Source organism: Schistocerca nitens, chromosome 2, assembly GCF_023898315.1.
Source record: "Schistocerca nitens isolate TAMUIC-IGC-003100 chromosome 2, iqSchNite1.1, whole genome shotgun sequence".
In the NCBI taxonomy this organism is placed as follows: Eukaryota; Metazoa; Arthropoda; class Insecta; order Orthoptera; family Acrididae; genus Schistocerca; species Schistocerca nitens.
In genome coordinates, this window is record NC_064615.1 from 431,495,569 (window position 1) to 431,567,657 (window position 72,089).

Genomic DNA, 72,089 nt, shown 5'->3' on the forward strand with positions numbered 1-72,089 from the left:
TAACAATTTTACCTAGGTTTAAACTATAACTGATTACACGTAATTCCAGAAAACGTTTTGTAATAATTAGAATAAACTTTGGTGACCATTTTAAACTATTACCTACTTTCCAGCCCAAAATGAAATGAGAAACGACAAACTGACTTACAACATGTCACAGTAACATTTGTAACATAGTAATATGAGAAAGAAAGCCCTGAATGCAACTACACTAAACAGATGTGGAGAAAGGTGTACCAATAGTTATTCAGTTTGTACAGGTGGCGCACCCATGGATCCAGAGGCGACTTCGCTTTTCTTTACCATAATGCTCACAGTTTTGCATACATTAGTAGCTTAACAGTTGTCAAAACGTCTAATCTGATATGGCTTCCAGACAACCCCAGTCACATTTATAACATAATTAGTAGATTTGGTATTCTAGTTCTGCTTACATAAGGCTATCCAATTAATCTAAGACTGTTACTGTGGGTTTCCAAAGTTTCTGTTAGTTTCAATAACAAAAAATTACACGAATACAACCGCGTTCTCATTTCGTATTAATAACCAATGTCAACTCTTAATGCATCCTTATAACGAAAGCCACTTGACAAAACGTTCGTCCATATTAACAAGAAAACTTGGTACCGTATAATGAAAATTTTTATGTAAGCAGTATTTATGCACACTAGACGGATATAGTCAGCAGGGTTTCCTCCTCAAAACGATATCAGTGTATAGTATCTTTTCATAATGTAATAAGTTTATTAACAGAAATTGAACTTTTCTTCGTTCCTCAACTACTCCCATCGTCACAATGAATACATCTACATCTACATCTATACTCCGCGAGCCACCTTACGGTGTGTGGCGGAGGGTACTTATTGTACCACTATCTGATCCCCCCTTCCCTGTTCCATTCACGAATTGTGCGTGGGAAGAACGACTGCTTGTAAGTCTCCGTATTTGCTCTAATTTCTCGGATCTTTTCGTTGTGATCATTACGCGAGATATATGTGGGCGGTAGTAATATGTTGCCCATCTCTTCCCGGAATGTGCTCTCTCGTAATTTCGATAATAAACCTCTCCGTATTGCGTAACGCCTTTCTTGAAGTGTCTGCCACTGGAGCTTGTTCAGCATCTCCGTAACGCTCTCGCGCTGACTAAATGTCCCCATGACGAATCGCGCTGCTTTTCGCTGGATCATGTCTATCTCTTCTATTAATCCAACCTGGTAAGGGTCCCATACTGATGAGCAATACTCAAGAATCGGACGAACAAGCGTTTTGTAAGCTACTTCTTTCGTCGATGAGTCACATTTTCTTAGAATTCTTCCTATGAATCTCAACCTGGCGCCTGCTTTTCCCACTATTTGTTTTATGTGATCATTCCACTTCAGATCGCTCCGGATAGTAACTCCTAAGTATTTTACGGTCGTTACCGCTTCCAATGATTTACCACCTATGGCATAATCGTACTGGAATGGATTTCTGCCCCTATGTATGCGCATTATATTACATTTATCTACATTTAGGGAAAGCTGCCAGCTGTCGCACCATTCATTAATCCTCTGCAGGTCTTCCTGGAGTACGTACGAGTCTTCTGATGTTGCTACTTTCTTGTAGACAACCGTGTCATCTGCAAATAGCCTCACGGAGCTACCGATGTTGTCAACTAAGTCATTTATGTATATTGTAAACAATAAAGGTCCTATCACGCTTCCTTGCGGTACTCCCGAAATTACCTCTACATCTGCAGATTTTGAACCGTTAAGAATGACATGTTGTGTTCTTTCTTCTAGGAAATCCTGAATCCAATCACAAACCTGGTCCGATATTCCGTAAGCACGTATTTTTTTCACTAAACGTAAGTGCGGAACCGTATCAAATGCCTTCCTGAAGTCCAGGAATACGGCATCAATCTGCTCGCCAGTGTCTACGGCACTGTGAATTTCTTGGGCAAATAGGGCGAGCTGGGTTTCACATGATCTCTGTTTGCGGAATCCATGTTGGTTATGATGAAGGAGATTTGCATTATCTAAGAACGTCATAATACGAGAACACAAAACATGTTCCATTATTCTACAACAGATTGACGTAAGTGAAATAGGCCTATAATTATTCGCATCTGATTTATGACCCTTCTTGAAAATGGGAACGACCTGTGCTTTCTTCCAGTCGCTAGGTACTTTACGTTCTTCCAGAGATCTACGATAAATTGCTGATAGAAAGGGGGCAAGTTCTTTAGCATAATCACTGTAGAATCTTAAGGGTATCTCGTCTGGTCCGGATGCTTTTCCGCTACTAAGTGATAGCAGTTGTTTTTCAATTCCGATATCGTTTATTTCAATATTTTCCATTTTGGCGTCCGTGCGACGGCTGAAGTCAGGGACCGTGTTACGATTTTCCGCAGTGAAACAGTTTCGGAACACTGAATTCAGTATTTCTGCCTTTCTTCGGTCGTCCTCTGTTTCGGTGCCATCGTGGTCAACGAGTGACTGAATAGGGGATTTAGATCCGCTTACCGATTTTACATATGACCAAAACTTTTTAGGGTTCTTGTTTAGATTGTTTGCCAATGTTTTATGTTCGAATTCGTTGAATGCTTCTCTCATTGCTCTCTTTACGCTCTTTTTCGCTTCGTTCAGCTTTTCCTTATCAGCTATGATTCGACTACTCTTAAACCTATGGTGAAGCTTTCTTTGTTTCCGTAGTACCTTTCGTACATGATTGTTATACCACGGTGGATCTTTCCCCTCGCTTTGGACCTTAGTCGGTACGAACTTATCTAAGGCGTACTGGACGATGTTTCTGAATTTTTTCCATTTTTGTTCCACATCCTCTTCCTCAGAAATGAACGTTTGATGGTGGTCACTCAGATATTCTGCGATTTGTGCCCTATCACTCTTGTTAAGCAAATAGATTTTCCTTCCTTTCTTGGCATTTCTTATTACACTTGTAGTCATTGATGCAACCACTGCAATACTTTTCGTGACTTTGTCATTCTAAATATACCTGAGTATTCGCGCATACTCGTATATCTGAAATGAAGACATGAAGTCCATGCATCAGGAGGCCCATAATTAATAACTGCAGTGCCTGTATCTTCTGAAACCGGAAACATGTAAAATTGCACACAAACTTTCATAACGTATTTACGTAACGTTAGCGCCTAGTCCGTCTCTGCTGCCACTTGTCTGACTGCAGAGCACCCTGATTCGATTCCAGGTGCTGTCAGGGATTTTTCCTTGGTGGACGGAATGGTACATTCAGCCTGGTGAGCCCAGTTGAGGAGCTGCTTCAGTGAGAAGTGGCGACTAAAATCTCTGGGAAGAGAACTGACGGCAGAGTGGTGGGCTCAGCCCACGCCCCTTCATATGGCATCAGAATAACACCATTAGGTCGGCACTAAAGGCCTGACAGGGAGAGTAATCGGATGATGATGATGAGGATGATGATGTTTGATTTGTGGAGCGCTAAACTGCGCATTTATCAGCGCCCATAGAAAGTCCCAATTTTTACACACTCCAATCTCGTCACGTTCACGAATGACGATGAAATGATGAGAACAACACAGAGTCCCCGGGAAGAGCAGCAGTCGAAGGCTTAGCTTTTTATATTGTTGTTTATGATTACAATTAAAAGAATATGAAGCGCACGCAGCGGGAGACCCATAATTAATATTTGGTGCCTTTTAGCTCGTATGGTGTCCACATAAAATAAATACACCGATGAGCCAAAACATTACGACCACAGTTTAAGAGCGTGTTAGTCCACTATACAAACACGATACAGCAGCGATTCTCCTTGGTATGGATTCTGCAAGTATTAACAGAATCTTCCGTCGGTTCTTGGTAGAACAACATTATAATAAATGAAAAGCACCAGTTTGCTTTTGTTCTACAATATTACTTTTATTGTTAACCGGTTTTCGGCTTACAAGGCCATTTCAGACATTTACTGAGTATTATCACCAAAGAAGTTAAATGTTTTCAGACAACATTGGAAGAGAAGTAACACATCTAGACTGAAGTAGAAACATACAGTAAGTAACATTTTTGCAATGAAAAAGTAAAAACTGAACAGTACGTAAATAACAATGGAGTAGACAGGAAAACCTTTGGCACAAAACAGGAATAGCATGCCTACATAACAGTTTCTATTAATAAACAAAACTAATAAAACAAAATAAAATTAGTACTAGACAAGGCTGCATCAGGAGGTATGAAACATGGAGAGTGATACACAACCAATTAAAAGATGAGACAGTTATCAATGTAAATACAGAATACATAAGGACCTTAAGCAATATCAATAAGATAAACAGAAATAAATAAATGCAGGAAAATGGAGGTGTTTCAGGGGACCCACAGTTTTAGAGTGTGGTGGTACTGCGTTTTAACATTAACATTATAATCAAAGCAGTGGCTGTGTAACAGTTTTAATTAAATAAATGAGCAAAGTAAAATATGAACAGTATTTGATGAGACAACTATAAGGGGAGTTAAACATGAACAGTAATACAAGTACCAGTTAAAAGAAAGCCTCAACTATTGAAACTAAAGTCGATGTGGAAAACAAAGAGATCTTCAACAAAACAAAACAACTTAATGAATACAGGAAAATGGGGATATGTAGGAAGAGAGAGTGTGGGAAGTAACGAACAACAAAAATTATTATATGAAGTTTAGGATAGGGGAAGAGTTGAGCTGTGTCTGGTCATTTAGGATGAGATCTGGACTGGGAGCAAGATGTTTGTTAATTTCCAGGGCTTCGAGCAGGTTGAGTTTATGGCCTTTGTTTGCTAAGTGAAGTACATGGGACACTGGCTGGTAGTTGTGACCCTCACTTAGTACATGCTCAGCAAACGCAGAGTCTGAATTCTGCAACCTCCAGCTGCGTTCATGTTCAGCCAGCCTACTTAATATGTCTCTGCCCGACTGACCAGTGTAAAATTTGTCACAATCAGAACAGGTGATTTTGTATACCCCACTGTTGACTAATAACTCATTCTGCAAGTCCTTGACAGGATTCAGGAACTACCTGGCACCAGATGTCTAAGCACAGGTAATGCAATACCCACGCATTACGGAGTGGTGTTTTGGGGCCATGCAGCTTGGGCCCGATATGTGTTCCACTGGATGCAGATCAGGAACATTTGATGGTCTAGGCATCAATGTGAGTTCACTAAAATGCCCCTCGTACCAATGTAGGACGATTCTGACCTTGCAACACGGACAGTTATCCTGCAGAAAGATGGCATCGCCATAGGGTTAGACTTCAGGCACGAAGCGATGGAGGTGGTCCACAATAACGTTCTCGTATCGTCATTTTTTCTGTTTTCCCGTCGTTTCTTAGTTATTTCAAAATTCGTGTAGGTGCGTTCTGTCTTTGCAGCTAATTGAAGGCTGTGTCTTTATTGCCATATGCGTTTCGTTTGTTTTATTTGTGAAGCATCTTCAGTGGCCTGTAACACATGTTCGTTTTTATTCATACAGGAAACGTATTTTAGGGTAGTTACAATATGTTACTATGTTACATTTTTTTGTATTTTTCAATTTTTTAGGTTATAATCAACTTTTGTAGCACAAATTTAGTGATATGAAATTATTGTTCGGTGTCACTCAGCGTTTCCGACGCTGTTAGCCCATACGTATAGTACTGAAGAGCGGCCAACTGCAACATGGAGACTAATGAACACATCTGTATCGATCCTTTTGGGATTTCTCACTCCGTTGACGTACTTCGCCTGAATAATCCTATGGAACTTAACATATCCTCTGAACATTTTATGTATTATAATTACTTAGAATAGTTTTTTGAAATAAAGTAACTTGCTATTAATTCAACAACAATTCATGGAGTATTAAAGCAAAAAATTTTAAACCCTGATTTTATATTTCTTACAAATGCTGTACATTAAGGAATAAATCGTAGGTGCCCTTTCTCCGGTTGTTGAACTGTGGTAGGTTAGAGACACAAATCCTACAAGGGGTGTCCAGTGAGCCACAGAAAATTATTATTATCGTAACAAACACGCTTGAGAAAACCCACGCAGAATAGCGGTTTGGTTCAAAATGGTTCAAATGGCTCTGAGCACTATGGGACTCAACGTCTGAGGTCATCAGTCCCCTAGACTAAGAACTACTTAAACCTAAGGACATCACACACACCCATGCTTGAGGCAGGATTCGACCCTGCGACCGTAGCAGCAGCGCGGTTCCGGACGGGATCACCTAGAACCGCTCGGTCACAGCGTCCGGCAATACCGGTTTGGGCTGGGGTCTTCGTGCTCGCTTCCTACTTGAACTAGGAACATGGAGTAGAATGTTTCTGGTTTGACCCGAACCAGCCGCCATTTGTATAGCCACTCGAACATCTGTCTTACTGTAGCTGTTACAGTATATTAAGCAAAGTTTGGACGACGAACGCGAGCTGGCGGCGAACCTAATTGTGCAAATCGATTAATCGTTTTGCAAGAGATATTAATCTGGCTAAAATTAATGCACCATTTTTATGTGCATCATTCGCAATATACTTGCTAATAAGTACAAAAAACACGTTTTTCTGGAATGTATTTGAGGCGCGCTGCTTCCGTACTTTAACTGGTACGAATCAGTTCAAGCCTTGCACTAAGGTAAATGAATGAATAAGGTCAGAACGATTTTTTTATCCAATAATCTTTATACATTGTGGAGATACGATGGTTTAAAGTCGAGGTGAAAGTAGTACGTAACAATCATTAGTACGCGGAAACGGTTTAAAGTGATGCAAGTAATTAGAAAATGCATTCCTACGCCAAAATGGAAAACTTCAGTTGAAAAATCTAACTTTATACGTAGTTTACGTACAGAAAACACATTTTTGTGAGTTTTCTTCTTATGTGCTACTTTTATGTTTCAGACTTCTGCGAATCGGTTCATAGTTTGTAAGAAGATAGAGAAATGAAGTAATTAATAGTCGTTCTGTTGTTTTGTAAGCAACATGGTTCGAAAGACAATAAAAAAACCTATATCAAATCAGTAGTTGCCAAACTATGGTGGTATAACGTCAAAATTACGGTAGAATAAGCGCTGGGAACCAGAATTAAAAATCCTCCTTTCGTCACATAAGAAGAGGCGTATGCGCCCTGGCCTAAGGTAAGGATGTAAAAGAAGGGAACTAGCTTTTAGACTTATCTGGCAGCTCCTAAGATTTAAAAAAAAACATCCTGATATATTCGCTCTTTTTTACGAGTAAATCCTTCTTACCTGGCGCAGAGAGCTCCGTTATCTTGGTACATCGGCATCTAGCAATTTATAGGCTCAAATCCCTGATCCTACACCCAATATCCACTACATTCGTCAGACACAGTAAACTGCAAATAACATTATATGGCTGAAGAGCATAGATGTAATAACTAAAAAAGTATTTCTGGTGGCATAAGAATTCTGGTGATGGACTTGTTCTTGCTGGGGTACCATCTATCATCTTACTTTATTTGACACGATGCGTTGTATCACATAACAAGGCTAGTAATACTAAGAAATAAAAAAGATCAAATGTCTCAAGATGTCAGTAATTCCATCACGTTATGTCAAGACGTTTCGATTTAAACGTTTTTGAAGCTGCCGCATAAGTCGAAATAAATTTTTAGTCACATGATAGGAGCATTTTTCCTCAGGTTATTATTGTTATTATTATTATCATACGTCCATAATTTCGAGATCGGCGTAAATTATCTAATTCGTCCATGCTATATTAAATCCGAGAATCGTTGGCTGATTCCTATGTTGCTAATTCACTGCTTAGTGACAATTCATTGTTATGAAGAACTGAAAGCGTTACATTTTCAGTTGTTTCAGTGTTGTAGTACTCATCCTAAAAACATGATCTTCGAGAATACAGACATTTGAAGGACAACGGAAATAACTTTCCACGTCTGTGCATACCAAAATCATGTAAAAACGTATTGCTGGCTTGAATAACGAAACGTGGAGCACTGCGACGATTCTTACACCTAACCAGCCTTGCCGACTTACGCCACTGATATACCGAGCAACACAAACACACGATTTCGTCTGAATCCACAGGCTGAGAAAACACGGACGACGCGTCACAGGACAAGACGAACGACAAAGGAGATTGCTTGGGATCGGATTCCCTTTTCCCTTTGCTCCTTCCGTATCAAAGAGAGCTGCAGATAAGAGATCGGCTGATCAAATTGACCAGACGCAGCAGTCTGAGCTTGTATTGTGCCCAGTAAGACCAGTTACACAGGGGAGTCTTACCCTGTAATCCTGGCGTTAGAAGCCAATTGCAGTATAGCTCTTTATCATCAAAACAGAACGCATCTGCTCCTGTATTTTGCAATAAATAAATGTTAGTCTGTTTACCAGAGAGAAGTATTGCGACCGTCCATCTGGATAGGATAATAGGACACCGGTATCTAATTAGTCAGCTGATCCGATACAGGTGGGAGGAAGAGCCCGGCAGATGCTTGCAATAAGCTGTCGACTCTGCCAAGTAATTGGCGGCGACTGCGTGCCGGCGTCACATCACTGTCTGCGCAGCACTCGCGTCTGTCCCCACAGAACGCGCCTTGCAGTTCGCGAAGACATCCGACAACGCGGCGCTGCAAGGTACATTCAACACACACTTAATGAAACTAGAAAATAATTATGCTATTGTAAAGGAATGTGAATAGTAACGTTACCAATTAGAGGCATGGATACTAGTCCATGTTGATATCGTTCTAAACTTGATTTTATAACTTTAATGCGTCAATTATCTGCGACAAAGAATGTCAGTATTAATGACGTTACGCCTGTTAAGATAGCACTGCATTATTCCGCGAAAATTTTCAAGAATTTCATTTTTCCTGTATGTTTCTTTTAAATATAACATTGTTAACTGTGACGCTGTTCCTATGTACAACAGGACAAATAAAATACGTAACTTCCCTTGAAGACTGCGCCACTGTGTATTACCATTATCTTCAATGTACAGAAATTTATTTACACCTCCAAGAAGGAAGTTTAAATGAAAGATTTAATGTTACAATTTCACATTTATTAACATATTCGGTTCTTTGTGTCTCATAAATATTTTTATGTGTTACCATGTGTTCCTCCAGAAACACTCGTGTTCTTCGTTTACTGTTGCTAGAGACAGTCTACTATACTCGTCACTAAAGACACTTTACAGCACAGGAACAAGAAGATATCCACAATTTACTGTCAACTCACTGTGCTCTGCTTTCGTAGTGTTATCGAATACTGAGTTATATTCTGTGTCGGCTATGGCCAGTGATTTGTCGATATACGAGGGCTACGTAGAAAGTAAGGTCCAATGGGTCACATTATGGAATCCAAAATGAAAATGGAAAATATTTCATTTGCAACAATTAGATACACCTTGCGGCTACTACTCCACATAATCGCCGCTACTACTGAGACATCTGTCGTAGTATTGTACTAACATTTAAACACTCTCCTCATAGAGCGCAGCCGCTTGTGTTTTCTACCAATTCACTACGCTGATCCGTAGCTTGTTGTGTGTGCCAAAATGTTGTCCTCATAGGCAGCGGTTTTTGTGAACTGAGGTGAAACTTACAGAGTGCCAAGTCCAGGCTGTGTATTGGAAGATGAAACACTTTCCATCGAAAACGCTACAGGAGCGTCCTCATTGCCCATACAGTGAGCGGCCAAGAATTGTCGTGAAGAAGGAAATGCATGACAGACTGTGTGGGTTGCGTGACATCAGGCGAAATCTGTCACAGGCACTCACACATGGCGGGGGGCTTTATTTCTGGCGACTTTAAGTGCTCACTGTGCGCTCAGAACTGAAAAAACGCGGTGTTAGGTGAAGCGATAGACGGGAACACTGGAGACACTGCCCAACAAATCTGTGCAAATCTTCGTCGGATTTTCACTGCGGTTTCCATTTCGCAAGTGATCGGGCCCTACTTTCCGAATAACCCTCCTACTTGCTACATCTGTACCTATGCTTAGCAACAGACCTTAAAGAAGGGCCTGTGCCTACAATAGCTAGTTTATAACAACTGGCTGTCGGGTTAACGTTGTATGGTGTGTAATGATTAAACGGCGGTGAAAGGATTACGTACATGCGAATGGGCGTAAACGAAGCAAGTAAGCAAACTTAAGAGAATTTAAGACTGTTATTTATTGAACACCTCATCTTTAAAGAGCTCGACTCTTCCATCAACCTGTCAGTACCTACACCATCCGCTACTGAAATGTCGTTACGTTCTGCACTGCATACATTATTTTCGTCTAAGAGGACACCCATTTATGAATTTCAGGCGTAACGTCACATATGAAATTTTTCCTCCAGATTCTATGACACGTTAGCGGTTTAAGATGGCTGTTGACTCTTACTTTGTATGACGGCGTATTTTCCGAAACAACATTAATACTGATTTCAGCCCCTAAAACTTTGAACTGCATTCTCAGTGTGAACTATGCGATAAATAATAAACACTCCATCCAAATTCAAGACCAGTGATGTATGCTGCGCTTTGTTACATCGGCCAATGGTTTTGCCATTTATACAGCCATCAAAAAAAGTTTTGCATCACATCGGTTCCGAGAGTTCCGGAACCTGAACAGAAATTGGAATAGAGAGCAACATAAACATCATTTCCACCCTTTTTATTGCTCATGAAAATCACACATAGCATATTGCATATTGCACCACCGTACAGCGAGACTTTCAGACGTGATAGTCCAGATGGCTGTACATACCGGTATCTCTAATACCCAGTAGCACGTCCTCTAGCATTGTTGCATGCCTGTATTCGTAGTGGCATACTATCTATTCGTAGTGGCATACTATCCGCAAGTTCAGCAAGGCACTATTGGTCCAGATTGTCCCACTCATCAACGGCGATTCGGCGTAAATCCCTCAGAGTGGTTGTTGGGTCACGTTGTCCATAAACAGCTCTTTTCAATTTGTCCCAGCCATGTTCGATAGGTTTCATGTCTGGAGAATATGCTAGCCACTCTAGTCGAACGATTTCGTCGTCCTGAAGGAAGTCATGCACAAGATGTGCACGATGAGGGCGCCAACTGTCGTCCATGAAGACGAATGCCTCGCCATTATGCGGCCGATATGGTTGCACTGTCGGTCGAAGGGTGGCATTCACGTATCGTACAGCCGTTACGGCGCCTTCCAAGACCACCAGCGGCGTACGTCCGCCCCACATAATTCCACCCCAAAATATTAGGGAATCTACACGTTGCCGGCCGGAGTGGCCGTGCGGTTCTAGGCGCTACAGTCTGGAACCAGGCGACTACTGCGGTCGCAGGTTCGAATCCTGCCTCGGGCATAGATGTGTGTGTTGTCCTTAGGTTAGTTAGGTTTAATTAGTTCTAAGTTCTAGGCGACTGATGACCTCAGAAGGTAAGTCGCATAGTGCTCAGAGCCATTTGAGCCATTTGAGCATTTGAACCATTCTCCACGTTGCTGCACCCGCCGGACAGTGTGTCTAAGGCGTCCAGCCTGGTTGGGTTGCCTCGAAACACGCCTCCAACGGTTGTCTGATTGAAGGCATATGCAACACTCATCGGTGAAGAGAACGTGATGCCTATCCTAAGCGGTCCATTCGGAATGTTGTTGGGCCTCGTACCTGTACCGCGCTACATGGTGTCATGGTTGCAATGATGGACCTCGCTATGGACGTTGGGTGTGAAGTTGTGCATCATGCAGCCTATTGAGCCCAGTTTGAGTCGTAACACGAGTCCTGTGGCCGCATGAAAAGCATTATTTAACATGATGGCGTTGCTGTCAGGGTTCCTCGGAGCCATAATCCCTAGGTAGAGGTCATCCACTGCAGCATCCTTTGGCGGCTTGAGCGAGGCATGTCATCGACAGTTGCTGTCTCTCTGTATTTCCTCCATGTCCGAACAACATCACTTTGGTTCACTCCGAGACGCCTGGACACTTTTTGTGAGAGCCCTTCCTGGCATAAAGTAAATGCGGGTGCGATCGAACCGCGGTATTGACCGTCTACGGCATGGTTGAACAACAGACAACACGAGCCGTGTACCTCCTCCCTGGTGGAATGACTGGAACTGATCAGCTGTCGCCCCCCTCCCCCTCGGTCTAATAGGAGCCGCTCATGCATAGTTGTTTACATCTTTGGGAGTGTTGCCTTTAGTGACATCTCTGGACAATCCAAGGGACTGCGTGTGTGCTACAGTATCCACAGTCAACGTCTATTCCCAGGAATTCTGGGAATTGGGGTGATGCAAAACTTTTTTTGATGTATGTACATGTCACCACTCTGGTTGTTACATGTGCACGTTCATGCACTATTTAAATCTGAAGCAACTTTTAAAGTAAAAATTGCTTCCTTGGTATCTTCCACCTCATAATACCTCTTGTATCTACCTGGTACTTCGGTTTCAGCGAATCTGGTATTTTTTACTGTTAGGATAGGTACAGTGCAAATTTCGGTTTGATCCCACAATTTGATTTCAGCGCGTATATTTGACATATTGTTGATCAGCTTATGAAAGGAAAACGATATTCTTGGTTTAAGCATTTTTGTAAGTGCACTAGGATTGTGTTGTTTGTCACACCACAAATATCTTCACAATATCTCTGTTTCTCTGTAGCCAGATGTACCAGTTACAACTATTTACGAACTACTGATGACTTAGTGACAAGGATGTGCCCTGCTGTCAGTGTGTCACTTAGTGCTGTTCGGCATCATCGTCCCAGAACTGTTTACGGTGAGCCCACTTAACGTGAAAAACACAGAGTTCGTAGTCAAATGAGGCAGCTGATGGCACGTTCTGTTTACGCGTTGCTTAATTAGCTGGAAAACAGCTGGTCTGGGGCGGCAGTCGGATAACCAGAACGTTATGTAGATCGGCGTACACATCGTTAATCGACTGCAAACACTACCTCTGCCACGTGCTAGCGATTCTGACGGCAGAATTCATCTGGGTTTAAAACACTATTGCGCAGACAAATGTCAATTTAGAAGGTAGAATGGGGATCTGCCCCAATTCCGCACGCGTAGCATAAGGTATCTAAAACCGAACGGCTTTTCTAGTGTAGCAGTGATGAATTATACACACAAATATTCATTGCTAATCAGTCTATCTGTTGGCAAGGCCGTATCGAAGTCCGTACAGTGGTTCCTGAGACTAGCGTTCCCATACGGACAGAAAAGAGGGGCGAGGAATTTCAGTTTCTAATACGTATAAATTGTCATCGGAATATCATGAACGGAAAGTAGGTAGATGAAGAATAATCTGTAACGAATAATGAGAAGACAATAAATTCTGATTTACTCAAATATATTGCCGGCAAAAAATTAGTACACCTGGGAAGAACGTCGATTTTGATAGGATAGCGGTATACGCCACCTGGGGGTAGTAGATGTATTGATAATTGTTTCAAAGTCGTCAGCCAACAGATAACGTACTGGCGTAGCTACCAGAGTGCCGTCTGTGTCTAGCCTTTAATAGGGAATGCTCACATCCAGTAGGTTTAGTGTGTATGAAGTAAGCAGGTAACCATTCCACGGAGACACACTCGTGCTTTGTGCAGCCAACTGAGCGAGTTTGAAAGGGGTCGAACGGCGGTCTTCCGAGTGGCGAGATAGTCCTTTCAAAGAACTGCCACACAAGTTGGACGTGTTCGAGCCATACAGCACAGATGCCCGCCAGGATTGTGGTAAGGGCAGCAGTACAGCATTGTACAGTAGAGGCAAGAGAGTTCAAGACATGTCAATACGAGCTGTTGCGAACTGGTTATTAGCAGTGAGACTACGGGCAAGCACACCTGTAATCCGTCTTCCACACCCGCCACAACATTAACGCGCACAACTCCACTGGTGCCATGAGAATCTCTTGGAAATGACAGGCACGCCGTGGTCTTCAGCGATGAAAGCAGACTCTTCCTGAAGGCAATTGACGGTCGTATGCGCGTACAACGTAGACTTGGTGAGTCCTGTCTCGTAGAGTGCATTCGTCCATGTTACAGTGGCAATAAATTACTATTCTGGTTCACCTTTCGAGTTTCTTGTAGGGGCGCTAACCAACGCTCAGTACGTACAGAATATTTTCATAGCCACTCTTCTGCCGTTCTTGCTCCGTGTTGCTCCAGGAGGATAATGCTCGTCCACACGTTGCCCGTGAAACTCAGCGTTGACTGGAAGACGTTCAGCATCTTTCCGAGCTACCACGATCTTCACACCTGTTTCCATCCGATACGTGTGGGATGTGACGAGACAAGAAGTGACTCGTGCGACTCGTCAGCCAACAGTCAGTGCCTGCATTGCCGCCTGTGGAGGCTACACCACGTACTAATATGGGTGTTTCAATATGGGTCAATACCTCATTCCTCAGAATCGCTGGCGCTATTGATCTGTAAATGTAATCTTTTCATTTACTCCATATATACTGTTGCAACAATAAATCTTCAAGTGTATGAAAGTTGTATACTCTGGGAGAAAAGTCAGGTCTCACAATTCTGATTCTGCTTGAATAATAAGAAATGATTGGTAAACGAGTGAAACGGAATATTCTTGATGACGAAAAATTTCGAACAACGGAAAGTAAACATCGCGAGGCGATGCATATGTTTATGAATGACATTTATTAGATGTGATAGTTATTGCTGACTTATTTTTGCTAGATTAAATTCTCTAGTTACATACTCTCAGATAGCTTATGTTAACTTTTCCTCACAAGAACCTCTTCACTTGTAAGAATAGTTTCAACGACAATAAAAACCGACATCTGATTAATAATAATAATAACATTAAAAGTGATAATCATAAACACAATAAAATAACATGGTAATAGCAGCCCGTCTACCGATATCAAAACAGTCTCTTCTTGCCAACTATAAAGAAACATCGGTAGCCCTTACAATTGCGTGAATAGAACACGTAGGTCTAGTGGAGTAAGAGTTTATTGAAACAATGATCGTAGAAAAAGATAACTAGTGAATAGAAAACTCGTCGATAGACGAAGGAATAAGACTGAAAATGGGCGGACATGAAAAATGGGAAGACCGCAAGTGCAAAAACGGTAGTAGCACAGAATTTTTTCAGTTTCACGCTATTTAGTCTTTCGTGTCTTAATGAATGACGTGCACCACTTCGTCATTATTTTTGTGTTTCTTTGCTAGTTATGTCATACCATTTGAGTCCAAGATCGTGTATGTATCTGCGGGTTGTTCATACCAAAGACCCTAACGCTTTCAGTCATAATGTTTGAAGTCATATCCTGTTACACTCGTTGACACTGATAACCTGTCTTTTAGAGACTGCCAAAAATGAAGTCTGTAGCGTTGGCGCTGGTGCTGCCGCTCTTCAGTCTCGTCGCCGGTAGCTCTGATCTGCCAGATCTCTGCCAGTCACCGGGCCTCGAGAGCAAGATCCGCTTCTCGCTCAAGAGCGAACGCAACGACACCGGACCATGGATCTCCACGGTGAGTGCGTCTGTCTGTCTGTCTGTCTGTCTCTCTCTCTCTCTCTCTCTCTCTCTCTCTCCCTCTCTCTCTCTTAGTATCAACATCACTATTCCCCAATTCCACACTTAAGTGCCTGGCAAAGTTTTCAATCGAATCACCTTCAGACTGTTATTCTACCGTTCACTCGAGAACAGGGAGCGGGAAAAACGAACACTTAAATATTTCTGTGAGAGCTCAGGTTTCTGTTAATTTATTACGATGATCACCTCTCCTTACGTAAGTGGGTGACAAAATATTATCGCGTTCGGAGGAGAATGCTGGTGATTGGAATTTGGTGAAAATATCTCGCCGCAAAGATAAACGTCCATATTTTAATGACTGCCAAACCAATTCGCTTTTCATATCTATGACACTTTGACTCGTTATTTCGTGACACTAAAAAATGACCGTCCCTTCCTTCCCCTTCTATCTGATGACGATCCCATACCGCGAAGCAATACCCCTGAAAAGGACGGACAATCATAGTCTAGGCAGTCTCTCTCATAGATCTGTGGCATGTTCCAGGTGTACTGCCGATAAAACACAGTCCCCTGGTTCGCCTTCCCCACAACATTATCTACATTATTCTTCCAACATAGTCAGCATGGATTGAAACAATTTCGTTTTCGTAATTGTAATCCTTAGGTATTCACTTGAACTGATAGCCTTTAGACTTATGTGGCACATCGTGTAATGTATCCTGAATTTAACTGATTATTTTAATACTTATGTGGATAACGTCACATTGTTCGTTATTTAGAGTCAATTACCTCTTTTCGCGCCAAACATATATCTTGTGTAAATAATTTTACAGTTGGTGTTTATCTTATGATGACTTTAATAGACGGTAAAGAAGAGCATCACTGTAAATCTAAGAGCGCTCGTAGTATTGTCTCCTAAATGGTTTATATACGTAAGGAGCAACAGATGGTATGTAGCACTTCCTTGGGGAACGCCATATGTCACTTATGTTTTGATCGATAACTTCCCGTCGATTTATACGAACTGTGACCTTTCTGACAGAGAATATTCAATCAGTCTCACAACTGAGACGATACTACACACGCACGGAATTTGATTAGAAGTCACTTGTGAGGAACACTGTCAAAAACCTTCTGGAAATCTAGAAATATGAAATCAATTTCAGATCCGTTGTCGACAGCGACCAAAAGGTTGGTATCGTTCACAAGAACGAAATTCTTTGAATCCGTGCTAACTTTGTTTCAATAGATCACTTTCTTCGAGGTAATTCATAATGTTCCAACACAGTGTATGTTCCAAAATTCTAATGATGTCGACGTCAGTGTGATGGGTCTTAATTCATCGGATTACACCTATTTCGTTTTCTCAGTACCCGTGTGACCTGAACAACTTTCCAGCCTTTAGGCACGGCTCTTTCATCGAACGAGCAGTTGTATAGGATTCACAAGTGTAGAGCTATTATATCAGAACATCCTTAAAGGAACATAAATGGTATACTATCGGGAGTGGAAGACTTGCCTTTTGTATTTTGTATAAGTTGCTTCATGGTACCGAGAATATTTACTTCTAACTTTCTCAAGTTGACATTTGTTCTCTACACTCTCTCTCTCTCTCTCTCTCTCTCTCTCTCTCTCTCTCTGTCTCCCACTGTCTCTAAAAAGCACACACACACACACACACACACACACACACACACACACGCTCTCAGGCACTGGAATTGGACTGTGAATCATTGCTTGATGGAGACTATTAGCTAACCTTCAACGAGCAGTTGAACTTTGGAATCATCTCCACGTTTCTAGAACATATAGGTTCACAGTACCTTAGAGAAATTGGTATCATTGGAAACCACCGGCAGCCAACACCAATTACCAAGCAAATTCTATTATGGTCGTATGTAGATGCAAAAACCAAATTATATCTAGTCATTCATTTCTATCCAGATTTCAGTATATATAGCTATCACATAACACTTTTCACCAAGTTTAAAGTTAGCTATAAGAAACAAAAACGTATGATTGAGACTAAATGATGTATAGAAGGACTGAAAAAGCTGCAGACGTTAGAGGTGATGCTTGCGAAAGAACTTAGTGGACTGTAATACGGGAGGGAAAAGTAAGAAATGAAAAATAATTTCACAGTTTTAGAATTCAATAATGCTTTAACTTAGACAGTAAAAAAGCGATAGCAACAGCTAGTATCCTTATCGAGTTACTAAAAATGCTGCAGATGAGCAAAACACGGCTTTAATAATCAAATGGCTTATTGAAATCTATAGGATGCTAATAGTTTCCATTCATAAGGAAGTCCTGATTACGAAGGGTCCAAATCCCTACTTAACATAGTTAAAGGAAGATTGGGTTCAAATGGCTCTGAGCACTATGGGACTCAACTTCTGAGGTCATTAGTCCCCTAGAACTTAGAACTAGTTAAACCTAACTAACCTAAGGACATCACAAACATCCATGCCCGAGGCAGGATTCGAACCTGCGACCGTAGCGGTCTTGTGGTTCCAGACTGCAGCGCCTTTAACCGCACGGCCACTTCGGCCGGCAAAGGAAGATTAAAAGGCAAGATTAAACAGCAGTCACAAAAATATCAATATGGAATAAGGGAAGATAATGGGACAACAGAAGCTGTAGCATCACTAAGTATTATTTTTAAGGGGTATGATTTTTTAACTTTCAGTAATTATAAGTTTTTGTATGGGAAACTGAAAAAAGTGAAAAAAACAATGATAAAACATATCAGAGATGGAAACTGAAAACAAACATGAAAATATGAACTACCAATACAGTAATTCATGATGAATGAACAAAGCCTTGAGAAATGAAATCAATTAATTAAAAAACTTCGACGGCTATAACTTCAGTAGTATCAAATACTCTACAGTTACTATAATAATATAATAAAAAAAAACAAAGGAAAGGACGATGCAAATGAGCAACAGATCTGAATTTATGAGGATCGTTTCTCTATTTCCTCTGTATCCATGACAGTCTTAGCTGTTCAACGCCCAAAATGAGTATCTGAAACAAGAAAGATAGTAGGATTTAAGGCACCACCGACGATGAGGGTGTCAAAAGCGATGCCTAAGGTAGGATTGGACGAAGGTGAGGATGCAAATCCATCATCATAGAAAAGTGAGTGTCAAGATTTTCGCCATAATTCCATTTAGGGGAGTCGCAGGAACCTGAATCTCGAAGGCTAGGAAGAGATTTCAACCCCTTGCCTTTCTGAAAGTGAGTCTAATGACTTTTCCGTTGGTCATATCGCTCAGTTATTGTTTACTGTGATTTACGAAATGCTAATTTGAACATGGTAGGAACTTTACATTAAACTAAAGGTCTCACTATAAACAGCTAGGCAAGTTAGTTCAAGGGGCAGAGGAAGGCTAGGTGATACTATCTTGAGAAGGACCGTGCTTCTAAAAGAAACTGTGGTATTCAAGCCGCCCTTTGTGTTTGTGACAGCTTCACTGCTTGTCTGCTGAAAATAAGGCAAAAACTTTACTGCATCATATATTCTAATTACGATCACTTTGACATAATCTTTCGGAAGTTTATAAACACTGTTTAACAATGAATATTTTATCAACATTTTGTTGCTAAGAGCACATAATCTTAAACACTCGTTGATGATGGTGAAAAGCGGCGGCTGAAACCTCTAACGTGTTGCCCATAATGGCAATGAATATTTCACGATGACGTTCGATGAGGGAGACAATAAATCAAGTAAGACACGAACTGTGGCGATTGAATTACTTAAATTACAGAAGCTGTTCATCGACAGCTAAATTTTTTTGTACTTATTTTGCTATGGTTATGCTGTTTCACATTTTTTTCATAATTAAACCCGACAAACTGTTACTAAACTAACATTTGTAAATGTTGTACTAGCCTTACAAACAATAAGTATAGAGGCTTTTTTTGAGGGTGCGTAGATGGGGAGAGAAAACCGTCAGCGCAAACAGTTTCGAGACAGGATAACTAAAAAATTAAGAAAACTGAAGATGGTGGTTTAAACGCTTGAGGTGTTCCACATGATCTCCCCTCACTTGAATAGGACGCATAGAACATTCATACATGCATGAGTATCAGTCCTTTGGGACGTTGTTCAACTCCCGCGCCGTAGTCACACCTTCTTCGGTCTTGACGAACTCTGAGACAGCCATTCTGACTTTGTCGTTTTATGGCAGGTTCATATTGATTGTACCACTACCTGTCACCCGTGAAGATCTTCTTCACAAAAGATATATCCGTATTTTTTCATTTCAGTCGAATTGCGGTATGCGTCCGCACATCGTTGTTTCTTGTTCTAGAGTCAAGGTGGATGGGACAAACATTGCACACTCTCCTCTCTTCTTCAAAACACTCTGTAGAACGTCTGGATCACATGATTTAGAAATGTTCATTTCGGTGTTCCATTGCGATTTTTGTCACAACAAAAAAATGGCTCTGAGCACTATGGGACTTAACTGCTGAGGCCATCAGTCCTCTAGAACTTAGAACTACTTAAATCTAACTAACGAAGGACATCACACACATTCATGACCTAGGGAGGATTCGAACCTGCGACCGTAGCGGTCGCACGGTTCCAGACTGTAGCACCTGGAACCGCTCGGCCACACTGGCCGGCTTTGTTACAACAACGGCGACACAGTAGGTTTGCTTGACAATTACTTAACACTGCTGCTCAACTGACTAATTGAACACACAACTGATATTTAGAGCTGTAGGCACTCCGGTGGTCCCGGTCGCCTACGGTGGACTGGATGGCCGAGCGGTGACCTCTTCAGTTGTCAGGATGCTAGGAAATGACTGTGGACGCGTCAGAAATGCCAAAGAAACATTATTAATTCATAACACCTTTATTCCTGCCGAGTACAATATGGCTTGTTGATATCAACTACCTTCCCCGAGTCCTCGCTGACTCGTAGCGGTGACACCAGATCCAGGGCCGCGCCAGTCTTGCTAGCGCAGCGCCGCCGGCTGTGAGGTAGCGGAGGAATGTCCTTACTTCGGCCGCGAGTGGCTGGCGGCGCCCTGCTGTGCGGCGGCTCGGCTGCGGACAGCAAACTGCTGCGCGTGGAGGCTCTGGGTTAGAGTCCCGGCGCTGTCGGCACGAGAGGCGTTCTCGTAGTGCGGGGTGTACTCTATCCTACCCCGTCTTCTTCCCTGCTCCTCCTGGTGGCTCGTCCGCGGTGGACGGGTGGAACGGGATGCAGTCCCTCAGCGTCGTCGGCTCACCCGGTTGTGACGGCGGATGCACAGGGCCTAGGCCGCGCACGATCTCGACGACAGCTCACTGATGTGGTCAGCATTGGCGGCGAGCGAGTCTGCCGCCATGTATGCTTAACTCTGGGTTGATGATTGACAGTGGCAGCAGAGAGGACCAGAGCTGGTACTGTCCCCTCTCGTCTGCTGCTGGATGGGCCGCCCTTACTGCAACATCTCCTTAATAAAGATTAACATGTCGATCACCGAGCTGAGCGCTACGCAGCGACCCAGTACACATCTAACTGCAAGTCTAACTGCGAGTCGAGTGCCGTGTTGCTATCAATGCTGCCGTATTTAAAGGAAGCACGAGCGACGTCCTGACGTCATGCTCGTTTGTAATGACGGCATGCGTTCCACTTATACTGCTGATTCATCTGTCGTACTCGCCACTTATCTATTCTTGCGACAGAGTTACGTGTTGTTGCGGCAGACTTACGCGAAGTTGTGAAATGCAGTGCAGCTGACGCTATACCTCTGTCTTACTCTCTACGAAAGTCTCCGTCTAACACAAACCCGCTTGCTAAGCAATTCTATCTCGCCTGTTGTGTGTAACCAGGCCATTGCCCCTGCGTGCAATCCTCCTACCTCTTGGCTAAGCTACTGCCTCTGGCTCTCGGCATAGGCAACGAAACTTCGACAATATTCCACGTTCCCAACTCTTTACTATTCCACGACGCTACAGAGCTGTTGCGAGGTGCGTTTGGTAAGAAATTCAATACAATTTTTTACTGAGAGTATTTTTGTTTCACTCAGAATTCCAATACACCGTGCTATTCTCAACTCTTTTGCTGGAAAATCGTATTAAGTAATGCAATACTTTTTTTTCTGAGAGCAGGTTTGTGTCACTCAGCGTTCCAATACAGCACACTATTCTCATTTTTTACTACAAAATCCTATTTTTCGACGTAATTTCCGTTCAGTGCGACGGTTTACGCCGCCTCACTAGGAGGGCCTGTATACGCACATTGTACCACTGTACTGGCCGACGTCAGAGCGATTGTCTAGCTCCGTCAACAACCCCGCCATCGTCTACGCACTGCTTCCCGCGGAGTGCATCCTTCATTGGGCCAAACAGATGGAAGTCAGAAGGTGCGAGATTCAGGCTGTAGGGTGGATGAGGAAGAACATTCTAGATAAGTTTTGTGAGCTCCTCTTTTGTGTGCAGACTTGTGTGAGACTTTGCATTGTTATGGAGAAGTTCGTTTGCATTTTTGTGGCAGCTAACACGCTGAAGTCATTTCTTCAATTTCCTAAGGGTAGCACAATACACTTCAGAATTGGTCGTTGCACTATGGGAGAGGACATCAAACAGAACCACCCCTTCACTGTCCCAGAAAACGGCCGCCAACACTTCATCGGCTGAGGATGCGACTCTGACCTTTTTCTTCACAGAAGAGGTGCTGCGGTGCTACTCCATGGATTGCCATTTTGTTTCATGTTCGAAGTGATGAACCCATACTTTATCACCTGCTACGATGTTCGATAAAAAATTGTCAACATCAGCCTCATAATGCGTAAACAATCCGGCAGAGATGGTCCAATTTGCTCTTTATGGTCTTAGCCGGCGAAGAACCCATCGGCCACTCACCTTTGATTGCTCCTATTGATGAGTTCGTCAGCATTACCAACAGGCAAGTTCTGTTGTACAGAAAGGTGATTCATTGTGGTCAGTTGATCACCTCGAATGAGAGTGACCGCACGTTCGTAGCGGAAGCCACAGCTGTGTGCGGCCGTCCGGCACGCGGCAGATCGGACACGTTGGTGTGACCTCGTTGCGATGATGGCAGACGCCTCGCCCAACGACTCACCGTGATTTTGTTCACTGCCAGGTCTCGGTAGACATTCTGCAAGTGTCCATAAACATCTGCGATGCGCCAAAAGAAACTCTCTGCTTGTAACGCACCTCCGCTACAGATGCCAATTTGAAAGCTACGTATAGTGCCGCCACCTATCGGAACTTCATGAAACTATAGGAGCTGAGGTGTCTCCCACACAAAACTCCGCAGTTTTTCGACCTAAATTGGCCGAGTAAAAAGAAGTGCGTAACTGAACGCCTCTCGTCGTTCAAGCTGCCATCGTAATTAGTGCGCTGACGTCGCCTATTCGTCAGGAATAAAATCGGTCTGATACCTATTTGGACGGACAGTGTACGCATGAGGGCCGAGAATTAGGCTACAATTACACTACTCGTGTAGAGCACTAAAATACTTTGAAGCGATCCTGACCCATCGGAGGGAGGGGGGGGGGGGGGGAGTCACGAAGTTTTCTCCGTAACTTCGGCTATGTGAGATCTGCTAATGATAGTACCACTCGAAGACAGTGCTTCTGTGAATGCACTCCCGCTGTCTACTTGTCACCTATCCACCTCGGTCGGAGGTTCGTGTGGGTATTGTTAGCTTCATTGTGCAAGATTACAGATTGTCTGCAGCAGAAGGTGATGACGTGGGCGTCGTGACTCTGTGGCTGTGCTGCCTCGGCAGGTGAGTGGGGAGCGGTCTACGCCGGGCGGCGTGGTCGGCAGCGACTCCTGCCCCTGGGAAGTGCGCGTCGGCCACGAGGTCACCACCTGCCCGCTGCGGAGCCGCGGCGTGCGCCTCGCTGCCACCATCGAGAGTGAGTACTGCCAACGGCAAATAGGTCTCATCTGGCACAACCTGGGGTGTTTAACTTAGCCTTAGTGCTACGTTAAATCATACGTTGTAAATACTTACGATGGGTTAAATATCAGTTAGAAGGAACACTTTTCTATATTTGTATACCTTTTTGTAAGCAGCATGCGTTTTCCTTAATTTGATGAGCATATTCTTTTGGGATAGAGTGAAAGCTATCGCCAGTATTTTGCAAAAAGTTAACGCAACGAAGCAAACCTCCATGCATGCCTATGAGGTTTCACTGTCCTGGTATTCAATCTAGAGACGACTCTAGACAGACAAGAGATCCGAATTGCCAGTTTTTCTCGTTGTTTCTGCAAACACCGCAAGGCGTCGAGCACGAGACATGCAATATGCATACGCAGTGAGCTTACTTCTACGATTTCTCTGAAAATTCACAAATAGAATCACAGTATTCAAACTGTAGCGCTGCTAAAAGCTACCTTCATTTCGTTTGTTTACATTTAATTCTCTCAATTTCAATGTGAAACCAATTATAATAAAAACACAGGATCTCTTTATGCTTTCGTAGAATATGGCCGAACTCAGAAATTATTCTTCTGAAAAAGGGGGGAGGGCGTTACCTGTTGCGAATGGAAGTATAGAGTTCCATTGTAAGGATTGGAATATTTTCTAGAGTTTGGTGCGAAATGGATGAAATTAAGTCTGATACCAGAGTTAATTAGTGAGCTGTGTTCTAAAGATAGATGTTGTTCCATAAATGAGATCCGAAAGCTGGCTGTTACTGTAACTGGCGCATCAGACCAAATACCGCCAAACATGCTACTACATCTATGTATATTCACTCCATAATAAACGCACGACTGTAAATCGTACTTCAGAAGAGATAATGACTGCAGTGCGTTAGTAAAGGGGGAAAACTATAGCAGAGGTTTAATATAGAATGAACTAAAGGCATGAATGAGAAACGAGGAAAGATTTAGGAGTTATCTGATAGCTTTGTGTGGAAATCTGCTAAACAGTAAGTGAAAAAAAAACAATCGTTAAGAAATGCACACAATCTGGTCAACAGTATTAGGGGGGATGGATAATAGATATAGTAAGATTCTCGAACCAAATATTGGCAATCAAAATAAGCCATAGTCAGAAACAATCGTAGCTGTAGCATGATACGGAACACTTAGGAATCAACTGATGAGTATGAGATAATGTATTAGGAATGAAAATTCTGAAAATTGCGGCAGGAGGAAATTATTTAATAAAAACGCCATTTAATCAGGAATTTTTCATCAGCTGTGCAAAATTTGTTATTTATTTCCTGCCAGTTTCAGGCGTAGCGAAGATCTTCCCAAGAAGAAAGAAACTTGTACATTACGTAACCCTTAAATTCAGTTTTCCTTAGTATAAACTGAAAACTATCGGAGTCATAAAATATTTGCAGAACCACGTATAGCGCCTTGTCGAAATCAAGCCTTGGTATACTTGGTTCTGAGAATATTTTATAGCTCTGAAGGTTTTCAGTGTATCCAGTGGAAAGCTAAACTACAGAGCCATCTGATGTATTCCTTTTTACTTCCTGTGGAAATGATCGAGACGACCGAAGACGGCGAAAAGTGAACTATAAATTTGTAAAGCTGATGCCAAATATGCAATTCTTCTTAGTAAAAAAAAATTGCAAATTCTATGAATTGGTCACAACAATAAAGAATAAACCACTGCCAGTATTCAAAGTATATAATTCGTTAACTTTTTGAAACAGTATCCTCTATCAGAAATAAGACTAAATGTCATGTCACAAGCCAATGAAATTCTTAACGAGGCTGTTGCAATAGATGCGACGTTGTAACCTGATAAATTTAAACACACATCCTAAAAAAAGAAATACACTACTAACCATTAAAATTGCTACACCACGAAGATGACGTGCTACAGACGCGAAATTTAACCGACAGGAAGAAGATGCTGTGATATGCAAATGATTAGCTTTTCAGAGCATTCACACAACGTTGGCGCCGGTGCCAACACCTACAATGTGCTGACGTAACGAAAGTTTCCAACCGATTTCTCATCAAACAGCAGTTGACCGGCATTGCCTGGTGAAACGTTGTTGTGATGCCTCGTGTAAGGAGGAGCAATACGTACCATCACGTTTCCGACTTTGATAAAGGACGGATTGTAGCCTATAGCGATTACGGTTTATCGTATCGCGACATTGCTGCTCGCGTTGGTCGAGATCCAATGACTGTTAGCAGAATATGGAATCTGTGGGTTCAGGAGGGTAATACGGAACCTGTGCTGGATCCCAACGGCCTCGTATCACTAGCAGTCGGCATGACAGGCATCTTATCCACATATCTGTAACGGATCGTGCAGCCACGTCTCGATCCCTGAGTCAACAGATTGGGACGTTTGCAAGACAACAACCATCTGCACGAACAGTTCGACGACGTTTGCAGCAGTATGGACAATCAGCTCGGAGACCATGGCTGCGGTTACCCTTGACACTGCATCACAGACAGGAGCGCCTGCGATGGTGTACTCAACGACGAACCTGGGTGCACGAATAACAAAACGTCATTTTTTTCGGATGAATCCAAGTTCTGTTTACAGCATCATGATGATCGCATCCGTGTTTGGCGACATCGCGGTGAACACATATTGTAAGTGTGTATTGGTCATCGCCATACTGGCGTATCACCCGGCGTGCTGGTATTGGGTGCCATACTGCAGAGATGAATGAAGCTTTGCTTCGTCTACATAAAAGAATTCCTTTGAAGAATTCCTTTGACGGACATCTTAGATGACCTGTAATTTCCCTCACCATGTGTTGTACGACATAAGTTTCATGTAGCCAACAGCACCCCATGTTACTCCGAGCGACATGGCAGATACATGTATTGGCGTTGTATTGATGTCGTCCTAACAAGGGAAAATTCACGTCGAACCCCTCTCAGGTCTAGTGGTAAAATGGTCCAGTGGATAGCCTATCAAAAACTGAATACAGATCAGGCACGAAAACAGGAAGAACGTGTACTGAAAAGAGAAGCAAAATAGTAACAGTGAACGGCCCAAGCTCAAGATGTGTGACATCGAGCAAACTTGAATGCCCTTGGCGTCATGATTCTGTGGCCCCGGTGTTGGACAGCAAAGTGGGAGATCCGTGTTAAAATCTCCCTCGAGCTACCTTTCTTATCACAAAATTATGAACTTCTCGTCCGGTCATTGACGTATCTGTTCGCTTTCTGAAGTCATGAAAATTGTCATACTGTACATTGCTTGTAGAATATGAGTCATGTGGTAAGAATATATTGTTGTTGTTGTTGTGGTCTTCAGTCCTGAGACTGGTTTGATGCAGCTCTCCACGTTACTCTATCCTGTGCAAGATTCTTCATCTCCCAGTACTTACTGCAACATACATCCTTCTGAATCTGCTTAGTGTATTCATCTGTTGGTCTCCCTCTTCGATTTTTACCCTCCACACTGCCCTCCAATGCTAAATTTGTGATCCCCTGATGCCTCAGAACGTCCTACCAACCGACCCTTCTTCTTGTCAAGTTGTGCCACAAACTCCTCTTCTCCCCAATCCTATTCAGTACCTCCTCATTAGTTAAGTGATCTACCCATCTAATCTTCAGCATTCGTCTGTAGCACCACATTTCGAAAGCTTCTATTCTATTCTTGTCCAAACTACTTATCGTCCATGTTTCACTTCCGTACATGGCTACACTCCATACAAATACTTTCAGAAACGACTTCCAGACACAAATCTATACTCGATGTTAACAAATTTCGCCTCTTCAGAAACGCTTTCCTTGCCATTGCCAGTCTACATTTTATGTCCCCTCTACTTCGACCATCATCAGTTATTTTGCTCCCCAAATAGCAAAATTTCTTCACTACTTTAAGTGTCTCTTTTCCTAATCTAATTCCCTCAGCATCACCCGACTTAATTCGACTACATTCCATTATCCTCGTTTTGCTTCTGTTGATGTTCATCTTTTATCCTCCTTTCAAGACACTGTCCATTCCGTTCAACTGCTCTTCCAAGTCCTTTGCTGTCTCTGACAGAATTACAATGTCATCGCCGAACCTCAAAGTTTTTATTTCTTCTCCATGGATTTTAATACCTACTCCGAATTTTCTTTTGTTTCCTTTACTGCTTGCTCATATAAAGATTGCATAGCATCGGGGATAGTCTATAACCCTGTCTCACTCCCTTCCCAACCACTGCTTCCCTTTCATGTCCCTCAACTCTCATAACTGCCATCTGGTTTCTGTACAAATTTTAAATAGCCTTTCGCTCCCTGTATTTTACCCCTGCCACCTCCAAAAGTTGAAAGAGAGTATTCCAGTTAACATTGTCAAAAGCTTTCTCTAAGTCTACAAATGCTAGAAACGTAGGTTTTCCTTTCCTTAATCTTTCTTGTGAGATAAGTCGTAAGGTCAGTATGGCCTCACGTGTTCCAACACTTCTACGGAATTCAAACTGATCTTCCTCGAGGTCGGCTTCTACCAGTTTTTCCATTCGTCTGTAAAGAATTCGCGTTAGTATTTTGCAGCTGTGACCTATTAAACTGATAGTTCGGTTATTTTCACATATGTCAACACCTGCTTTCTTTGGGATTGGAATTATTACATTCTTCCTGAAGTGTGAGGGAATTTCGCCTGTCTCATAGATCTTGCTCACCAGATGGTAGAGTTTTGTCAGGACTGGCTCTCCCGAGACCGTCAGTAGATCTAATGGAATGTTGTCTACTCCAGGGGCCTTGTTTCGACTCAGGTATTTCAGTGCTCTGTCAAACTCTTCACGCAGTATCGTATCTCCCATTTCATCGTCATCTACATCCTCTTCCATTTCTATAATATTGTCCTCAAGTATATCGCCCTTGTATAGCCCTTCTATATACTCCTTCCACCTTTCTGCTTTCTCTTCTTTGCTTAGAACTGGGTTTCCATCTGAGCTCTTGATATTCATACAAGTGACTCTCTTTTCTCGAAAGGTCTCTTTAATTTTCCTGTAGGCAGTATCTATCTTGCCCCTAGTGAGATAAGCCTCTACATCATTGCATTTGTCCTCTAGCCATCCCTGCTTAGCCATTTAGCACTTCCTGTCGATCTCCTATATTACTGTCACAAATACACGTGATGAATAGTGAGAGCATGCGAGATGCCACATAGACATCTCACAGAAATGAAAACAACAAATAAACGGGTGTGAACTATGTTTCAACAAAGGAATTCAGGAGTCAAAACTTCCATAACGGAACGCAAGAGTCATAACATGTGGTAGTTATGTAGAACAAATGTGAGACGCGTATGTCTGGAGGTCCCTTGCTTACTCCTTGCTGCTGCAAACGGACGCTACACCACGAATAGAGACACAAATTTGAATACAGCGAACAGACAAGTAAATGTCCGGACGGCAAGTTCACAACTTTGTGAAAAAAAATATTTGGCACAGAGGCGGTTTGAACCTGAATTTCTCCCATCGACACCAAAACCTTGACCACATAACCACGACGCCATCACCGTTCAATTTCGCTCGATATCGCAGATCTTCGGCTTAGACCGTTGGCCATTTCGATGCTGCTTCTTTTTTCACAGCTCAGTACAACTTCTTCATGTTTACATGTTTGACCTGTGTTCAGTTTTTGACGGACTCTGCACTGGGCTATTTTACCACTAAACCTGAGAGGTGTGCGATGGGGGGTGTGCCTTTTAAGTGTGAACGACGTAAGTCGCTTCTACTACGTTTCTATGAGCTCCGCCGATGCAGGTTGTTTCTGCGTGGTATCATGAGTTACATCGCTTATCGCTATGGTATCACCTCAGTGGGGGCTGCACTTTCCACCTCACCGGGAACCACAGGCTGTTTATTACAGCTAATGAATGAGATACATGGCCCACATATTTCGCAACATGTTACCAATAAGAACTGCACAAACTCGAGTCCTGGTAAGGAGTTCATCTCACATGTACCACGGTTTGTTGCTGTTTTATCCCGTAGCGATGTTTCATTTTCCATTCATTTATCCGGAAAATATAAACCCTGATTGCTAGTGGTAGCACTATAGAAATTCGGAAAGATCACTAGTTTTGTTTTTCCTCGTTATCACTTCCCTACGGGTTGCGATTGCTAACGGCGGATGCGTGGATACTGATGCCACTAGAAGCAGTATTTAATTCTAAGAACCTTACCAGTACAGTTAATTTCGCACACAGATATCGTTTATCGGAATCTATTTTGGACTTATGGTACAGCTATAATACTGGCTAAGTGCTGAAAATCGATACTACTGCAGTATAAAATTGCTTTGTGGTGCACTGAATGTGGGCGCGCAAGCCGAACAGTTCGCTGTGTCTCCAGTCCAACAGTAAACTTTTTGCTACAATGCACTGTGAAACTCTCAGTGCTCGAAATGTTTGAACATTTAACGTCCACATTTCACTTTCCCATGTTAGTGATGACAGTTTACGGTGGTTGCAGACTTTCTGTTTACTGCACTTTAGGAATTTACTTCTGCATACATCATACCGTTTCTCAAACTGTCTCGTAGTGTTTGTTTACTGTCGTGTTCGTTCAGTTCTTGTTTGCAATTGTTTTAAGTACATAAGGGGCTGTCAAATGAAAACGAGATAGACAGATAAAGATAAGTAAACCGTTTATTATTTCAAAATTATTCGCCGTAAATCAACACATTTATCCCAATGTGAAACAAGTCGGTCATTGCCTTCCATGGAAACAAGGATTCTACCAAGGCGTGCACCTTTCGTCCGAAACATATCGACGGCCACGAACGTCTCTCTTCAGTGCACCAACAACATGAAAATCTTAGCTACATTTTTATCTACTTAGCTACTAGTTACTGCGCAAGTCACCTTACATAGAGCCTGGTCAGCTTCGATTTATTGGGAGAATTTTAGTAACGTGTGATTCACCTGTAAAGAACGCCGCATTCAGGACGCTGGGGCGACCTATTCAAGTGTTTGGCACCAGGTCCGAAAATACGGAGAGCTGTGTCGAGAATGTGTAAGTGATTCCCAGGGAAAATTTTGCAGCGGAATCGGAACAACCTTGGCAACAAGTGAGCGGGCCCAGACCTGGGGGGGGGGGGGGGGGGGAGAGCGGTGTTATAGTGTTATACTTTGCCACCTTCCTTGTATCCCACTTGTATGAGTGAAAATGCAGTCATGTATGGGAAAAATATGATTATTGCTGACAGCCTTAGATCCTTTTTTTTTATTGAAAAATGTGAATTTTTCACTACACCAATATCAAAATTTATACCCATCATACCGGTTTAGGAGCTGTCACAGTTATTATAAAAGATATATGATGCATAACGACCGAATGGCAAATCAGTTCTTGTGTCTAGTGAAATAGCTGCTGACAATTTTATACTTTTATTTGACCTTAGATGACGCTGCTTTTTGGCGCATCTGTAAATACTGGGAATTTTGGAATATGCGATACAGTAGACATAACATTTGAAGAGAAGCAAAGTACTTTTAGCACATATTCTGAGCTAACAGCGTTAAAGCTATAATATACTTAAACATCTACGCAAATCAATGTGAGTACAATCAAAACTGTCAGCACAAAGCACGTTACTGAAACCTGTTACCAGGGCTTATTAGAAGAATATGATTATACCAAAACACGTTGACTGATACATAATACATAGTTCTCTGTAGGTATGAAAGAAAAACAATTTCTTCGTTGTATACGACATTCAGATATGTTTCTATATTTTTCTGTTTTCCTTTACTGTAAAGTTTATTATCGTGCTACACGCTTCCTGACTTGATCTGCAAGTACTGTTGATACTTTTCGTCTCAAGAAAAATAAGTGAACAGTGGGATCACGTGGAAGAGAAGCTCACATTTAGAAGCTAAACGAATTACACCTGTAACAACTCCTGAGAAGTAAAAATTCCATACATTTCGTCTTTAATGTCCTATATTACTTCTTTGTGTGTGAATGTAATTATAAAAATTCTTTTATTAGGTAGCCTTTTAATAGCCGGAAAAGTCGTTGTGAAAGAGACAGTACTGTACGATAAATAGCGTAAAGTTGCACACCTGCACAATCGGACAAATTCTATGAACTATTTACTTTAAAATTAAATCGATGCGGAAAAGAACTGAAGTGGCATAAAAACGTACGAGTATTATATGTACTATTAACCTAAATTATTATATGTAGTCATACATTTTTGAGTTATGTTGTTAATTACTCATGATACTATGAGGCACTATGTTCCTGTTAATACTATCGTAATATGGAAAATTTATGCCATACCAAAATCAAACATTACTTACATTTTAGTAATCTTCACTTATTACATTCTGTATAAAATAATTTCCAATAAATATTAGGTTTTTGTTTAAAAGCTACGCCTACCAGACATATACTTGTCAGTCTTCAAATAACAATAACGTATTCTTTGAAATGTGTCACCTTCCTAAGAGTTTTTCTTCTGATTACTCTTCAAATTATTTAAGGGGGCTAGGACGTCAAACGGACCGACTTGTAGCAAGAGAGGCACCACAGGACATTTTTATTTCCACTGTCTATACCTTTACAAATAAAATCATAAAACGTTGTCAGCATCACCAGGAAGTATTCAGAATTCACACTCATACCAGTGGAAGTTCGAAAACGTAACGAAGTAATTTTTCTTACATGTCAAATTTCATCATTTTTTTCACTTACTAATGGCTGCATTTGTTGTTATAGGTACACTTTTCTTCATAAGTAAGAGAGATTCTTCGATGAATTTTGCACAGTTTACTAACCATACTTAAAGGTGTATGAAACTCAAGAATTTTCAAAATCTATTAAAAACTGTGGTACAAATTGAGGTAATAACTATAAAATTTGTGTTGTTTTCTAAACATGAAGTTTAAAATATAACAGCTCATTCGTTCTTTCATAAATTAAATAAATTCTAGAGTTTCATGCACCTGTAAATATGGTATGTATGCTGTGCAAAATTCATCGAAGAATCTCTCTAATCTATGAAGAAAAGTGTACCTATAGTAACACATGCTGCCATTAGTAAGTGAAAAAAAAATGAAATTTCACACGTAAAAAAATTTATTTTGTTATGTTTTCGAACTTCCACTGCAATGAGTCTGAATCCTTCCTGGTGATGCTGACAAAGTTTTATGACTTTATTTGTAAAAGTATAGACACTGGAAATTAAAATGTCCTGTGATGCCTCTCCAGCTCCAAGTCGGCGCGTTTGAGGTCCTACCTCCCTTAAACTCATGCGCGTTGTTTGTCTGTCAGATCAATTAATGTTACACTCCACGTAAAGCCCTTTGTAGGAAGTGAAATATCAATACTGAGAGATGTGATCACAATGAAATTTATTTGACCGAATACGGACATGGCATTACACAAATGATTGGTATCAAAGGTCTGGACATACAATGTGACTGTAGAAATCCAGTACGGAGTAGCGCCACCATGTGCTGCAATCAGGGCTGCCTGACGATGTGGCATGCAGGCAAAGAGTGCCTAAATATGCTGCTACGCGGTTTGTAGGCGCTTACACAAAACATGAACTCTAGCTGCAGGAGGACCTGCACAAACAAGTTGTCGACCGACCACAGCCCACACAAGCTCGATGGGCGACATGTCAGGCAAGGGCAGGCCAGGGAAGCAGTGGTACCCGCCGTTCTTCGAAGAAGGCTTGCTTATTCCTTGCCAAATGAGACGGGGCGTTGTCTTATTGAAATATGGCATGTGGAACGGCCAGCAGGAAGGGCAATGTCTCGGGCTGTGAAACCTCCATTATGCCGAGGTAGCTGTTCAGTTTCTCCTCAAGACGTAGGAGGCGAGATCGCGTGTTACAGGCAACGGCGCCCCAAACCATCACACTTGGCGTGTGTCTGCTATGTCACTCAACAGTACAGTCTACTTGACTGCATGCGGCGTCGAACGCTCATGTGGCCATCTCTGCTGGACAGGTTGAAGCGGGAGTCTTCCGAAAATACATTTTGCCACTCAGCACGCCAGTGCCGGCGCTCCAGCGTCCATTGCAGTCTGTGGCGTTCGTGGGATCAGGTCAGCAGAAGTCGACGCAATGGCTTGTATACCACCAGTCCAGCCCGCAGACATGTCCACATCCGCTGCAGTACACCAACTTCACGCCAGCTCTGCGCGCGAAGCTGTTCTGTCCGTCACGGCCAAACGGACAAGATGGCGGTCACCTCGCGCTGTGGCCACATTGTGTCGTCCGGTACCCCGTCGGCTCTGTGCACGACCCCCTCCTCTTCACTAGTTCCACATACGCCTCACTGTTGAAGCAGCGTGCCCTGTACGTGACGCAATGTCACGGAATGACAGAGTCGCCTCCCGGAGGCCAACCATTCTGTCGGCTAGGCGTAGCGGCACTTGGTTACACGTTTCCATTTCGTACAACGACCACCTGAGTGTTTCGTAACACTGTCCTGTCTCGTCAGGAATATGCAAGCCTTCGTGGAAGAACAACGGCGACCACTGCTTCCCTGGCCTGCCCGTTCGCCTGACATGTCGTTGTGATCACATCTGTCGGTATTGGTGTTTCACTTCCTACGTAAATTTTCCTTAAAGATGGTACTGTTGGGCCTACGAACACACCATCTCTGCCATTTCAATAATTTATTATGATTCTGCTGCTCTACACGTCATCTTATCGTGTCGTGTTGCAGATCGTTGTTTCTGACTATTTCACTTTTACGAACAGCAGTGTACATCGGAATAGAGTTGACAAGTCCACTGTTGTGTTCACAACTGTTTCATTCGACCCATTTCCATGCGGCTTTTCGCGGATGATGCTGTAGTATATAGAGAAGTTGCACCATTAGAAAATTGCAGAGAAATGCAGGAAGATCTGGAGCGGATAGGCACTTGGTGCAGGGAGTGGCAACTGACCCTTAACATAGACAAATGTAATGTATTGCGAATACATACAAAGAATGATCTTTTATTGTATAATTATATGATAGCGGAGATGGCTTACAAAACACTCGTTCGTCTTATACTTGAGTATTGCTCATCAGTGTGGAATCCGTAACAGGTCGAGTTGACAGAGGAGATAGAGAAGATCCTAAGAAGAGCGGCGCTTTTCGTCACAGGGTTATTTGGTAAGGGTGATAGCGTTACGGAGATGTTTAGGAAACACAAGTGGCAGACTCTGCAAGAGAGGCGCTCTGCATCGCGGTGTAGTTTGCTGTCCAGGTTTCGAAAGGGTACATTTCTGGATGAGGTATCGAATATATTGCTTCCCCCTACATATACCTCCCAAGGAGATCACGAATGTAAAATTATAGAGATTCGAGCGCGCACAGAGGCTTTCCGGCAGTCGTTCTTCCCGCGAACCAGACGCGAGGGGAACAGGAAAGGGAGGTAATGACAGTGGCACGTAAAGTGCCCTCCGCCACACACCGTTGGGTGGTTTGCGGAGTATAAATGTAGATGTAGATGTAGAATAACACGTTTTGCTATTACTTGTGTATCCAGCACTGCATTTCGTGGTGATACTCTGCGAATTAGTGGACTAAACGGAAGAGCTACATATGCAAAACCGGTTCTATATGTGTCGACGAATATGATTATTTAGGAAAATACATTAATGAATTTTGCGTGTAAAAAACAGGTAGTGAAATCTTATGGAACATTGACATCTAAGGCTGTCGCCTAAAGTGTGTTGGTACTGAGAACCAAATCAGATGGGTGAATCGTTCTGTCCCTTCTGTCGCTATACTGCATTGCTTATCACTTGCAGGATCCTGTTGTTTAAGGCATTAAAACTACTGTGCGTAATGGGTGATTTCAGAATGCTGCTAGAGAGACACTGACATAGCAGGACTGGACTGAAAGCTGTTTCACTGTTGTTCACAGTGCAGTCGAACCTGACGGACGCCGACGTAGCTGCGCTCGTGAAGAAAAGAGGCGAAGGTGAATAGCTTCTCCATACGTCCCATATTTTAACTTTCTAAGAATAACATCTTATCACCACGGTTTGTATCAATGCCTCTCATGTAAAAGATTTAGTTTGCAATATTTCCTAATAAGTTCTTTATATTGGTGTAAGGAAATGTGGGTGTCCGAAATCTTCCAAATCTGAAAGCAGAGTGATAGGTCACTTGTATACAATCAAAACAGTAAGTGAAATCAGAAAATGCACTTATTACACCTTATAACCTTTTCAGTTCATTCATTATGAGCTAATACTTCTTTTATGCAGCAAATAGCAAAATAACTATGTGATCTGAAATCGGATATGTGATTTTTCCAGTTAGAATGTCTAGTTTTGCTTGTCTGGTTAACAAAATACCGTTTGTGTAAAGAGTTGATATGATATGGTAGAAGAGAACTGTGAGACCTGAGTTTCTCCTGGCGTATACAACTTTCAAATAACTTCCGGGAATTAAGCCAGGTAACACTTTCAGCGACCGCCAATATTTCGGCGGGAGAACACCCCGCCATTTTCAAGGCAAACTGCAACGGACGGGGGACGTACATGCAAATTTAAAACCTCGGTTCTCGGACTGAAGCAAGAAAGATAACACACACACTGAACACTAGTGCCACCAAAGATGACCAAAGTCAGAGCTATCGATAGTGAGACTACGAATTCGCAGGTGAGGTAGCATTGACTCTGTCCCTCTGTTTTTTGACAAGGGAGAGAGTCGGATTCCAGACAGAGTTTAAACAGAAACCTCAATCCCTGTTAACGTGGTTGCTCGCTAATTTAATCTCAACTGCCTCCTTAATAACACTGTCCCAATAGCTGGACGTGCATGCCAATATCTCGGTGTTATGTATCCAAGCAATGTTCGGCAATAGCAGATATACTTGGCTGCTGTAATCGTGTGTGCCGTTTATGCTCAGTACATCGGTCCTCCACGGTCCTGATAGTTTGACCAATATATTCCATGCCGCAGCTACAAGGAATACGATATACGCCCGCCTTACGCAGTCCAAGATCATCCTTAACGGAACTCAAAAGCGCTCTAATTTTAGATGGATGTCGGAAAACACATTTCACATCGTATTTCCGTAAAATACGACCGAACTTGTTGGACGTGTTTCCTACGTAAGGCAAAAAGGCAGTAGACTTAGGTGTTGACTTAGAATTATCATCAATCACCCGATGTACAGTTGGTCGATAGCGCAACGCACGTTCAATCTGTCTATCACTAAAACCATTTTGACGAAATGTAACGTATCTAAAGAAACAGGCGGGTTTCAAAGGCGCCGACTCCGATGCACGTTCCTCGAAGTCTTCCATAAACAAATTTGCGATCACAGGAGACAACGGACTACCCATCGCAACTCCATCTGTCCGTCCGTTGCAGTTTGCCTTGAAAATGGCCGAGATATCGGCGGTCGCTGAAAGTGTTACCTGGCTGAATTCCCGGAAGTTATTTGATAGAAGAGAACTATTGGTCACAGTACGGTGATTCAAAATAAATGTCATGGAGGATGTTGTTAAATCTGTAGCTACTTTTTCGAATCGTTAGGGCATGTCTAACCAATAAATTTTCGGAAGACATGACTTCCTCAACATATGCTTTACGAGACAGAAGGACAATAAGCTAAAAATATATTTCGCGAAATACTCAATGCATAAACTACAGCTACAGTTTCCTGATAATATTACGAGGGTTGCCCAGAATGTATTGCGCTGCATTTTTTTTCTTAGTCAGAAACAATGCTATGAATGCGAAACGTTAAGTATGTATTATTTGAGGTCTCCCGAGTGAGCACGCAAAGTTTCCGTGACTTCCAACAGATAGCGTAGCTGCCGGACAGTTTCAAATTGGCGTCTGTAGGTTGCGTACGTTGCAAGCGACGTGCCGTTATTGAATGTCTCACTGCAGACAAGGAAACTGTGGGGAATATTCACAAACGCTTCTGCTAAGCCTATGGAGCATCTGGTGCCCACAGCAGTTAGTCACTGGGCACGGAGGGTGAGGAGGTTCGACGGAGCTCCACGATTTGCAGCGGTCGGGGAGACCATCCATGGCTATCACATCTGACATGTTGCAGCGACCTGATGTCATTCTCGAGGACAGACGCATTACGACTCGGCAGTTGGCGCTGCGTCTGTCAATCAGAAAACGAAGTGGGGGTGCAACAATCCACACTTTTAGATATTCAAAAGTGTGTGCAAGATAGGTCCTGGAGTGTGTAACGGTGAATCACAAATCGCAAATTTGTCTTGATTTGTTGCAACACTTTGAAGCTGAGGGGGAGGCCTTCTTGTCGTTCATTGTGACAGATGATGAAACCTGGGTCCACCATTTTGAGCCAGTAAAAACGACAGTCGTTGGAAAGGCCCCACTCCCCATAGAAGAAACAATTCCAAGCAACTGCTACCGCCGGTAAGGTTATAATCACTGTGTTCTGGCACTGTGAAGGTATGGTTCTCATTGATGTGATGGCAAGAGGTGGTACCATTAGTTCAGAAGCATATGTCAACACATTAACGAAACTCAAGATGTGCTTCCGTCGACTTCGGCGCCACAGCAACCCAGGAGATGTTTTGCTGAAACACGGGTAACGTGCCGGCCGTGGTGGCAGAGCGGTTCTAGGCGCTACAGTCTGGACCCGCACGACTGCTACGGTCGCAGGTTCGAATCCTACCTTGGGCATGGATGTGTGTGATATCCTTAGGTTAGTTAGGTTTAAGTAGTTGTAAGTTCTAGGGGACTGATGACCTCAGCAGTTAAGTCCCATAGTGCTCAGAGCCATTTGAACCATTTGAACCACGATAACGCTCGGCCCCACACAAGTCTGAGGACTGCTCAACACATTGCAAAACAGGGTTGGACAATGTTACCCCATTACCCCTACAGCCCTGACCTAACCCCCTCGGACTTCCACTTGTTTGGTCCATTAAAGGATGCCATTCGGGGAAGACATTCTGAGGTCGATGAGGAGGTTATTTACATAATGAAGCACTGGCTCTGCCACCAGGACAAGATTTGGTACCGACAGGGCACACGTGCCCTTGTTTCGCGCTGGGAGAAGGCCTTAGAAAGGGATGGAGGTTCCATGGAAAAATAGGGTATGTAGATAAAACACTATTCTTTCTTGTTTGTAATTGTCATGATGTTGAATAAAGAGTTGTCGAAAAAAGAAATGCGATGCATTGCTTTTTGGGCAACCGTCGTACTTCGTAATTATAGGAACAGTTGTTGCCACTTCAATGCGCTGTTTATTTTCATTACTATATTGATTCCTTATTATCTAGTTTTAATTAAATTTACTACATCATAATTTCAGATTTACTATCAGTGTTCCGATACTGAACCACTGTGAAGATATATTGTCTTTCCTTCTTACCAGGAAAAACTCCGACTGATACTGATAATATCAATCCTATTACAGCGATGCAATTTAATTCTCTATGGATACAATATAGATTTTGTGATATATTTAACTGTGTTTATTATCATATATGACTTTATGAGTGATCTACTTCTTTCTGTTTATACATTTTCGTGTTGATAACCTACGTCACTATGGTGGCATTTGTACTATTTAATAGTTGTAGCATTACTTGATCTGGTTTTCATTTGTAATATGGACTTATGTCTCTTACATCATTTTCACGCTGCGTTCTGCAACTAATTTCCTTTTACTAATCCGGAAACTATGTAAGGTGTCAGGCAAATCCAACACCTTCCATGAAAACCCTGACATGATAAGCAAATCCAGTAGTATGTCACATAGCTCCGAATTAATCGTGACATTAAATTAACCAAAGTAATACGAGTAACGAGTGAGCAAATGGAATACCACAGACTAACACAAGAATGCCTAAATGCATGTCATACCTTCCCACCGTGAGACAGACGCAGTTCCGAGGGGAGAAACGAGAACAGAAGCCGAGAGCAGAACCGTGTTAAGCTAGAAGGCCCTACGATAAGAGACGGACACCCACGTCGCCAGCCAACCGTCAGGACGCCCCCCCCCCCCCCATGTTAAAAGATAGAGCCCTCCAGAAGAACAGTATAGATCTTACGATAACACAAAAAGGGCTACACCACCCGCAAGTTTTAGCGTGAGACTTTTTCGCGTCTCTGTTACGTTAGGACCACCCCCCATTCCATGTTAAAAGATAGAGCCCTCCAGAAGAACAGTATAGATCTTACGATAACGCTAAAAGGACCACACCAGCTGCTAGTTTTAGCGTGAGACTTTTTCGCTTCTCTGTTACGTTGCGAACTTTAAAAACATTGCTCCACCACGAAAAGTATAACGTTTCTCATTGGATAGACAGAATTTTTGTAGGCGGAGCTTAAGGTTAACATTGAGACCCTGATTGGTCAGATGAAAACACTGTCAGATAGTTTTTTTAAACCAACTTCGGTAAATTGTAGTAAGGAGAAGTTAGGAGAGAGTTGCTGGAGAGTTGCTTCCGAGACGGCGAGGTGAGCGGAGCTGTGCTGCCCGCCGCCCCCTGACGAACACCGACAAGGTAATGAACGCACGCGATGCCGCATTTTTGAGCGCATAAGGCTTCACTCAGAACTGCAGAAGTCTCATCTGTTACATCCCCTTTTTACATAATACTAGTGTCGATCGTCAATTAAAGCTCATGGTGTTCACATTTGCCACTTGAACTAAAAATCTGAAACGCGATGATTTTTCTGTTATATAGTTATTGAGAAGCCACATCAGCCACTGTAATTTACGACAAGTTAGATAAGTAAGTAAAGATAATTGAGGGTCATTGTAGACCATTTTGATAGTTTCCTCTTTTGTGAAACATAATTTAAACCTAGATTATAGATGTGATATGGCATAGGTCATCCTTCTATCCATTGTAGCACTTGGAAACCCATTCAGGGAATATTCGTTCACATTTTTGTTGAACGCAGTTGGTTTTTACCATCCTGTATTAAAACATTTCCTTTTATCAGTAGTGCAATTTATAAACGATGTTTTGTGAGTAGAATAAAATTTCCAATGGTAAACTTAACTGCTTTTTCGACGTTATTTTACCAGCTAACTAAAAATAGGAAAGCCTTGAACCCCTTCCACTAAATTTAGTTAGTATTAATATTCTTTTACAGGGAGTGCAGTGGAGCTGACGGTGAAATCATTAAGTATTTGGTTATATCATCGCTAGTCTCACTGAACTCTTCTGAATTCTACATGTCATGTGTGGTCTGGCGTCTCCTTACCAGCAACAGGTCCCAGGTTGAAACTAGTCAATTCCCTAAAAAACACGCTCAGAGCGTCGTTGCGCGAAAGTTGTAGGGAGACACGACATACAACAAACAGACACCACGCAGAATGTTTAGAACTTTAAACATTAAGATTTCTCAATAGGGACCACTGTCATATTGCACTCCTACCCTTTGGTATATACAGGGCATAAGCGTCTCCCATCCCGTAAATGACTATTACAACATACCTTCTCCGAAAAAGTAATATTTATCTGCCATCATTTGATGACTAAAAGATAATTTGGCTGATTCCTTTTTTTGTTAGTTTCTTATAAGATCGCAAAGAATAGAAATTTGGAAAATAAATACAAAGACTTTAAAATGTGATACAACAAACGATGCCAATATAGATTTCACTTTTCAGATTTTCGTCTATACCCAGCGCGGTAATATAAGTATTTTCTTATTTCATTTTTAAACGATTGAATTCACTTGTTCTCAACTATAGTCTTTTGTTGACATTACTCCGGAAAATTAATGATTTTCCAAAAGTGAAAACATATGTCACGATACAACATTGTCATTTCCATAGAAACTAACACTCTATTTAAATTTAAAACCATTTCTATCGACAAAATCTTGTCAGTACTGTATTTAATTATCTAATCTGTTACATTATTACTCTGCTACTCATCAGTAATCAGTAAGTGAAATCAAATTTAGTGGAAGTACTACTGCAAACCAGTTACAACTTCAATGCATTTTGAAATAGAAGCTTTTGGAAAGTAGCACAAATTTCAAATTTCAAGACAGGTAAAATCCTTAAGACATTAAAGAAATTCAGTTCCTTCGCAAGTATCACATGTTCGATGGTAGATGGCCTTCTTCAGTTTCGAGGTACAAGACGGTACAGGACAGACGAAGTGTGGCTTAACGGTCCGTATGTTATATAAATAGTTCTGAAAATAAATAGCCCCGCTTGCCAACAGCGCTCGCTAGTGCGGCCACCCACCCAAGTTTCAGCCAGGAACGACGGCGCTTAAGTTCGGTGGCCTAAGAGGAACCGCAGTTGGCTCTGCGACAAGGCCGTTGGTCAGTGAGGACCTTATTTTACAAAAATACCGTTACAAATAGTGCGATACAAATTTACAGTAGTCTACCAGATAATTCTCACTTTTTAGTCAAAACCTCAGGACATTCTTATTTGATCGCTGATTGTACTCAGTAGCAGAATCTTCAGGACGTGTGAAGTACACGACTAAACAAGAAAGTGCAAAATATCTTACTGCAAGCAATGCAAGCTCCCTTGTAGATAAAGCTAATCGAACACCCACATTCCTGAAAGACAGCGCACTTTTGTTTACTTGCATCAAGTGGTATAGGATGAAATTAATAATAAAGCCTGAGAACCCATAGAAAAAGCGAAGGCGAGTAAAAGAATTTGGATGTACTGAGGCACGTATCTGCAACGTATCACTCATCACTTCCTAGCCCTGTGTCTCCATTCATTGCAGTATTCTGAACTTCCGTAACGCGCCACATAGTCACGTACGTTACTATCTCATGAAGGCTGTAATTGCAGATAAGCGGCATGTAGTTACAACAAATTTGCGCCAAAAAAAAATGTTTTTTATTCATCTTCTTCCATGAATCTTTACCATGAAAATGTATACTTTCATAGCACGCTAGTTATAATTCGAAAATTATATAACTACCGGTATGACGCTTCCCTTCATTTTATCACAAAAAAACTTACCAATATACGGCTGGTTTTCGAGAGCTCAGTTCGAGGCGCTTTGAAAAGGCATGTATTCATAATGCTATATGTTCACAGAGCGTAACCAACCAAATACTGGCTTCAGTTGATCGTCAGTATAAAGTCTCCAGACACTGCAACGAAAAGAGATGGTATAATGTGTCGTAGGTAGGATTCTGCCATCTTACTGGTCTACCTTCAAACGCACTTTCAGAATATCTGTCATGCTCGATACTACCCCGTTAGTTCGGAAATACTCCCCAACGTGCTTTTTCCACGCTCTGTCGTCAGGAATTCGGTAGGCTCAACGTTGACGGTCGAATTCACGGTCCGTGAACGGACGGCGTAACTCTTAGCAACTTGCCCGGCTCGCTGCATTAAGCGTGAGTGCAAGGTAATGATGCTGCTTCAGCGCAAGGCCGTGACCAGAGCGGCGGCCATGCTGACGTAAGCTGGGCGTCTCTGGGAGCCGGCGGACTCAGATCGCAGCGTCTGTGAACAAGTAAGCCAGGCTCACAGATGCCCAGCGCTGAACGCTGAATCCCTTGACTCTTTGACACAGTACAGTAGGTCTTCCCTTGGCGGCGCAGGCTAGCGACCCAGATCTGTCAACTATAGCAACGCTTTGTTAACCTACAGATAGTTAATGATGATGCAGGTAGATGAAGTTGGAGCTAACTTGCCCCACATTGCACCACTTGCTGGCGTGGAGACTGTTATAGCATAGGCTGTACTAGCACTTCCCGCAATGAGTGATGGTAAGGCTGGACAGAGAGAAGCCGGCCGAAGTGGCCGTGCGGTTAAAGGCGCTGCAGTCTGGAACCGCAGGTTCCATGAAGAAGTTGGCCACCACTGGACTGAGAGGACTACCCATGGCGACGCCTTCCAGCTGTTCGTAGAATGGCGATTTCTACGAACAGCTGGAAGGCGTCGCCATGGGTAGTCCTCTCAGTCCAGTGGTGGCCAACTTCTTCATGGAACAATTCGAAGCACAGGCACTGGACTCGGCGACTTGCAAACCTAAGGTGTGGTACAGGTACGTCGATGATACTTTCGTGGTGTGGAGCCATGGTGAAGAACAGCTCAGTGACTTCCTAAGACACTTGAACAGCCTCCATGCCAACATAACATTTACCATGGAAGTAGAAAAGGACAAGAAACTGCCATTTCTAGATGTTCTGGTCACAAGGGACGGCGAAGATCTGGGACACAGCGTGTATCGAAAACCGACTCACACGGACCGATACCTGCACAAACTGTCAAACCACCACCCGAGCCAGAAAAGAGGCATGATTAGTACGCTCGTAACGAGAGCAGGACGAATATGTGAGCCGCAACACCTCAAACGAGAAATTCAACACCTGGAAACTGTCCTGAGGAGCAATGGTTACTCCACAAATTATATTAGAAGTGTAACAGAGCCCAAACCTCGGCGAAGTAAGGAACCGGAAAAAGAATTGTCGGGTACGGCCTTTCTGCCATACATTCCCAGAGTGACGGACAGAATCGGCCGTATATTGCGCAAACATGGCGTAAAGACGATTTTCAAACCGACAAGGAAGATCAAAGAGTGTCTTAGATCGGCGAAGGAGAAAAGAGACCCACTTGCAATGTCGGGAATATACCGCATACCATGCACATGCGGAAAAGTTTATGTCGGAATGACTGGACGATCCATTAACACCAGGATCAAAGAGCATAAGCGACATTGCAGGTTGGGGCAGGTGGAGAAATCGGCCGTGGCAGAGCTCGCACTGAATGAGACCGACCATGTAATAAAATTCGCCGACACGGAAGTTCTGGCTGTAGAGAAGCACTATCACACGCGCTTGTTCAGAGAAGCTGTAGAAATACAAAAACACGCGAACAGTTTGAACAAGAAAGAGGAAAGCCTTAAGGTCAACGGATCCTGGCTTCCCGTACTGCAGCGAACGACCGTCGCAGGTAGCAAGAGGAGAACCGCACCGGAAATGACCGCGGAGAAGCCCTCGGACGTTGGCGCGCCAGGTACATATAGCCTGCGCCCGCGAGCTCGGCTCCAGTTCACCACCGGCAATGGAGGGTGAAGCTTTGACAATGCCAGCCACTCGTGCTGGCGAAACGTCAGAAAAATCATTAGATGAACGTCGGCCGAAGAACCCGAGACAGAAGCCAATAGGCAGTTTGTCAACAAGTGGCCACGAAAGCCTCAACAATTTTGTATGATTGGAATGCTCTCTTTCAAATTCTAAAGGTGCCACGGGTAAAATACAGGGAGCGAATGGCTATCTACAATTTCTACAGAAACCGGATGGCAGTTATAAGAGTCGAGGGGTATGAAAGGGAAGCAGCGGTTGGGCAGGAGTGAGACAGGATTATAGACTATCCCCGATGTTATTCAATCTGTAAATTGAGCAAGCAATAAAGGAAACAAAAGAAAAGTGCGGAGTAGGTATTAAAATCCATGGAGAAGAAATAAAAACTTTGAGGTTCGCCGATGACATTGTAATTCTATCTGAGACAGCAAAGGACTTGGAAGAGCAGTTGAACGGAATGGACAGTGTCTTGAAAGGAGGGTATAAGATGAACATCAACAAAAGCAAGAGGAGGATAATGGAATGTAATCGAATTAAATTGGGTGATGCTGAGGAAATTAGATTAGGAAATGAAACACTTAAAGTAGTAAATGAGTTTTGCTATTTGGGGAGCAAAATATCTGATGATGATCGAACTAGAGAGGATATAAAATGTAGACTGGCAATGGCAAGGAAAGCGTTTCTGAAGAAGAAAAATTTGTTAACATCGAGTATAGATTTAATGTCAGGATGTCGTTTCTGAAAGTATTTGTATATAGTGTAGCCATGTATGGAAGTGAAACGTGAACGATAAATAGTTTAGAAAGGAAGAGAATAGAAGCTTTCGAAATGTGATGCTACAGAAGAATGCTGAAGATTAGATGGGTAGATCACAGAACTAAAGAGGAGGTATTGAATAGAATTGGGGAGAAGAGGAGTTTGTGGCACAACTTGAGTAGAAGAAGGGATCGGTTGCTAGGACATGTTCTGAGGTATCAAGGGCTCATCAATTTAGTATTGGATGGCAGCGTGGAGGGTATAAATCGTTGAGGGAGACCAAGAGATGAATACACTAAGCAGATTCAGAAGGATGTAGGCTGCAGTAGGTACTGGGAGATGAAGAAGCCTGCACAGGATAGAGTAGCATGAAGAGCTGTATCAAACCAGGTTCAGGACTGAAGACCACAACAACAACATAGTAAATCCACAGGTCCACAGCACTTTACAAGCTTCGGCCAATCTGACGTGTCGCTCTGCACCTCCAGCGCGCCTCTGGACAACCAAATTTCGATTTCTCTCCTTCTTCTATTTGGTAGGTAGGGATGCTTCTGGACTCTACTTTAACAAATTCTAAATTTGGTAGCAACAGCGTTCAGCTGAAGACTAAACGTCAGTGCCACTCCTATTATGGTCAGCAACAACAGTGTTTTGCGTCACTTGGCCCCGCCCTCCGTCCTTTTGTGAGACGGGGCTGCTGTAGTAGCACTCTAAATTGTGTAAGCCCACTGAGGTTGTAGTTCTCAGCAGTTAGTATCAGACTTTCTGCCTCTGTTAAGACGTGCCTTTTCGAGGCCATGTTCTCTTGTGATGCCTTACAACCGCTTCTAGGCGATAAATGGAGTTACCAGGTAATTCTCTGAAGTGAAACTCCTCACCTGGGAGAACTGCCCTGAGAGTCTGCAATTTGAAAGGCTCTAGCGTTTGTACTTAGCTCCGGTAACCTAAAGGAGTTACCAGGTAATTCTCTGAAGTGAAACTCCTCACCTGGGAGAACTGCCCTGAGAGTCTGCAATTTGAAAGGCTCTAGCGTTTGTACTTAGCTCCGGTAACCTAAACGCTACCACTGCTCTCTCTGATTTCCTATGTTGGAGTGCCCTTGATGGCTCCCAACAGCCTTAAGAGTATCCACATACTAATCATTAAGTCGATATATGACAACGTTTCCGGTAATCAAGTGTTGCCCTTTCTCAGTCATGGTGCGCACACTGCCATCTCTCTAGCTGACAACCACCGTGATCACTGAGCTCCACGCATGCTTTACTGGTTTGACGAACACTGTCGTCCTAGTCTATCGTACCTCGACTGCGCCACTGACTCATCTCTCCACAATATCGTAAGAAATGTCTGGGACTGTTTGAAGAAGCAGGTGAAGCGTGGCAGTCAGCATCCTCACAATTTTCTAGCTCTACGGGATCTAATCGTCATTAACTTTCTTCAGCTGGATATGTCATACACGGAGATTCTCCTGTGATGCGTTCCTCGCCATTATGGGGTCATTACCAAGACTACAGACGGTCTTACAAAGTTTTCATAATAATTTATTACATCAATATCATCGAATTACACAATATTCACATAACCAGTTTCAGCAGTTTATGCACCTTGTCTGAGATAGTTAATCCACAATATTTTAATCACACGATTTAGATATTCAGGTTTATGCATTCTGAACCTTGCTGCACAGCAATCCTGTCCCGGGGAGCACAGATAAATTTTTGAAGCTGTTATTCGACCCAGACGGTAAGAGAACCCGACCAGACTCAGACAGAGTGCCACGATCATAATCTACAGCATGTGAAGAGTTCCAGTATTGCAAAAGCAGGGCAATTCTCGTAGCTCATTTCCAAGCAGCGAGGAGAACCGTAGTAAGGAGCGCAAAGAGTGCAGCATGATTGTTGTTGTTGTGTTCTTCAGACCTTAGACTGGTTTGATGCAGCTCTCCATGTTGCCCTATCCTGTGAATCTTATTCATCTCCCAGTACCTAGTGCAGCCTACATCCTTCTGTATCTGTTTGGTGTATTCATCTCTTGGTCTCCCTCTACGATTTTTACCCTCCACGCTGCCCTCCAGTACCAAACTGGTGATCCCTTGATGCCTCAGAACATGTCCTACCAACCGATCCCTTCTTCTAGTCAAGTTGTGCCACAAACTCCTCTTCTCCCCAATTCTGTTCAATACCTCCTCATTAGTTATGTGATCTACCCATCTAATCTTCACCATTCTTCAGCATTTTGAAAGCTTCTATTCTCTTCTTGTCCAAACTATTAATTGTCCATGTTTCACTTCCGTACATGGCTACACTCCTTACAAATACTTTCAGAAACGACTTCCTGACACTTAAATCTATACTCGATGTTAACAAATTTCTCTTCTTCAGAAACGCTTTCCTTTCCATTGCCAGTCTACATTTTATATCCTCTCTACTTCGACAATCATTGTTTTTCTCCCCAAATAGCAAAAAAGAAAACTGGAAGTCGCTCTGAAAACTCTACAGTACGGGGAAATAACGCATGGCTTGAAATACCCATGTCTGAAACATCTCGTCCACAATGTCCGGTCATTCTGTCTGCGTCACTGATCCTAACGGAATGACAGTCTCGCTAGTTATAGGTTAACTCTGATGAACCACGATCTGTTGTTTGCTAGTCGTTTGAAGGCCTCAATTGCGAGACTGTAACTACGAGACTGCAGCCTGCCGGCTATGGCTGGATTTCAGTGTTCCACGCAGCCGCCATCGGCGGGTCACAGCCGTGACTGATAGAAGAGGCGGACCTACTGTTTTTTCCTCTGGTGACGACTCAAACTGACTGCAGGACCTATCTTCCGCTTGCTGAAGGACACCTGACAAGGGAACCTCCCCATCGCACCCCCCTCAGATTTAGTTATAACTTGGCACAGTGGATAGGCCTTGAAGTACTGAACACAGATCAATCGAGAAAACAGGAAGAAGTTGTGTGGAACTATGAAAAAAATTAGTAAAATATACAAACTGAGTAGTCCATGCTAAGATAGGCAACGTCAAGGACAGTGAAAGTCAAGCAGCGCCGTGGTCCCGTGGTTAGCGTGAGTAGCTGCGGACCGAGAGGTCCTTGGTTCAAGTCTTTCGTCGACTTATAATTTTACTTTCTTTATTTTCGCAAAGTTATGATCTGTCCGTTCGTTCATTGACGTGTCTGTTCACTGTAATAAGTTTAGTGTCTGTGTTTTGCGAGCGCACCGCAAAACCGTGCGATTAGTAGACGAAAGGACGAGCCTCTCCAATGGGAACAGAAAACATTTGATCGCAAGGTCATAGGTGATCCGATTCCTCCACAAGAAAATACGTCTGATATATTCTATACGACGCTGGTGACGGCATGTGCGTCACATGACAGGAATATGTTTTCGACCCACCTAACTTGTACACTTGGCGAATGGGTAAAAAGATTCTTCTACCTTGACCGATTTAGGTTTTCTTGTGGGTGTGACAATCACTCCCAAAAAAGTGATGAAAACATAAGAGTCTGACACAAACTGAAAATAAAAAATTAAAATTTTCACTTGGTGGAAGACTTGAACCGAGGACCTCTCGTTCCGCAGCTGCTCACGCTAACCACGGGACCACGGCGCTACTGAACTGTAATTGGCCATGATGTTGCTTATCTAGCACGTGAACTACTCAGTTTGTATATTTTGCTTATTTTTTCATAGTTCCACACAACTTCTTCCTGTTTTCTCGATTGATCTGTGTTCAGTTTTTCAAGGCCTTTCCTCTGTGCCAGCTTATAACTAAATCTGAGGGGGGTGCGATGGGGAGGTGCCCTTGTGAGTACCATGTGCTAGTCTATATGTATACCACCTTCCTGGCTGTAAACTGCGTGTGCTGAAGGATCCCTGCGCTTCCGCCTTCAGGTCTAGGCGAGCATTTATCTTTAAGAGTGCTGAGGCCCATCGTATGCACAGAAGCGCATCCGCGGGCCGCTTTGCTGGCCCCCGCTAACGCACCCCGCGCCGTCACGCTCTCAGGCAGTGAGTCTGACCTCCCGCATACTGCATGAGCTGCCGTGGGGCTGTGTCTTGTATTCCTCGCCGGCACTTATGCGTGCTGGAGAAGGCAATATCTATTGTAGTGATCACGTTGTTAAATTGTCACTACCGATACTGCTGTTCCACTGAAAACTATGGGTGTTAGACTGAAACACTCACCAATCCTCTGAGCTGGACCTTCGTCACTTTTAAGGTCACCGCCTCACCTGTCCAACCTCGATGCCCACTCTCCTTAACCGAGGAGTGACGTTACGTCGTGAAGTGGTGTAAACTAATCAATCCACCGGGTGATCAAAAAGTCAGTATTAATTTGAACAGATGGCGCTGAACAGCAAAACGTCAGTGACGGCGCATGACAATCGTGTGCAATGAGAGAGAGAGTCAGATGTGCCAGCAGTCGCAGCATATTGACTTTACCTGAAAAGGCGCTTTTAGTGAAGCTGTATTATCAGAATGGGGAATATGCTAGTTCAGCGTTACGATCCTATCGCCATAGGAAGGCGATTCGAACGGGTAAAGGTCCGTTGACAAATGCAGCTGTGGCGAGAATGATTTCGAAGTTCGAAGCCACGGGCTGTGTAGAAGATAGACTCCGTAGTGGCCGACCGAGTACAAGGCGTAATGCTGCTGAGACAGTTCAGGAAGAAATGGGGACTGTAGCGGGTTCCTCTATGCACGGGGAAGTCAGCGCTCGTACAGTCGCACGTCGCACCGGCATTCCATACACTACTGTTTGGTTGGCACTTAGGCGTACCATCCGATGCTATCCATACAAAATCAATCTGCATCATGAACTGTTACCTGGCGATTTAGTGAAGCGGAGGGCATTTGCGGTGTGGGCGTTTCAAAAGATGGTGGAAGATGACGATTGGTTGAGTAACGTGTTGTGGACCGACGAAGCTCATTTCACGCTCCGAGGGTCTGTCAACACCCACAACTGCAGAATTTGGGTTACCGAAAATCCTAGAACTGTCGTTGAAACTCAATTGCACGACGAGAAAATCACGGTATGGGTTGAATTTACCACATCTACCGTTATCGGGCATTATTTTCTTCGAGGAAATGCGTAATTCTGGTTTTTTAACTGTTATCGTGACGGGTGAGAGGTACGCTGATATGTTACAGAATCGCATCATCTCCAGCGTAGCTGATAAACACCTGCTGGAAAGCACGAAGTTTATGCAGGATGGCGCTCCACCCCATATTGCTAGACGCGTGAAAGATCTCTTTCGCGCGTCATTTGGTGATGATCGTGTGGTCAGCCGCCACTTTCGTCATGCTTGGCCTTCCAGGTCCCCAGACCTCAGTCCCTGTGATTATTGGCTTTGAGGTTACCTGAAGTCACAAGTGTATCGTGGTCGACCGACATCTCTTGGGGATGCTGAAAGACAACATCCGACGCCAGTGCCTCACCATAACTCCGGACATGCTTTACAGTGCTGTTCACAAAATTATTCCTCGACTACAGCTATTGTTGAGGAATGATGGTGGACATATTGAGCATTTCCTGTAAAGAACATCATCCTTGCTTTGTCTTACTTTGTTATGCTAATTATTGCTATTCTGATCAGATGAAGCGCCATCTGTCGGACATTTCTTGAACTTTTGTAATTTTTTTTTGTTCTAATAAAACCCCATACCTCTCTATCTACATTATTCCGTGATTTATTCCGTTTTCAAATTTATACTGACTGATCACCCCGTATACCAATTCATGAAAAGATTTCAGACCACTTGAGTTTCTTTTTATATAGTATGTCGAAACTGTTTATGGATTGACTACGAAATCAAAAGACGCAATAAACTGCCAAAATGGGGAATGTGGACAGCGTTGTAATTAGTTGGTGGTTTAATAATTTATCGTGTAAACACCTATAAGACCGCATATTTCAATTTGACAATACGTTATTTTTCAAAAAGGTGTTGCACAGTAGCCTACATCCTGAGGGTGAGAAACTTTCTTTCATGTATTTTTATATGTAGATGACATATCTGAATAGTAATTCATTTACTAAGTCTCTCAGCAAAAGCTACAGAACGCTTTTATTTATTTGTTTATTTTGAAACATCAGTCTTCTGACTGGTTTGACGTGGCCACGACGAATTCCTTTCCCGTGTCAAACTTTTCATCTTAGAGTAGCAAGTGCTACCTACACCATCAATTATTTGCTGGATGTACTCCAGCCTCTGTCTTCCTCGACGGTTTCTACCCTCTACATCTAATACCACGAAAGTTATTTCCTGCTTTCTTATCATCTTTCTCATCCTGGCCCTTTTTGTCAGCGATTTCCATATATTTCTTTCCTCACCGATTTTGCGCAGAACCTCCCCATTCCTTGCCTTATCAGTCCACCTGATTTTCAACATTCATCCGCAGCACCACATCTCAAATTCTTCGATTATCTTCTGATTCGATTTTCCCACTGTCCATGAATCACTAGCATACAACGCTGTGCCCAAAAGGTACGTTCTGATTAATTTGTTCCTCCAGTTAAGGTCTATGTTTGATACTAGTAGACTTCTCTTGGCCAGGAGTGCCTTATTTGCCAGTGCTAGTCTGCATTTCATGTCCTTGCTCTGTCCACCATGGGAAATTTTGCTGCCTACGTAGCAAAATTCCTTAACTTCGTCTACTTCGTGATCCCCAATTCTGATGTTAAGTTTCTCGCTGTTCTCATTTCTTCTACGTCTTATTACATTCGTCTTTCTTCGGTTTACTCTCCGTCCATATTCTCTATTCATTAGAATGTTGATTCCGTTCGATGCTGTAATTCTTCTTCGCTTTCACTGAGGATAGTGATGTCATTAGCGAATCTTATCAGCGATATACTTTCACCTGGAATTTTAATTCCACTCTTGAACCTTCCTTTTATTTCTGTCTTTCTTTCTTCGAGGTACTGACCAAACGGTAGGTGCAGAAGTCTACATTCCTCTCATACATCCTTTTTAATCCGAACGCTTAGTTCTTGGTCTTTCATTCATATTGTTCACTCTTGCTTGTTATACATATTATATACTACATGTCTTTCCCAGTAGCTTACGCATATTTCCCTCAGAATTTTGATGATCTTGTAGCATTTCACTTTGTCCAACGCTTTATCCAGGTGACAAATCCTATGAATTTGCCTTGATCTTTCTTCAGTCTTGTTCCTATAGTCGACCACAATCTCAGAACTGCGTCTCTTGTGCCTTTACCTTTCTTAAAGCGTAACTGGTCGTCGTCTGGCATATCGTCTTACACGTTGATGTATACTACTGGCCATCAAAATTGCTACACCAAGAATAAATGCAGATGATAAACGGGTATTCATTGGACAAACATATTATACTAGAACTGACATGTGATTACATTTTCACGCAATTTGGGTGCATAGATCCCGAGAAATCAGTACCCAGATCCAACACCTTTGGGTGCATAGATCCCGAGAAATCAGTACCCAGATCCAACACCTCTGGCCGTTATAACGTCCTTGATACGCCTGGGCATTGAGTCAAACAGAGCTTGGGAGCTTGGATAGCGTGTACAGGTACAGCGGACCATGCAGCTTCAACACGATACCACAGTTCATCAAGAGTAGTGACTGGCGGATTGAGACGAGCCAGTTGCTCGGCCACCATTGACCAGACGATCTCAGCTGGTGAGAGAGCTGGAGAATGTGCTGGCCAGGGCAACAGTCGAACATTTTCTGTATCCAGAAAGGCCCGTACAGGTCCTGCAACATGCGGTCGTGCATTATTCTGCTGAAATGTAGGGGTTTCGCAGGGATCTAATGAAGGGTAGAGCCACGGGTCGTAACACATCTGAAATGTAACGTCCACTATTCAAAGTTCCGTCAGTGCGAAAAAGATGTGAACGAGACGTGTAACCAAAGGCACCCCATACCATCACGCAACGTGATACGCCAGTATGGCGATGACGAATACACGCTTCTAATGTGCGTTCACCGCGATGTCGCCAAACACGGATGCGACCATCATGATGCTGTAAACAGAACCTGTATTCATCCGAAAAACTGACGTTTTTCCATTCGTGCACCCAGGTTGGTCTTGCAAACGTCCCCATCTGTTGACTCAAGGATTGAGACGTGGCTGCACGATGCGTTACAGCCATGCGGATAAGACGCCTCTCATCTCGACTGCTAGTGATACGAGGCCGTTGGGATCCAGCACGGCGTTCCGTATTACCCTCCTGAATCCATCGATTCCATATTCTGCTATCAGTCAGTGAATCTCGACCAACGCGAGCAGCAATGTCGCGATACGATAAACCGCAATCGCGATAGGCTACAATCCGACCTTTATCAAAGTCGGAAACGTGATGGTACGCATTTCTCCTCCTTACACGAGGCATCACAACAACGTTTCACCAGGCAACGCCGGTCAGCTGCTGTTTGTATATAAGAAATCGGTTGGAATCTTTCCTCATCTCAGCAAGTTGTAGGTGTTGCCACCGGCGCCAACCTTGTGTGAATGCTCTGAAAAGCTAATCATTAGCATATCATAGCATCTTCTTCCTGTCGGTTAAATTTCGCGTCTATAGCACGTCATCTTCGTGATGTAGCAAATTTAATGGCCAATAGTGTAACATCTGAATGGTGTTTCATTTGTGCAGTCCCTCAACATCACTTATCAGATCTTTTCGTCGTCAAATCTACACTTACGAATTTCGCAGTTCCACCGCCTACGACGGAGTACAAGACGAAGCTGGGGCACAGCGAGTACAAGCTGGACCTGCGGCTGGTCAAGTGGGAGCTGGCGCGCCAGTACTGCCAAGAGGAGGGCGCTGACCTCGTCGTCATCAACTCCAAGCAGGAGGCCGACGTGCTGCGGAAGATCCTCGCCGACCACGGCGTCATCTCGGAGGACCCCTACGAGAACAAGCAGGTCTGGGTCGGCATCCACGACCGTCACTCCGAGGGCAACTTCGTTACCGTCTTTGGTGAGTTGCTTCGTACTGTAACGCACTACGCAGGCTAAAGTCTGTGTGCGTGTTTAGAAATGCGTAGACTACTCCCGAAGTGCTATTAGCCGTGATACTTCTATTATATGCCGAATGCATGGTTCTAATGACATAGAAACAAACTTGAAACGCGATCTGACTCGTGAACTGAATACAAAATAACCACATAAATTAGCCCAATGGAATTAAATGGGCCTGCATATATGTTTGGAAGTGATTCACCGATTACATTAGTTCTCAAAGGCAGTATAGTGCACTGAACATGTGTTAGCCTGTAAGTACCACGTCATTACCCCAAACCTTATAGATAAACTATTCCACTTGTAAACGTCTCGTTGTATAATGAATATATACTTCACATCCACCAGGTAACGGGTATCTCTTATGACAGTAATTTATCGTTTCGTCGTCTACTGCATTAATTTTAAACTTTATCAACGTTTTACCACGAGTGATTCCGGGTGTTGCAGATTCCGTCTCATCCCTTAGCCATAATACTAAATATGGACATCCAGACATCTCCATTTTTATTTGCTTAAATGCCCCCTTTTATAATAGCTTCTGACGCACAGAATGGATTACAGACATCCTTCACAAACTGTCATGATCTATTCACATTGGACTGTTAGGATCCATTTATATATTTAATTTTATTGTACGAAGACGAAAGTCCGAAAAAACAGATACCACTGATGATCTTGCAGCTCTCGAAGAATGAAATTACAATGAAATCGAGACCATTAGCTGCTTACAGGATAGTGTAAAATGTGTGCTCCGACCGGAACTCGAACCTGGGATCTCCTGCTTACGTGGCAGACGCTCCATCCAACTGAGGCATCTTTCTTTGCTTTCTCTCTTTTTCTTTTTTTCCATTTGTTCGGTATTGTTCGTTGCGTTTGGTCTGGACGGACTTCACAAGACATTTGTTCAAGTTGATCGTTGATTCTTTAACTCAGTTTTTATTACAGAGGGCTTTTGGCCCTCTGACGGAACACGCTGAGCTACCGTGCCAGCTACCCATCGAGGACACAGAGGACAGTGCGACTGCAGGGCTTATCTCTGGCATGCTCTCTGTGAGGACCACATTTCCAACTTACTGTCCACGCACTACATTTGTAGTGCCCCTGCGCTCTATATTCTTTACTCGGGGCATGTCCGAAAGAACAGTCACCGTTGGTGATCTTGCAGGTCTCGAAGAATGAAATTACAATTAAATCCAGACCATTAGCTGGTTACAGGCGTTGATAAATATCAACGAGGACAGTTGAAAATGTGTGCCACGACCGGGAGATAAGTCTCTGTAGTCGCAATATCCTCTGTGTCCGCTATGGCAGTCCGCAGCTCGTGGTCTAGCGGCTAGCGTTGCTGCTCTGGATCACGGGGTCCCGCTTTCGATTCTGGCCGGGTTGGGGATTTTGTCAGTCCGGGGACAGGGTGCTTGTGTTGTCCTCATCATTTCATCATCATTCGTGACAGTGGCACGATTGGACGGTGGAAAGAAAATTGGTGTAAAAAAAAAAAAAGAAAAAAGAAAAGAGCGGGAACGGTAGCTCAGCGTGTTCGGTTAGAGAGCTGGCTGCTCTCTGTAACAAAAAACTGAGTGAAAGGATGAACAACGAACTTTAATGGATGTCGTGTGATGTCCCCTACGACCAAACGAAACGAACAAAATGTGAAAAAAGAAAAATAAAGGCTCAGTCAGATGGGGCGTCTGTCATGTAAGCAGGAGGTCCCGAGTTGGAGTCCCGGTCGGGGCACACATTTTCAACTGTCCCCGTTGATATTTATCAACGCCTGTAAGCAGCTAATGGTCTGGATTTCATTGTAATATCCATTTTATTGTACTTGCTACGATGCTTTTTATAGTATAAATTTCGTTTCGACTATGTAAGAGACACCATGCACCTGGTAAGGGTTGCACTGAATTAGGTGGCTCCTGAAGTAAGTTCAAAACCGCGTCGATTTTGCGTACGCTAACCCGGTAGTATTTAGTACTGTTAACCTTCAAACATCGACTTTACACAAGCGAGGAGTTTTTTGTACGAATAACCTTGTGGATGGCGGTACAAAATCAGCTCCATATTTTAAACTCATTTTTATTGGGTTTCAACCTTTCAAGCTGCGCTACTTCCCTTGACAGGTGGCAACAAATAGAAAAAGCATCGTGGGCGGCACTGTTCGGAACGTGACAGTTTGTAAGGGTGTTGTCTGTGTGCAGGCGAGCCGCTGTCGGAGACGGGCTACGTGTCGTGGTCGCTGGGAGAGCCCAACAACCTGAGCGGCAGCAGCGAGGGCGAGGACTGCGTGTCGATGCTGCGCTCCGGCGACTACAACGACGAGATCTGCAACAAGAAGCTCGCCTTCATCTGCGAGCGGCCCTACTTCACCGAAATCTACAGCTGACGGCCGCCTGACCCAGTCTCGCGGCCGCCGCTCACTGTTTAGGCTCGTCAGCCGAAATACCGGGGCATTGGCGGATTCCTTCTTCTTGTTTCCCAGCTGTCTGACTCCTCGTTAGCAGCTCTTGTTTATAGGCTCCTACTTTTATACTTGCTGTACATCAGATCTTGTATATGCAAACGCCCGAAAGGCCACAGTACTTGAGTTAACTGTGTTATTTACCTGATCATTTCAAACGACACAATAAAAGGCTAGTGGAGAGTGTGGTTTAAGAAGCATTAAACTGGACTATTTATTGCTACTTCACCCATTCCTTCTGGTATCCCGGTAATTCTTGCTCCCGAAAATCATGAAACGACTGACTATGGTTGTGGTGTGCGTACTGTAAGACCTTCGGTACACACACCATCAGATTATTTGACTTCTCGCTCTAACGAATTAGGCGTCAGCAATATGTCTCGTGGTCTTATCGTGGCGTGTTTATCTTCTGCCGTTAGGTCAGACGATAGGAATGCCACTTGCACGCTTAGAATAGCAGATTTACGGTGACCAACTTTAAACAGAACTTGATTAATTTTCATACACATTTATTAAAATAATAAAAATCATGGAAATTACTTAACTTGATTCTGGATACTGTTTACAATTGACAATCTGAAGATCCTTTGGTCTTGATACGTTAATCTTATTCTCACATATCTCTGATACTTGACAAAGTGTCTATTCATATATCTTCATCGCTATGTACAGGAATATGATAATCTTATTAGGCGCAGACTGAAACTTGACTATAGACTGGTACAGACAAATGCAGACTAAGGCAGACTGATGCAGACTAGCTAATCGGAGGTCTGTACACTCGTTATAATACCTCGAGCGTTCAGGTATCACTGCGCGAGTGTGATCCGCGAGGAGAAAAGGTTCTACGTTAGCAGCAATCTCATTGGCTGCGTTACATATTAATACGCGGATCGGCGGAAGCAGAATTTGGTCCGTCTTTATAGCAGCGCCATCTCGTAGCGCGGAGACGGACGAGCGCTGCGCCTGCGCTGTTGTGCTTAGCGGGGCGCGCTCTAGTGGGAAAGCTGTGTACGCGCTGACTACGCGGAACTATGTACACAACAATGGTGAATATCATGAATGATTTGTTGAAACTTCAGTTTCTCTAAAAGTATACAAATGGGAATGCAGCTGCGTGATGTTATCGACAAAACCGATATTTCGGTGGTTGACCATCCAACATTTTCAAGACAAAACTACAGCAAGTAAGCGCTGTGCAAGTGAATTTGCAACCTCAGTTTGCAGAGCAATTTCGGGAAGGTAAAACACACACACGCACACACAAGCACATCAACTACCTCCTTAATAACACTATCCCAACAGCTGGAATGGCATGCCAGAACCTCAGCGTTGTTATATTTCATATGATGACCGGCGCCAAGACAGTGTTCTGCAATGTTGGATTTGTTCGGCTGTTGTAAGCGTGTGCTTAGTACAGCGGTCCTACATAGTCCTGATAGATTGATCAATATATGGCATGCCGTAACTGCAAGGAATACGGACCGGCCGGAGTGGCCGTGCAGTTCTAGGCGCTACAGTCTGGAACCGAGCGACCGCTACGTCGCAGGTTCGAATCCTGCCTCGGGCATGGATGTGTGTGATGTCCTTAGGTTAGTGAGGTTAAATTAGTTCTAAGTTCTAGGCGACTGATGACTTCAGAAGTTAAGTCGCATAGTGCTCAGAGTCATTTGAGCCAGCCAAGGAATACGGGAGACGCCCGCCTAACGCAAACCAAGATCATCCTTAACGGAACGTAAAATGACCCTAGTCTCAGGTATGGAGGTCGTAAATGCTCCTTGCCTATGGCAAAAAGGCCCTAGACCTTGGTATCAACTCCGTATTATCATCACTCACCGGGTGCACGTTTGGTACATAGCACGGGATTAGCCGAGCGGTCTAGGGGCTGCATTCATGGTCTGCGCGGCTGGTCCCGGCGGAGGTTCGAGTCCTCTCTCTGGCATGGGTGTGCTGACAAACTCTCTGTGTCTGAATTGACTTGGACTTTGCGCATCAACGTACGAAGCACTCCTTCGCTCTTAGCCGCATGGTGACAACTGTCAGCCTATGGATATAAGTCAGTATGAGCAGGTTTCCTATAAACATTCCCAACGTACCTTCAGCGTTCCGCTGACCAACTCATCAAGGGAGGAAAGGCAGCCGTCCTTTTCCACCTGGTGGACTGTCAGGCATTTTAAAAATTCTCACTGCTATCCGGGCAAATAACAAAAATATCATCTACTTATCGGAAAAAAACACGCAATTCTCAAATACACTTATTCTAAGGCACTTCCCTCGAAGTCTTCCTCAAACAAATTTGCAATAAAAGGTGACAACGGGTTCCCAATAACATCTGTCTGCTCATGAATCTGGTTGTTGAATAAAAAGTAAGTAGAAGTCAAAACATGTCGAAATAGTTTCGCTATCAAAACAAAACAAAACAAAAAAACCTGAAGTTCATTAAATTCTACGAAACACAGAAACACGACTGAAGAGAAAGAACATATCGAAACGTATTAGAAAATCAGAGTCGTTCAAACGCATTCCCTCTAATCGACGTAAGAAATCCGCCGAGCTATTAATGTGATGCTCATTCCGACAAGCCAGTGTGTACAGTATGTGTGTGTGTTGTACAGTATGTGTGGGTGTGTGTGTTATCTTTCCGGAATTGCTCTTCAAAGCGAGGTTTTAAATTCACTTGCACAGCGGTTACTTGCAGCAGTTTTGTCTTGAAAATGACAGGATGGTCACCTGTCGAAATATTGGCGATTGTCGATGACGTCACCCAGCTTCATTCCCGTAAGTTATTCGATCATCATATGGTGTTTACTTTCTAGAAAGCCGTTATTTCGTGGTGTGATCCGTAGAACAATAATAACGAACAGAATAGTTAACAGCAAATAAAATAAACTTATTTTGAAATCATTTGATGTTTCTAATGGCGATTAAGTTGTTCTGCAGATGTCCAGAAATACATATTTGTTACATTTCACACATACCGATAAAACATAAACATTTCGTCCTTGGTATTTCACTAATTAGGCTTATTACCACAGTTGATGTTTTATAATGAAATAACTAAATTTGTTTTGCCATCCATTCCAGTTCAATTTATGTTTATTCATACATCCCATTCGTGTAAATTAACCAGAATGGCAGCGCGATTTGAGGCGCCATGTCACGAATTGCGCTGCCCTTCCCGCCTGAGGTTCGAGTCCTCCCTGGCATGAGTGTGTGTACTGTTCTTAGCTTAAGTTAGTATAAGTAGTGCGTAAGTCTAGGGACGGATGACCTCAACAGTTTGGTCCCTTAGGGATTCACACACATTTGAACAATTTTGTAAATTAGTAAATTATCTAAACGCATTTTAATACCTATCAAATGCAATTGTAGAACGGGAAGTCTGCAAATACGAAAGAAGGGTGCTACCTCTCATTACTTTCGTCTTTCTTCGATTTGCTCTCCAACCATATTCTGTACTCGTTAGACTGTTCATTACATTCAGCAGATCATGTAATTCTTCTTCAGTTTCAGATGGTTCAAATGGCTCTCAGCACTATGGGACTTAACATCTATGGTCATCAGTCCCCTAGAACTTAGAACTACTTAAACCTAACTAACCTAAGGACAGCACACAACACCCAGTCATCACGAGGCAGACAAAATCCCTGACCCCGCCGGGAATCGAACACGGGAACCCGAGCGTGTCTTCAGTTTCGCCCAGGATAGCAATGTCATCAGCGAATCGTATCATTGATACCCTTTTACCACGAATTTTAATTCCACTCCTCAACGGGTCTTTTATTTTCATCACTGCTTCTTCGACGTACAGATTGAACAGTAGGGGTGAAAGAGTACATCGTTGTCTTACCTCCTTTTTAATCCGAGCACTCCTTTCTTGGTCGTCCACTCGTATTACTCCCTCTTAGCTCTTCTACATATTATGTATTACCCATCTCTACCGGTAGCCTACACATATTTTTCTCAGAATTTCGAAAATCTTGCACCATTTACATTGTCGAACGCTTTTCCAGGTCGACAAATCCTATGAATATGTCTTGATTTTTGTTTAGTTTTGCTTCCATTATCAACCACAACTTCAGAACTGCCTCTTGGTGCCTTTACCTTTCCTAAAGCCAAACTGATCATCTAACACATCCTCAGTTTTCTTTCCCATTCTTCTGTGTCTTATTCTTGTCAGCAGTTTGTATGCATGAACTTTTAAGTTGCTTGTGCGATAATACCTGCAGATGACAGCTCTTGCCGTGTTCCGAATTGTGAGGACGATATTTTTCCTAAAGTCAGATGGTATGTTGCTAGACTCATACAGTCAACACACCAACGTGAATGAATGTGAATGTGTGTGAAATATTATGGGACTTAACTGCTAAGGTCATCAGTCCCTAAGCTTACACACTACTTAACCCAAATTATCCTAAGGACAAACACACACACCCATGCCCGAGGGAGGACTCGAACCTCCGCCGGGACCAGCCGCACAGTCCATGACTGCAACGCCTCATACCGCTCGGCTAATCCCGCGCGGCTCACACCAACGTGAATAGACGTTTTGTTGTCACTTTCCCCAATGATTTTAGAAATTCTGATGAAATGTTGTCTATCCCTTCTGCTTTATTTGATATAAGATTTCCAGAGCTCTCTTAAATTCTGATTCTAATACTGGATCCCTCATCTCTTCTAATTCGACTCCTGTTTATTCTTCTACCACATCAGACAAATCCTCCTCCTCATAGCGGGCACCTTAAGGTCGCTAACACTTCCGTACACAGGCTGCTTACTCTCATGTCGTCTGCCAGTACTCCGTGCAGTGTTCCGGTCTTACAGAGGGAGCGTGTGTGGGTGCGGCGCCTCCAGCATCATCTGTTCCCCACTGGGGTGGCTCTTGTGACCAGTCCCCCGGCGTCCCATCGCTGTAGTGCGTTGTAGGCGCCATAGCATCCCCAGTATCCTGCTGCCGTTGATTGAACTCCTCCGCTGTGTCCAGAGCATCGTCATGAGGAGTTCGTGTCGCCGGCCTGCTGGCCACCCCTACATCCACGCTAGACAGCTTTTCTGCATGCATGGTCGTCTGCTCTGTACCCAGAAACGCCTCGGCATTGCTAACCGGTTCTGGTTGGTCGCTCTCCATCGTAAGGTGGCGCTTCTTCCGGCGTTTAGGTGATCGCTGTTAACGTTGCCTCTCGATGTTCGTGCGGGACTTCGGGACCGTGCGCCGTCGAAGGATCAACCTCTGTAACTGCCGTGTCCGAAGGGGCCGCGAGCGGCAACGAAGAAAGGGCGTCCAGTAACTGCTGTAGGCTGTACAGTGAAACGTCATCCTTCCATGGTTCGCCACGATCTTCTTCTGTCTGTATGTTACGGTAAGTTTTTGCCGCGCGTCTTTCGTCATCACGTAATACTGCGACATAGGTCATTGGGAGCACTGTCGGATGCGGCGTGAGCAGTGGATTATTCCGTGGCAGCTGTAACAAACTTCATTGGGTACACTCAGAACGTAAGTGTTCCTCCTCCCTACACCCAGACCACGTTTGCGGTTGTCCGTCGTAGATGACAACCGCTTTAGAAACGGCGATGTACAAGCATGGCGGAACATGTTTTCGTAGTTCGATCAGTATTTGTCTGACCCCATTAAGGACAAGATACGTTTTGAAACTCGCCCATTTTTCAGCCACATGGGATAGAACTGTTCCGTAAGGACGCAATGTATCTGTCATCAATTTTTCTGGCAATTCGAATGGAAGCTAAAAGACGCAGATCGTTCGTAGTCCCACACCGCTTGTTCAACTACAACCGCTCCAACATTTCGTCCGAGTGACAGAAACGAAGTCCTTGTCGGTACCGGAGAAGTAGTTTGTCACATGCCACTTCATTAATGAGCTTGACTTAGACCACGTTGCTATCCATAAGTGTATTCCCACTAGTACGACAGGTTCGATTTTACCTCGTCCCGTAAATAACGTTCTATCCCGTAAGCCTTCGGTCGAGCATATTCGTTAACAAAACTAAATTTCAGTGCCGATTTGGGGAACGACAAGGCCATGATTTGTTCTACATACTATCGCGGCACACCGGTACACAGTGTAAACATCTCTCACGCACACTTCCATGTGACGTAGTGCCTTTTGTCGTACTTTTAAACACTGCAATATCGTACTTATTCACCTACACCAGGTCCCTGTACAGGTATTTACATAATGGAAGCACGAGTGCGGGTTGTAGGTGAGTGCTTGACGACAAGTTTGTGTCTGGTCGTGAGGCGTGCTCGGAGAACCTAACAGTAAGGCGATCGCTTCCAATAACTGGGAGATCCGGGTCCGAGTGACTGTTCCTTTGCGCTTTCATACTTCTGAACAACACAGGCACTGCTATATCATACCGTAAATATCGTGTAAATCAGGATGGACAGGCGGGGATTTTCCCAATACAGTCGCACCTGCTTTTAAGTCTGAGTACCATTACCAATTGCCCACGGCACCTCCTCATCGTTGAAGTCACTCAATCCAACGCATGCGCGCACCGCTTATTAGTAGAAAAGTACTATAATTCAAAGCAGGCCAATTCAATTTAACCTAGAGGAAGAAAGGGCGCTGACGAACTAAATGGTAAGTGTAACATTTTGGTCGACGACCCGTAGTACCAAGTTGGAAGAAATACGTTACTCTATGAATAGCAACACGCTCCTCTGCGAGATGAAGCAGACACTGTTCGACGTATCACACCCGCCACAGTAGGGGATTTTTGACAGACTATCACAACACATTTCGACGCTCCCAGCACACTTGATAAAGTCTCCAACTTCCTTTTCTTTACATATCTCAGTAATGCAATGTGAAAATTCAGAAGAAAAACCTTTCTTAAGATTGTATATAAAATTTTACAAATATTTTCATGAAAAGCCACTATCTCCTTCGTCAACAACAAAAAGAAAAAAGCAGTGTATCACTAGATTAGGGAGGTGCGTCTGCACACGAGAAGTATGAATCTAGGGAAAAGCACAAATTACATGTCCCCACGACTAACACGTTGGTATCGAAATTGTGAGGATCAGCGTTTATAGTTCACCCCTGATGATAAAATTCATTCTCGTTTCTCTGAATTATGCTAAACTAAAGGTACAAAGATCTCTGCAGTTACAATTTTAACTTTAGTAAGAGCATAGCTGCAACAGTTCACACAGTTATACCTCCTCTCCATTGTGGTCGTTGTCTTGGGCCTATGTTAGTTGGCTGTACCAATTCCGCATGTTAGATATTTTTAATATCATTTCCAGTATTTCGCTCGTTAGCAGAGACGCGTTGCAGAAATCCACTTCCGGATTACTATAGTGTTTGCCAGTGTAATGTTTCAAATGCATTTTCCCACTCTACATGAGAAACATACGTCAAAGTGAATAGAGACGAGGAAACCTAATGGTATGACTGGCATAAGCTCTGAACTGCTAAAATACGCATCTCTCTATTACATACGAGACTACTAAATCACATTAATACGCGTATGTGCTGGAGATATTGAGCTATTCCAGAAGCGTAGTTATAAGTAATGGCAATAGCACTATTTAAAAAAGGAGAACGCAGTAACTGCGAGAAGTATAGAGTAATCAGCTTACTGGACACAGCATACTAAGTTTATGCAAGAACAGCAAACAATAGGTTAAGGGTTATAGGAGAGCATTGGTAGGCGAGCAACAAAAAAATCGTTCAAATGGTTCTAAGCGCTATGGGACTTAACATCTGAGGTCATCAGTCCCCTAGACTTAGAACTACTTAAACCTAACTAACCTAAGGACATAACCCGCATCCGTGCCCGAGGCAGGATTCGAACCTGCGACCGTAGCGGTCGCGTGGTTTCAGACTGGAGCGCCTAGAACCGATCGGCCACTCCGGCCGGATTCCTACATGAACTGCCTCTTTTTTATGCAAACGACGTCACACTACTAGCAGATAATGAATACGACTTACAAAAGGGAATAGATTTATTAGTAAGCATTTGTGAAATTACCATTTGACAGTTTCAGAAAAAAAGGATAAAATCTATTACCTTTATAGGAAAACACCGCGATGGACAGAAATTGTGATTAATAGTAGAACAGTAGATCAGGTGAAACATTTTAACAGTTTAAGTTTCGATGTCACATATGATCATGACGAAGACGTACAGAAGAAACTAGCAAATTTTCGGAATGTAAGATGAATGGTAAACTGTTATCTAAAAAGTACAACGAAGAAAGTAAGATTAAAATAATGTAATGTTGTGGCAGCACCAGTGCTTGTTTATGAAAGTGAGCCCCGAGATGTACATAAATGCCAAGAAAGCCCTAACAGATGAATCTCTAACATCCGTAAAGCGATGCACAAGAGATGACAGACTTCGAAATCCGAAAATTAGCGAAGAACAGAATATATTTAATAGCCTCAATAAAATACAACATGTCTCGCAACAGTGAGATGAGAAAGATAAGATTCCACCCATTTGGGAGAAGCTGACAAGGAGGACCAAGAAAGTGAAGGGTATCGTAACAGGCGAAATACAAAGAGTACTAATGTTTGGATTGATGGTGATGTTTATATAAGAAAGAGGAGGTGAATCCTATCTCATTATTTCGACACATTCAACGAATGCACACGTCTACTGGAGCACAAAACGAGACTAACGAACGCAGGGAGAAGATAGTGTAAGTGACTGTGGGTATTAAGCTTCTGTCAGTGTATGACTAGCTTCTGAAAGCACCTTCCCCGGAAACGCCCCATCCATGCCATTCTGCTCCGACCTAAAGTTATACTGGGAGTCTCAATAACATCACAGTGCTGAGGACGAGGCCACAGAACGTTATGTGATGACTAGGTTATTGAATCAAAGGATAGAAGAATGACTTACAGTTTCTGCAAATATGAAAGATAAATAGTACTGTATTTGCCGTCATCACTTGTAGCATTTGTATTCAGCAACTTTAAATGCAATATAGCCAAAAAAAAAAAAAAAAAAAAAAGAAGAAATCTAGATTCTTCTACACATGTAAAACAAAAATACATGTGGGGCCAAACATGAAAACAGTAAAGAGTCTTCCTAAGTGAATGCTACTGGTGTAATACAAGAGCTGCACCTAATGTAGGCACTGACGATTGTACACAAACGAGGTAACAGTAATTTGTCGAAATGCAGGAACGTATATTTATAATTGCCTGGATTCTGTTCGAAGCACTTTAAGCGACGTATATGAACCGTTTGCCTCAGGACAGGAGACTAGAGGCAAGTGAGAGTTCATATGCACAGAAAGTCCTAGAAAGGAAGAAATTACGTTAAGTTCGTAATAAAAGAAATTCGTTAAGAAAAATATGCTTATCAAAATAGCGAATGAAAGAAAAATTGAATTTATTGTTTATCTCATTCGATTTAGTTGGTTTAACAGGATTTTAAGGGGAAAGTGAAAATGAAGTCCTCTGCTTCTAGGCAGAGCGTAGGGGAACGACGCGGAAAACCCGCACCGCCGTACTAGGCAAGGTCCTAATGGAGGTGGTTTTCCGTTGCCTTCCTCTGACCGTAATGGGGATGAATAATGATAATGAAGACGACATAACAACACACAGTCACCTTGGGGCAGGTGAAAATCCCTACCACGCCGGGAATCGAAATAGGGACCCCTTCTCAGGAAGCGAGACCACGAGCGGCGAACAAGGGGACACACATCAAAAAAAGTTTTGCATCACCTCGGTTCCGAGAGTTCCAGAACCTGTACAGAAAGCTGTAATTGAGATCGTCATAAATATCATTTCCGCCCTTTTTATTGCTCCCACCGGAAGTTGATGACAACTTCTAAAGGACATATTGCCTCCTTGTGGCAACATGTAAAACATACGTCGTGAACGATGATCTACTCAGCACAGATTGCAGTGTTATAGTGGAATTCGTTCCGTGGAGATGCATGTCAAACGCAATATTCCATCACATTTACAAGTGTGTGGTTACCACGTCCGTGTCATGTATACTGGCAAAGAGAAAACCTGCTTCCTCTGTAATGAAAGTGGACACGTTCGGTCTACTTGCCCGCGGAGGGTTTTTGTATTAAAGCCGTCACTAGTGTAGCGTCGCAAATTAACGGTCACTGATCTTGTTCCTTCAAATCCCGTAGTCGGACCTACTTGTGATTCGTATCATAATGAAAAAACAGTCCATTCAGGTAATCATGTCAATGAACTTACGCCTTTACCTCCGCGATAGGTTCAGAATCCTATTGCCCTCAGCGTAGAACCTGTAACTGTAACAAACAAGTGACGTCGCACTCAGGATGGTGATGGTGAAGATTTGGCAGTGCCATCTGCAACCAACCTTCTCCGCATCGATTGTATCCCCTGCTCCTCTCGATGCTACAATACCTCCCGTCCGTGGTACAGTGACTGGTGAAGAAGTTCTTCAGCATCACTCCTGCTCGCGAAGTGGGTCCTTCTGAGATGCCTGTGTGCGGAGAGGGAGCGGAGTTCCCCCCTTCGTCTTTGTGTCCTCCGTTTGAGACGATACAATGTCCTCCTGCTCCTTCGTTTTCAGCTGTCGACGGTTTCCTGAATTTGCCGACTCCATCGGAGAATAAAATTAGCGACCAAGTATCACCTGTTGCATTGGCAGTTCCACAGAATGCTTCCTCCTTAGTGACTGGAACAGCATTACAAGGCCCTAGTTCTGAGGGGCAGGAAGCTGTGCCTATGACCCATCCCACTTCTCCGTCTGTAGAGGCCGCCATGCCACTAACCCGACAGAAACAGCGTATACAACCTGACGGTGCTGTGGCACGTAAGAAATGTAAGAAAGAAAGATTGTTATGTCGAGGATTCTGGTTCCCTGATGTCAGATTCCCGTGTGTATTGCGCAATGGACCTTGACACTGAGCTGTCTGTCTAATTCAGCTTGGACGTTCAGTACAGCCCTGTACAGCTGTCATCAATGACCCGAGCCTACACCTTCCTTTCCTTCAACAATAATCGTGTGGAATCAGAATTGCGACTGGCTTCGCTGTGACAGTTCATTTAAGATTCATGTGCGGACATATTCTTCTTACAGGAGGTGTTATTTAGGCGTTTCCCCTCACCTGGTTTTCGTGTGATCTTTAATGTAGCACCCGAATATTCTACGGGGACCGCCTTATTCTTTCACAAAGGCGTTCCTGTTGCTGAGGTGGAGATGTTGGGTTCTGACAGCGGCATAGGTTGTCAACTTTTTTATCTTACTTCGGTTCTTTTATATGCTCCTTCTGGCACTGGTCGCGCAGTGGATCGTTCGGATTTTTATAAAAAGGATATCGTTTATCTAATGCGCAAGAGCCCTCCACGCATTCTGTTGGGTGGTAATTTTATCCGTGTGTTGCACCCCGCAGATCAGCCTCCAGATTTTAATTTCTGTCGCGAATTACATAAAATGGTTCGCTCCTTACGCCTACAAGACGTCTGGGGATGTAAATACCCGACGTTACTTAAATTTATTCACTTTACAGCGACTTCTAGTAGCCGGTTAGATAGATTTCACTTATCAGACTGCCTGCGAGATTGCATTCTTAATGTTGAAGTCATCCCAGCTTCCTTTAGGGATCACTGTGCTGTGACCACAACCCCCAATCAAGAACGGCAACCAGTCAACTTGTTTCTCACTCCGTGGATATTAAACGTCGCTCACCTAGTTGACCCTTTTCTCGATGATGTGATGCGAGCCGTGTGGGAGCGCAATCTACGGTCCATTGGGAAGTACTCTTCCATCCTGGGGGACACAGCTGGCAAAACCGAAGCTCAGGCATACTTTTATACTTTTATGTACTGCCAAAAGCGAGACTTTCGGAGAACTTACGAATACCACAATTCCTTCCTGCGTGAACTTTATGAAGCTGCGGATCACGCCCCGCTGCAAATAGCGGATGTTAGGCGTGTAAAGGCAAAATTGTTGACATTGAGAAGAATACAAATGGAAGGGTTGAAAATATGATCCAAGCCACAATCATCGGTGACGGAAGAACTGACGGAAGAATTGAAGTATCGTATCGGTGCGTGTCTTACACGAATACTATGGAGACATCTAAGACATCGATGAGTCCAGTGCAATACCTTACGACCAACTAGTCAGCTTTTAGCTGCATTTCAGCCTGAGGAAGTTTACAAATTTATTGTGTGATCACCTTCTAAAAAGTCTCCGGGTCTGGATGGACTTCCCAAGGCATTTTACGTGCGCTTTTTGCCTCTGCTGGGCGCTACCTTTACGTCTCTTGTGAATGAATTGTTAGAGGATAGATTAGTGCCGTCCTCGTTCAAAGTAGGAAAAATTGTTTTAACCCCGAAACGCCCTGGACCGGCTTCCCCTGGTAGCTTCCACCCAATTACTTTGTTAAACTCTGATTGTAAGACTGTGGCGAGGGCAGTTAATAGTGGATCTCTGATGGAGATGATAACTGCTAAACATCAAAGCTGCTGCCTGGTTGTACCATTTTTACTCCTATCGTCAAGTGTCGGGACGTGGTTTTGGTTGCTGCTGTTCCGTCCGTCCCTTGTGCCGTTGCTTTCCTAGACTTCGATAAGGCATTTGATCGTGTTAATCACGACTTTTTGATTCGGATTCTGGAGACAGTTAGTTTTACTGTTGACACATGGCGAGTGTTCTCAAATCTGTTTACGGGTATTTCAACTTCGGTGGTCGTTAATGGCCAACCGACGCCCCGGATAAATATCCGTCGGGGAGTGCCTCAAGGGAGCCCGCTGTCAATGACTTTGTTTGTGTTGTCTCTGGAGCCGTTATTTCGGATGCTACCATCCCAGCTGAAAGGTTGGACGCTTTCTGGAAGGACTATAGCTGTTCATGCATACGCGGATGATGTGATGGTTCTGCTCTGCAATTCTGCGGAGACACCTCGACTGAAGGCTGTAATCGATGATTATTCTCGGAGTTCAGGTGCACTACTTAATGAAGGTAAATTCAGGATTCTTACTGTGCGAGGTTTTGATGACGCAGTTGTTCCGTGGTCTCCCGTGGTGGATCAGCGTACATCTCTCGGTATCATCATTGATCGTTGTCCACTCAAAATGGCGACGCTCAGCTGGAAGTATGTTACGGAAAAATTCAGGGAGCGATATTAGAACATGAAAGGCATTCTCATACTCTGCTCCAGAGAGTGCGAATAGTGGATACATATGTTTTATGCGAAGCTTCTTACGTGGCCCAGATTTATCCGCTTTCCTCGATGATGGCGAAGAAACCACAGCAACTGTATAGTCGTTTCTGATGGAAAAGACATATCTTTCGCTTACGATATGAGGTGGTCACGGAGCCTCGTTCCTTTGGGTGGTTGGGCCTGGCTGACATACGAAGCAAGACTCAGATATACTATATCTGCGACGTACTGTTTTCATCATAACTCAAGAAACTCGCACATTCATGCCTCTTTTTTCCCTGTGTGTCCGTCCTGCTAGTCTTGAACCCTCTATTGATGTTGATCGCTTAGGTTATAAGTTGAAACACATTCGTGACTTCAATCTTGCGGCCGGCCGGTGTGGCCGAGCGGTTCTAGGCGCTTCAGTCTGGAACAGCGCGATCGCAACCGTCTCAGGTTCGAATCCTGCCTCGGGTATGGATGTGTATGATGCCCTTGGGTTACTTAGGTTTACGTAGTTCTAAGTTCTAGGGGACTGATGACCACAGATGTTAACTCCCATAGTGCTCAGAGCCATTTGAACCATTTTCAGATACGATAAGACATAGCTTTACTTGTGGAGGTCATGTGGCAAATTGGTCTTGTTTTAGGACGCAATTGGCCTTCCTTACTCGATCTTGTTTGTCTTTATACACTTCGGTCATCATATTGCGACCTGAAGAGTGGCAGCAGCCATTTCAGTAGTTGCAGGGGCAACAGTCTGCATGATTGACTGATCTGGCCTTGTAACACTAACCAAAACGGCAAAACGGCCTTGCTGTGCTGGTACTGCGAACGGTTGAAAGCAAGAGGAAACTACAGCCGTAATATTTTCCCGAGGGCATGCAGCTTTATTGTATGGTTAAATGATGATGGCATCCTCTTGGGTAAAATATTCCGGAGGTAAAATAGTCCCTCATTCGGATCTCCGGGCGGGGACTACTCAAGAGGACGTCGTAATCAGGAGAAAGAAAACTGGCGTTGTACGTATCGGAGCGTGGAATGTCAGATCCCTTAGTCGGGCAGGTAGGTTAGAAAATTTAAATAGTGGAATGGATAGGTTAAAGTTAGATATAGTGGGAACTAGTGAAGTTCGGTGGCAGGAGGAACAAGACTTCTGGTCAGGTGAGTAGAGGGTTATAAATACAAAATCAAATAGGGGTAATGCAGGAGTTGGTTTAATAATGAATAAAAAAATAGGAGTGCGGGTAAGCTCCTACAAACAGCATAGTGAATGCATTATTGTGGCCAAGATAGACACGAAGCCCACGCCTACTACAGTAGTACAATTTTATATGCCAACTAGCTCTGCCGATGACGAAGAAATTGAATAAATGTATGATGAAACAAAAGAAATTATTCAGATAGTGACGGGAGACGAAAATTTAATAGTCATGGGTGACTGGAATTCGGTAGTAGGAAAATGAAGACAAGGAAACGTAGTAGGTGAATATGGATTGGGGATACGAAATGAAAGAGGAAGCCGCCTGGTAGAATTTTGCACAGAGCACAACTTAATCATAGCTAACACTTGGTTCAAGAATCATGAAAGAAGGTTGTATACATGGAACAACCCTGGAGATACTAAAAGGTATCAGATAGATTATATAATGGTAAGACAGAGATTTAGGAACCAGGTTTTAAATTGTAAGACATTTCCAGGGGCAGATGTGGACTCTGACCACAATCTATTGGTTATGAACTGTAGATTAAAACTGAAGAAACAGCAAAAAGGTAGGAATTTAAGGAGATGGGACCTGGATAAACTGACTAAACCAGAGGTTGTACAGAGATTCAGGAAGAGCATAAGGGAACTATTGACAGGAATGGAGGAAAGAAATACAATAGAAAAAGAATGGGTAGCTTTGAGGGATGAAGTAGTGAAGGCAGCAGAGGATCAAGTAGGTAAAAAGACGAGGGCTAGTGAAATCCTTCGGACTGCTACGGTCGCAGGTTAGAATCCTGCCTCGGGCATGGGTGTGTGTGATGTCCTTAGGTTAGTTCGGTTTAAGTAGTTCTCAGTTCTAGGGGACTTATGACCTAAGATGTTGAGTCCCATAGTGCTCAGAACCATTTGAACCATTTGAAATCCTTCGGTGACAGAAGAAATACTGAATTTAATTGATGAAAGGAGAAAATATAAAAATGCAGTAAATGAAGCAGGCAAAAAGGTGTACATACGTCTCAAAAATGAGATCGACAGGAAGTGCAAAATGGCTAAACGGGCATGGCTAGAGGACAAATGTAAGGATGTAGAGGCTGATCTCACTGGGGGTAAGATATATACGGGCTACAGGAAAATTAGACCTTTGGAGAAAAGAGAACCACTTGTATGAATATCAAGAGCTCAGATGGAAACCCAGTTCTAAGCAAAG

The 72,089-nt window shown here is 43.3% G+C and overlaps 1 protein-coding gene across 1 annotated transcript; it reads left to right on the forward strand.

The window, feature by feature from the left end:
- Positions 1 to 8,439: 8,439 nt before the first annotated feature.
- LOC126234435 (hemolymph lipopolysaccharide-binding protein-like) lies at positions 8,440 to 56,763 on the forward strand. The gene is made up of 6 exons (XM_049943131.1): positions 8,440 to 8,599; positions 15,264 to 15,431; positions 23,194 to 23,326; positions 35,219 to 35,275; positions 53,793 to 54,059; positions 56,299 to 56,763. The coding sequence occupies exons 2-6, from the start codon at positions 15,276 to 15,278 to the stop codon at positions 56,481 to 56,483; spliced, it is 798 nt and encodes a 265-aa protein (XP_049799088.1). The 5' UTR covers positions 8,440 to 8,599; positions 15,264 to 15,275; the 3' UTR covers positions 56,484 to 56,763.
- Positions 56,764 to 72,089: the final 15,326 nt, after the last annotated feature.

Excerpts from the sequence above, each read along its gene's own strand:
- LOC126234435 (XM_049943131.1), top strand. The coding sequence starts at position 15,276 with ATGAAGTCTGTAGCGTTGGCGCTGGTGCTGCCGCTCTTCAGTCTCGTC. Across the intron at positions 15,432-23,193 it reads CCGGACCATGGATCTCCACG|GTGAGTGGGGAGCGGTCTAC; the intron begins GTGAGTGCGTCT and ends CTGCCTCGGCAG. Across the intron at positions 54,060-56,298 it reads CAACTTCGTTACCGTCTTTG|GCGAGCCGCTGTCGGAGACG; the intron begins GTGAGTTGCTTC and ends GTCTGTGTGCAG.